Source organism: Lonchura striata, chromosome 1 (genome assembly GCF_046129695.1).
Source record: "Lonchura striata isolate bLonStr1 chromosome 1, bLonStr1.mat, whole genome shotgun sequence".
Lineage (NCBI taxonomy): Eukaryota > Metazoa > Chordata > Aves > Passeriformes > Estrildidae > Lonchura > Lonchura striata.
The window spans coordinates 25648693-25720781 of record NC_134603.1 but is presented as its reverse complement, the minus strand read 5'-3'; the positions used below and the strand labels follow the sequence as shown (position 1 = coordinate 25720781).

Sequence of the window (72089 nt, the reverse complement as noted above, 5' to 3'; positions counted from 1 at the left end):
AGTGGGAGTCTCTTCTGAGACTGAAAAGATTTCCTTTAGCTCAGGAGAAGGAAAGTGTGAACAACTCCAGAGAAAGGAGTGAGTGCAAATCGCACAGGTTACAGTACCCTGCATGTGAGCAGCTCTGTGCTGGTTTCAGCAGGCAGTTGGATGGATGCACACACTGCAGCAGGTGAGACTCCCTCACACTTGGCTCTGCGGGTGGAGCTCCATCAATTCCCAAATTAGGCCAGGTTTCCTCGGGAAAACCTCAGGAACTAGCAACTCTAATTGCATTACCCACAGAGATTTTGGCCATGGTGAGCAGACATAGCCACGAGTGAGACCTTGATAAAACTTATCAACCTTTTGCCAATCTCTAGATACTTCTTAGCAAGTTTACTCCCTCTAAGTGGATCTAATTCAGCAGAATTTTAGCTTTTTATAGCTTTATACAGCCAGCTTGAGGACGAGGGACTGAAGGAAAAGGCCATAGCAATACTTAGAGCTGGAGAGCCTAAGAGAAAGAGCAGTACAAATACAGCTGTCCAATAAAAGAAATGCTTGTGTTTTATCTAGGTTCTCTTGGCATTTATATTTAAAATAATCTGATTAGTTCAGGTTATTCAGCACCTGGAATGTTCCCTTTGCTGCTTGCCAAAATAAATTATTAAGCTTTATTCTTTCTGCTAGAGGGCATTGGAAAAGGAAGCCATGGAGAAAAAGACAAGAGAGTGGGCTTTTCTCTATTGAGAAATGCTCAGAATACTCAGCATGTATTTATAATGTGTTTTTAATTTCTAAGTACACCTGAAGCCTGCAAGAGATCAGGATTTTGGATCCACAAACATGAGAGAATTCAGGAGCTGCTCAGTCAGAAATGATGGGAAGAATGTATGTGCCCAAAGTGCCAAAAGGTGAGGATTGCTGCACCCTGGCCATACCCTCAGTAAGGGAGAAAATCAATATTTCTGTAATTTTGCCCCTGAGTAAGTATGAAGTCCTAAGGGAAACAGGGTGTCTTAATGCTGTTTTCCTGCTCACAGAAGATATTTCTATGCATAGTTCTGTTCATATTCATTGCTATGCCAACAAATGTGCATCAAATTCCTTTCCACTGATGTTTTTTTCAGAACCTCTGCCAAACCATCCAATCCATGGGGTTTTTTTTACAGTGTTGATGGACAGTTTGAGAGACTGTAAACTGTAGTTCCTGCAAGATACACACAAAAGCAAAGTGGAGAGAGGAATAAAAATCTCTTGCCTGCTTTGATGGCAAAATTGTCTGTACAACAAGGAAGTATAAATTATTTTATTCTTTTCTTTTAAGTTTCTACAGCTGCCAAACTCATCCTCTGCTATATTTCAGTATTTCAAAAATGCAATGACTTAACTCCAAGGGGTTTTGCTGATGAATTGAAATCTCATCCCTCTAGTCCTGAAGCTAACTTTTCCAAACCAGCATATGCAGCCATTTTTGTACCTGGGTGTAGAGGTTCTCACTGTTCCAGCCACAGACACTGTCTTTTGTATGCAACGATCTTTCTTCATATTCACTTCCTTACCCAATCAAGAACCACTTTCATCCTTCAAACTAAAGATGGAGCTGTTAATTAGTACTAGTTAGCTTAATCTTTTTCTAGTATCTTCTAGGTAGACAAAGGACTTGTCAGTGGAAACGGGGAAAAGAAAGGAGGAAGGAAGATGAGGAAAGAGAAGGAAGAGTTTATTTGTGGAACCCACTTCATAAGCACCAAGGATGCCTCCGATTCCTTTTTCTGAAGTACAAAATCAAAGCAAAAACTTGCATTTAGATGTATAAGTCTGACTAAAACCAGTAGAGCTGCCAAATCATTTGGCTGGCTTGGGAAAATTTCACTAGGCAGTACTCTCCATTATACTCTTGTCTCCTCATGGGAGTTACTTCTCAGTAAAGTGAGCAGAAGGAAAAGATCACTGAGTTAAAGAGAGAGAAAATCTTCAATAAGAAGGAGAACTCACTTCCCACTAATACTGATAATTTATATACAATGATAATGAATAAACAGCTACCATCTTGATAATTAAAAGGTAATTTTCTGAACCTGTGGCTGTAGTGTAAATGGAGATGTGCTAACACAACTGAAATTTGTGCAAGTATCATCAGTAACTGATCATACCCTTCTTGTCTATAGGTTTGCTTGAATTTGCTTATTTTGGAAACAAAGCAAAGCTTTAACCTCATTTGTTAAAACTGTATAGGCAGCAGAACTAACCAGTGTCCATGACCTACTAGTAAAGTTCCCAGAATCAGCAGATTTCCAGGTGCAGAAGTTTTGACTGGTGGCAATATACACGACAGAAGCAACTCGTGGGTTGTAAGATTAATAATGAACTACTTAGCTCTGATGTGTGTCCCAGTAATGTATTCCAGCAATACATATTTAACATTTTACAGCAGCACATTACTGTGAGGTGGCCTGAAGCTCACCAGTATTAAACATATGACAACACAGTCAGGTTCACTCAGCATTTATAATATTATAGATCTAGATTGACATCAGTATTAAGACATCAGCAAGAGAGAGAGAGAGACCCCAAGAGCACTTGGCTTTTCTTCTGGAAAGACACAGAACAAAAAACATACACTACCTTTCCCACAAAATTTTAAATGTGCAGAAGTGATGGGAGCATGTAGGTACTAATTCGTAATCCTTGGAATTAATTTCTAAATTTTCCTACCATATCCATTGAGACTCTCAAATTACTTCTGTTACAACATCATTTAAGTTAGAATTTGTAGGGAAGTTCTGACTCCTTGAAAGTTGTGCTCATTCTGAATGAGAACAAAATCAACTTTTTATAGTTTCTTAAAAGACAGTTTCTAGAGTAGATGCTGTTTCAGGAAATTTGAAATGCATTACCCTAAGATAATTAATGAGTAAAGAGGTTTGAGTTTTAATCATGAAACAATTTATTCTGAAAAGAATCCAAATTCATCACACTGACATTGTTAAAATGCTTTTCAATCCTTTTCATAATAGAATTTAATGAAAAACAATGCATTTTTCAGATAGTTCAGTTTAATGAAACTTTCCATTTCCCAAAGGAGAAATTAAAATAAATTTCTTACCTTTTAAAATTTCTTACCTTTTTAACTTTATCCTTTGTTTTCTATACTCTGCTTATCTGACACAATTATACAAATACTGGACATTCACTTGCACCACTACCACTACCATAGTTTCTAGGAATGAGTCTCTTACTCCATCTGTCAGTACAAAAGTGTATTACAAGACAGACATTACAACTCGATGTATTTTACAGATGGAAGGTTGTCTAAGGGTTACATATTGATACCAAACTATACCGGTAAATGCTATAAACCTACAGCACACTCCAGCTTTAATCTAGCTTTTCATATTGGAAGTGAGTGCTGGCTAAATGAGGCCCTTCTGCTTTTAAAGAGGTGATCAGAGCAAAATGGGTAGATTAAGAAAAGAAGCTTAGCTAACAAAAATTAGGAGGGAGGAGTAAGGCCTGAAGTTGAAAAATATATAGACAATATCTCAATTAACAAGAAAAAGCTTTCCAAAGAATGGATGTACTTGAAGCATGGTAAAAAAATTAATTGGTTCTCTTGAGGTTAATAGGGAATTAGAGGGAGGATGTATTCGCATTGCAGACTTGTTGTGTAATATCCCTGCCTGCTTTTGCAATTGAAGTGGATGGAGATTTGCTTTAGCTGGAAGCCCATTTTCACAAAATACAAAGAAAAGAACTAAGAAATAATGCTCAGCTTGCACGACAGGCAGGATACAGCAGGCTAAAAGGAAGTTGAAGCAAAAGATTTGTGAGTGGGAAACTGTCAGAGGTAACTACAGACAAATATTTGTCAGGCTGGTTTTGGTTGAATCTAAAAGCAACAAACGTTCTGAAGGACAGAGACAAAAAATGTAAAAAAAATACCAATACAAGAATCAAGGCTTATTTGCCAGAGATTAGCAACTTTTATTACTGAGCACACATATGGAAATCTGACCTTTGGCAAGGAGATGTAATTAGACAGTGTGCACGCTGCAGGCAGCGTGGCTTTCCCCCAAAGGACAGCGTGAGAAGCAGCAGGGGCTGAGGTGCTCTGGGGTTATAACAAGGACACCAGCACATTCTGGGCAGATGTCACCTGTGTAGCCAATATTGCCTATTTGGGAGGAGAAGAGGGTGCACACACTCTGTGCGGCTCAGGAACCTCACCAGGTCAGTGAGACAAGTAAGATCTGGTTACAGCCTCCGCAGCTCCTCAGTCTTCTGCAGATGCACCTTTGCCCTTACTCCAGATAGTCCAGAGCTGGCAGAGAAGTTATTCCCAGGCTGTAGGGGGCTGTGGTAATGTTCCTTTACAAAGGAACTTCTTTAGTGTCTTTGAAGTGTCTTATGCATAACTTGCTTTCTTTTTAAGTGAGATCTCTCTGAAAAATACTTCTGTTTACTGTCTAATTGCCTTGTGTTCCTTATTGCTGGCAACACAAAGCAAGTAAGTCTGGCAAATCTTAGCTGTTAATTAAGGCTATGCTGAGAGTCAAGGACTGTCATAAATACCCACTTTATTGCCATGTGCAAGAAGCTAGGAGAGCAGTGCACACTGTTTGAGTGTGAGCTACTACACAGAAAGGGAGAATTTATATAATTCATCCATCAGCTATCCTTAAATTCAGCATTGATTTTCCTCTAGTACATGCAACCTCCCAGGCAGACTCCTGTTCCCTATTTATGTTTGCTGAGCAGGTAGGCAGGATAGCCAGGAACAGGATGAACCATTCAATGCTTTGCAAAGTGCAAAGCAAGAAGGTTTGTGGGAAGGAAGCTGCCATGGGGATAACATGACTGCAGAGGCAACTGAAGGAAGAGACTCCTCTGGACCAAGACCTTGGGGCTACGAGGATCTCGTCTCTCAGCAATAAGAGAGACCTCAGCTGCTTTCCTGTGAATATTTACAAAAATAATAATAGAAGGGTAAAAATACATCTGCTACATATCTCCATAAACATTCTTCTCTCTACAAAGGTTTCAGACTTTAAATCCTTGCCCAGTCAAGAAACTGGAATTGCCTAAGAATAATCATATTGACAAATCAAAGACAAATGAGGAAATTATTAAATCTGCCATATTTTTAATTTTTATACATTGTATCCACCACAGGATTTCATCTTATATTCATCAAAATTAAAGCTCCCTCCCTCTGAAAATAAGAGCCTTTCTACCTTAAGAAGCAGAAGTGGGAGCTAACAGCTTTGAGTTATTAAAGATGTTGCAGTTAAACAGAGTGCTATTCAGCAGACAGGAGTTCAACAGACCATGCCAGCTTCTGCAAACACTGCCCGTGTCTCTCTCTCTGTAAGCACTTTCCCTGCTTTAATTTGTGGTTTGCAGAAATTGATAGCCCATTAGTCGGTATCTTTGGTCATCATCCTGTTAATAGCTTCCATGGTTTAATCAAATACATGACAAATACTACTAACCCTTGTTAATTCCCAAATTCTTATCCATGAGAAAGGCTTAGTGTGGGCAGTGCTCTTTGTGCAGATGGAGTTTGTGTGCATTTTATTTCTGCTGCTCTCATTTAACCTGTTCATGCCCTTTGAATTTTAGGAATTGAAATACAAACTGGAGAGAAAGAAGATAAGATGGGGACCAGATGTGACTGGTAAACCTCTTTCCATGCACAGCAGCTTTCTAAAGACTAAACAAAATTGCTGAATGTCATGCAGAGGGAAAGAGGAGACTAGCTTTGCACAGCTTTAAATCTCTTGTTTTAATGACTTGTTTGGCAAGTTTCAGAATTTCTGAAGTATTCCATGTCAGAAACTCATTGACAATGACAAAGCAAATAAAACAAAGAAGAATGTTATTGAAGAATGTTATTCAAACCACCTTCATGCTGTTTCATCATATGACAATTTTAATTTTTATCTAAATGTGATAAGTTCAAAATTAGTTAAAATTAATATAGGCATCATATTTATTATCCAAAATATAAATAATAGTTTTATGAACCCTGTTTTCTAAAAAAAAGTAACATATATTTTCTGTCCCTTTTACAGATGTTAAGGTAAAATATTTGTCAATATCATTTTAATGTTTTAAAATTTGTCAAATCATTATTCACAAGTATGTTTGATTTATTTTTTCAGTTCTGAACAAATATTTTAATGTAAAAAGTTGGAAAGATTATTTGAATATTATTATTCTATTCAACTAATTCTGGTTTAGAGCCATCAGAAGGCATGTTTGCTGAAAATATACTGTTCTAGCACTTTAATTCAGAGAGACTGGAGAAAATGACCTAAAGCTTTCGGTTACATAGTATTAGGCTGTAGTGTAAAAAATAAAAACCAAAATGAAGGAAGAGTGTTTGTCTCCTGGCAGATTTGTGTTCAAAGGGGAAACCAGAGTGTGCCTGCAGCCTGGGTCATTTTGCTAAAAGGTGAAAATCTTTAGGATTTTGTATGCTTTTTACAGCAAAATTGCACCAGATGAGAAGAGAAAAACAACAGATCCATGAAAGTTAAGAGTCAGCTAATGAAAATAAAAACCTTTAGAGCCATGTGCTGTTCTAACTCCATAGCAGGGCCCATGGTGTGCAGAGCACTTGCCCTTGTGGCCAGAGGACAACCTGTGGCTGTGCCTAAGCCACCCAGCTGGGCAGGGGAGAGCCCTAGTTCTGGACCCTTTGCATTAGCTATTCCTGTCCTGACTTCTCCAGAGAAGCATTTCCAAAGGCTGTAGCTTGTGCTGCACCTGATCTGTAGATTAATGAAATTCAGCAATCTCAGCTGTTCATCTCCTGCTTTTCAGGAACATGATATGTATACTTATTTACACTTGCATTGCTACTCATGAATATATAAGCAACTCTGAAGGGAACAAAAATAAAAATAAAAAATGAGGCTCATGGGAACTCTGATTTCTGATTAAAAACACTGCATATCTCTTAAAATTTTGGCTCACAGAACTTAATAGGAAATTACATCAAAGGCAGCTTGTGTTTAGCAATGGTGGATCATGCCAGACCAAGCTTTTTTGATGTGCTGAGAGATCTGAATAGGAAATGCAGATCTCATCTATCTGAACTTCAGGAAAACATTTAATATGCTGCCACTTGGGATCATACCTGCTAGATAAATGGTAAAGGAACTCACAAGAGAAATGGGAAAATGCATGAAGTTTGGAACAAGACAGATGACAAGCTGATTCTATTGAAAAGAAAATTACTATGCCAGAAGGAGGTTATGTGTAATAGCACTTACACTGTTACTCCCCGCTCAACCTGATATGTTCCTGATATGCTCAACCTACCAGGTGCTCCAGGGCTGCACAGCAAATGAATGCAGTGCTGCTCTGGACCCTGAGCTGCATTACTCAGCCAGTGCCAGCCAGTGTTACAGGGCAGTTCCCTTCCTTCCTCCAGGGCAAATCCTCCCCTGAGCTGCTCCAGGGAGGGCTTCAGTACCAGCAAGTGCAGGGAAGGGGATGCCTCCCACTTCCCTTCAGCATGGACACTTTCAGAAGGAAAGGGCTGCACAAACGCCCCAAAATCTTCTCAAGTCCAATTGAGAGCACTGCCAGGTCATCTGTGAACTCATTAAGAAAGCAAGTTCTTGTGCTGAGCAGAAACAAACAATAAACACACAAAGAGAGTTTTCATACCTACTTTGTTACTTTTAATTCACATTGGCATGTGGTGACAAAGCAGAAGGCTGCAGTATCATTCAGGAAGTTCTAGGGAACTTCAGGGCACGGAGTCAAAGTAATGTGATCCTTCATCAAATATGTTGTTAAGATCCTGCCCCTTGGACCTGCAATGAGATTTGTGTTGCAGACTGCAAGTGGATCATTTGAAGACATGATGAACCAGGGATTTCTTTTCAAAGAAACAAAGGTATCTAGAAAGTATTATCTGAGCTCCTGGAGCAGCTCCAGCACTGGATAAAGATGATGATGGGATGGGAGAACCTCACTTATGAGAAAAGGCTGAAAGAGTTGGGCCTGTTCAGCCTTGAGAAGAGACAGCTGAGAGGGGATCTCATCAATGTCTATCAGTATCTAAAGGGAGGATGTCAAGAGGATGGAGCCAGGCTCTTCTCACTGGTGCCAAGCATGGGCACAAGTATTAGCAGGCAGAAAATGATGCACAGGAAGTTCCACCTGAGTATGAAGAAGGAATGCTATAATGTGCAGGTGACCTTTCACTGGAACAGACTGCCCAGAGAAGCTGTGGAGTCTCCCTCACTGGAGATACCCAAGAACCATCTGGACACAGTGCTGTGCCATGTGCTCTGGGATGACCCTGCTTGAGCAGGGAGGTTGGACCAGGTGACCAACTGTGGTCCCTTCCAACCTGATCCATTCTGTGATTCTGCACTAATTTTAGCAAAGAGGTCAGGATATATTAATGTCCTGACTTCTAGTGAGAGGTGAGACATTTCCTACTGAGCCCTTTCTGAAAAGTGGCATAAAAACCTTGTCCCTTGCTTTGAAAAAGAAAGGCAAACAAGTACCAGTGCACAGAAGCAGACATGATGAGAGAACTGACAGCTTCTCTTAATGAGAGAAACATTAAAAAGTTTAACTTAATTAGCTCAGCAGAATCAAAGCTGAAAGAAGAAACAATTATTCTCTGTAAAACTATCAAGACCAAATCTCAGGGAAGGCAAAGGACTTTTAGCTGACACAGCAGAACATGGAAATGACCTGGCCATGAATATGTTTAGTCTGGAAAATAGGGGGGAGAATAACTACCAGGAAGCAGGTATTTACTGTATTATTTACTGTTTCTTAGTAAAGGGAAAAAGAAGGGTATGCAATTTTAGGATGGCAGCTACTAAAAATATGGAAGGGCCACCAGGAGCACCACCATCCTGCAGCAGGAAAAGGAGAACATGAGTAGTCAAAAGGCATTTCTAGTTTGCAGCTGGACATACAGAAGCCAAAGGGATACCAAATTGCATGGCAGTTAAGTAAAACCACTTCATCTCTCAATGGGAGATACTGTTCTCAAAGCAGCATGCTAATGATGGGATTAAAAGGCCAGTCCTACATCAGAACAAGCAATTCCTCAGCTCTGAGGTTACAAGTGAAACTGGAATCATATCTATCTGGCCCTTTTTGGACCCATTTGCTCCTGCTCCTAAAAGCAAAGAATGAAAAGACTGGCAAGAAGAGCAGCAAGCCCATAATAAGGAACTTCACCCAACATTCAGATGCACAGATGAAGCTGAATTGCAATGGCAGAGGGTTGGTTATAAATCCTCTGTGTTGGAAAAAAAAATGAAGCATCTTACAGAAAATCTTACATATACTTTTGCTATGAGTTATTGAAACTCTAGGTAGGAAATGAATGCAATTTGAAGATGAAAAGATCTCTGGACATTATCACAATGACATCCTGACATACCTTGCTCTCTGTGCCCACCAACCAGTAGCCTGCAGACCTGAAACAGTGTTTTGGGCATGTGTCTGTCTGTCTGTGAAGCATCCTCTCCTTGGCAGAGCAATTGGACCACTGCTTAGGGAGGTGCCATATGAGCCATCCCCCCTTGGCTGTGGCTGAGGACAAGCTGTTGCACTTCTGATTAATTCTCACAGTAAAAATCATTACAAGCTTTGTGCAGACCACAAGAGGGCACAGATGTAGTAGCTATATAGAATTGCATAAGACAGTCCAGCATTAACAGATTTGAAATAAAAATTAGAATAGAGTATAATATCAATTCAGAGTTGGAGTGGAGCAAAAAACATCCTGCTTTGGTGAAAAAACTCTATATGGTGTTCTCTGAGCAAATAAACAACAATAACACTTAAATCTTTTATTTACAGTAAAAATCTGCTTATATATTTAGAAAGAAATAACTGAAAGCGAAAATTACTATTGAAAAAGGTATTCAGCTTTATTTCAGATCTAACAGAATCTTGTGATTTTAGATTCTTTTCAGTCAAATGATACAATCATTATAGAGTGGCTTTTGATTGGTCTATTTTCTTAATTTTAATTTTCTTAAAATTCTTTAATACCAACAAAGCCTGTCTATCCTATGGACAATTCCATTTGCAACCATTTTCAATTTTTGAATAGCAAAAGAGTTTGAGAACAATCCCTAATCAGATGTCACATACTGATTACCTTTTGAAAATAACCTTTTTATGACACAACCATAAGGCAATGAATGCACTCGTTGATACCACAAAGTTAGTGATATGGATTTATAGGTTTCAGATTCACTGCTCTGAAAGCATGTCACAAGGGACTGGACATTATAGGTATACTGTCTCCAGGATATTTACTTTTATTATCCCTTAACTACTGAGGACATTTTTTGAGGTAAAGAGAAGCAGACATGTATCAAAAACTACGCAGGGAGGAGGAATGTAATAACATCTCTGTTATGGACATTTAAACAAAAATTATGTGATTTATATTATTCATCAGTGAGTTTTTCCATTAGTCTTGCAGCTGTTAAGCATCAAGCATAACAGACAAATATTCCATGGTTAAATTTCTAGAATGTCTGCAATAAAAATATTTACTTTCTATCTATGTGCTACTATGTTTGTCAATATTTTTTACAAATGTCAGGAATTTTGGGAGGTCCCTTATGGCAGAATAATCAAAATATAAACATAAAGTCATCTAAATCCTGATATATAGATATCTATAGCTATAGCTATAGCTATAGCTATAGCTATAGATAGCTATAGATATAGATATGTAACTAGCTAGCTAGCTAGCTAGCTAGCTAGATATGCTCCAGAAATATCTAGATCTTGTCATGTAATCTATATCCAAAGAAGGAAAGTAATAACTGTATTATTTATTCAGTTCTTTAGTAAATCAGAATTCCTGATTAGCATTCAAATGAAAAACTGGCCCTTCCAAATTTGCTACATTAAACTGTTTTCTGACTTGGACAGTGAGCAGACTCACAGAAGCCTGTGTTTTTTAAATGAGATTTGAAACTTTTTTATTTGGTTGACAGTCTTCCTTCTGTAAGTAACTGGGAAATGCCTATGACTGTTCTTGCTATGCCTGGGGTAATATTTGTAAGGCATAAATTAACTCTTTGGGAAAACCTCATTCCCATCTTCAGCTGTGTGGGAAACTTCTTCAGGCTTGATAAACAATTAGTAACTAAAGCTTTGCAGTACAAATAACCTTATAACCCCCTCTTAGGGGAAATTGAGCAGGAGTGTATGGACTGTTCAGGACAGTTGCTTATACCTGAGCCTGACAGGTACTGTGAACTTAACTTCTTTGGGTTTAGATTAAATATATGTCATGGTTTAGAAACAGTACACAGTACTTCCAATTCACTGTCCCCTCTGAAACTCTCCAAAGCCACCTGCTCCCCTTTGCCCTTACTCCCCCTTCCTGATTCACTGGAATGGCACTGAGAGTTGGAGGCATAAAAGGCAAAGATCATGGGCTAAGGTAAGAACAATTTACTGGAAAAAAGAAATAAGATAAAAAATGAGCAGTAACAGCAACAATACTAATGACAGAGGTTATAAGAAAAGAAATTACTCACATGGGGGGAAAAAAAAAGCCAATAACAAAAAGCACTATGTTTTCTCCATTGGAAGGAATCCCATCTCCCTGAATAAGCGTCCCTTTCCTCTGCCCCCAGCAAGGACATGAGGTAGTTCAGAATAACCACAGTACCCTAGCCATGCCCCCTCCCAGCTACTGCAAAAAATTAACCCTGTCCTGGCCAGAACAAGGACATTATGAAATCATTTCAGCTGCAGACTAACAGTAGAAGTTTTCATCTACCTTTTTTTTTTTTTGTGGGAATGTTGCAAATACAAAGAATAAAAGTACAAATTTTTCACTGTGCTTTCACATTGTTTTGCTTCTGACCTTTATGCTTTGATCTTCTCCTTAGTTCTTTTTCTTAGATCTTATAAGTAAATATCTGCCTTATCCATCCAGTCTCACAGCAGGCTTTTTCTCAACATGAGCCACAGCTGCTGCTGGGTGCCTCCTCCCCTCAGCCAGGGGTGCAAACCTGGCCTCAGTAAAGCACCCTGCTGCCTCCACAAATTGCCCATTGTTTTGAGTCATTAACCTCTAACATAGCAGTTTCTCACAACCCTTTACATTATATTTATTCTCCTGGTGGTTTAGGAAAGAGCTCCAATCCATGCAGATTCCATTCAGGCTCACCTACTGGTGTTCATCTCAGCTGTGTGCACTGGCTTGCCATTGAACTGCCCTGTGGCTTCAGTACAGCCTTTGTCTGGTTTTCCTTTCCACCCCCAAGTGGACATGGGACCAGAGGGAAAGGAGGAGGGCAGGAAAGTCATGGGACCACACCCAGGCCTTATCCCGGGAGGGATCCCAATGAGGTAAAGTGAACTCCCAGAGCTGGGAACCTTGAGGTGATTTTAATCTGATGAACTATACCTAGCCACACACTCCTGTATAGGCAGCTGACCCAATGGTTTTCCAGGCACACCAACACTCCTTCTGGGATTTTGTGCATCTACCCTTGCTGTCACTGGCACAGTTATCACGTTATAGAGGAGGACTTATTTTTCATCATCAGAGCGCAATTCCTAGGAACACCAAGCTGTAAGTATACTGGGTCAGATTAGTCCATGTGTGAGACACAAAGTGAAGGAAAAGAAGAAGGGTGGCCTCTTGCTTCCTCTGTTTCTGTTCATATTGCAAGCTGTGGCAAAAAAACATACTAAATCTGAATTTTCTCTGTTTTTACTTTATGACCAAGAAAAGTTATGAGGGAGCAACTACAGGGGCGGCATTTGAGTACCCAAACCAGAGGCTGGTTTGGTGTTGGCCTACAGAGCACCAGACCAGATGGTCAAACCATGACAAAACAACAGGTTTTGAAAGCTTAAGGGGGACCCTGTAGAATACTGACTCAGCCTTTGGACACATACCAGTCAGCTCCTGCAGCGAAGAAAAAAGACTATAAAGCAGATCCAATCCCTTAGCCAAGTGCAAATAGTACTGTAATTCTGGAAAGGTTACATTTTGACATAAGTATTACATAGTGTTTTTCCTGTCAGTTAGAAGTCACACACACAGAGTGTGGAATCATGGAGTGGTTTAGTAACTTGATTAGACACTTGGACAGCTTGCATTTCCTCTGTAAAAAGAAAGTTTTGCTGTTTTTCTATCTCAGCATCAATGGCTGTTGCACATCATAGTCCACTGCACAGTAAGTGGAAGGTGCTGCCAGCTTTAATTTTTTTGTTTTTCCCAAATTAAAGGTCAAAATCATTACACACTGCCTGACCACTTCTTTTCACATGAGCGAAGATGTTGGTAAAGTAGCTGGTTTCTAAATAAAGGTTTAATGATTTGACACACAGCAAGAAAAAAACAGTCTCTTTTAAGTTTTATCCATGGACATGCATGAAACAACTTTTATTTCTTGTAATAGATGGTGAGCAGCACAGGTCTGTGGCTGCAGAGGGAAGCAAGTCACTGAGTGCTGACCTTTGCTAACCTCACCTGGGCAGGTCACAAAGACATCATCCTCCCAGTAAGGCAGTACCTGTACTCCCACATCACAGGGCACCACACGGCTGCATTCTCTCCCTGTGTCTTCTTGCTCAGAGACAGAGGGAGACATTGAATGAATATGGAACTGACTAAAATTCAGAGCTCTGGTACTCCTTGTGGCATTAAAATTGAGATATTGCTTCAAGTAACTTTAAAGTGATACAAAAACTATCATCAGTGAGTTTCACATACACCCTACTCACAAGTTTCTCATATAATAAAAGTTCTATGTGACATTTTTTATTCTTATGTTTTAATTTTTACCCTAAAAATATCAAGATGGCACAATATCTTTTCTTATGATTTTGAAGGAAGATTTCTCTAGACAAACAAAATATTCTTGGTGAATATTAAGGCTAATCAAAAAGGAAAGATACTGGGTCTTCATCAAAGATCTTTTTATACCAGGGTATAAATTAGTCAAAAAAGTTCAATATGTAAATTATTAATGCTGTTGCTATAAAAGTTAACAAAACCAAGCCCCTCTATAATTTAAAGAAACTTGTTCTTTTTTCCACTCACCATTCTTGCTCTTGAGACAACCTTTGGAATTTATTCTTCTTTCCTCTCTGTAAAAAAATATATTCCCATACTTCCATCATAAAAATCAAATTAAATAACAGCCTTTCAGTATTATTAAAAAGCAAAAATAGCCTGAGATGATCTTTCCATCTCTTTTTCAAGCCATCTTGATGAATTGAGATAAAAATGGCTCACCCTGTGAAATGCCTTGTCTTTCCAATTGGACAGTTCTCTCTCCCATCTCTCAGGTTTTCCTCTGAAATGTGGAAAGGGAGGTGAGAGAAGCAGAAACTTTCAAGTCACACCATGACTGAGGCTTTTAATCCATGAAGGTGTTTTAAAAAAAACCCCTTCCCTTTAATATTTGTTAAGAAGCATAGTATCATAGATAGTAACCACTAACTGTAGTATATAATCTATAACACTGTTGTGACATATGATGTATAATTGCAATGCCATCTGCTCGTGGTTTGTGATGGGAACACAGAGTCACAGCCCGTTACACAGGTCCATGCTGTAACTTCTTGGCACGGGTCTGAAATAGCCGGGAGGGAGCTCCCGTCAGAGCTGCTTTCCTTCTCCCTCCCCGGGACCCTCTTCTCTGCTGCCCTCACCCCGCCGCGCCCCTCCTGCCCCATCCCACAGCTCCCCGCTTGCTTCTTTGCAGGACCACCAGCGCTCCGCGCCCCTGCAGCCCCTGATTTTTGGCCAGGCCACTTTGAGGTATATATTATATTCAAGCATCATCTTGTTAACAAGCCCGAGCGCTTCTGCAGAGCGCAGCTGTTGGCGGTGTCCGCACCGCAGCGTGGAAGCGCAGAGCCGCTCCATCAGCCCCCTGCGCTGCCGGACTTCACCTTCGGAATGGGCTCCTGCGGCTTTCCTGAGGAACACCTCCCAAAGTGACTGTGCCGAAGGGGCAGGCAGCCCAACCGGCGGCGCAAACAGACCGCGAGAACCCGGGCAGGCGCTGCGGAGCGGCGGCGGCTGGGGCGGGCGGATGGCGGCGGAGCGGGGAGCGGGGCTGCGCATCTTCCGCGATGTGAGTACGCGACATGGAGCCCATCCCTCGCACAGGGCACCTGCGGGTGTCTGGGGACGGACACCTGCTTGGTTATGTCTTGACTTTTTCTCTTGTCTTCTTTTTCTCCTCATACTTGCCCCCTCCCCCCTTCTTTTCTTTTCTTTTCTTTTCTTTTCTTTTCTTTTCTTTTCTTTTCTTTTCTTTTCTTTTCTTTTCTTTTCTTTTCTTTTCTTTTCTTTTCTTTTCTTTTCTTTTCCTTTCCTTTCCTTTCCTTTCCTTTCCTTTCCTTTCCTTTCCTTTCCTTTCCTTTCCTTTCCTTTCCTTTCCTTTCCTTTCCTTTCCTTTCCTTTCCTTTTCTTTTCTTTTCCTTTCTTTTCTTTTTTCTTTTTTTTTCTTTTCTTTTTTCCTTTTTTTCCTTTTCCTTTTCCTTTTCGCTGTTATCGCCTCCCTCGGTAGAAGGGGATGAAGTCCAGTGAGACTGTGAATCTTACCCCTTTCCCTTTCCCATCCCCTTCCCCTTTCCCTTATCCTTTTTTCTTCCCTTTTCCCCTTCCTCCTTTGCTTCTAATGGCTTCATGTGTGAGCAGGTTAGTGTTTGGGGGTGGCTAGAAGAGGTTCTGTCACCTTTCTAAATAAGTGAAAACAGTCTAAACAGTCACTTTCCTAAATAAATGGCTTCAAATTTTTATTGGTTTTATTGGGACATGGGGAGGGTGGTGCTTTCCACTAGTGTTTCTCACCCTCTAAATGTTTTTTTGTTTTTTTCACTAACCATGCAGGTTCATCCCATCCCTTTAGACCCTGATGAGTTTGAGGTGCCCAAGGTCAATGTGCAGAGAATCCTGAGCCCCTCAACCCTTTGAGGATGAGCCCAGGGAGATGCCCTGATGTGCATCTGGCCATGCAACCCCTGAGAGGTGCTGTGCTAGACTGTCACTAAGGGCTCAGCATCTTGCAAGGTGCAGCTGTAAAGTTTTTTTGTCTAAATTTGTGCAGCACAGAGCATTTCTTAGTTCCAAGGCAAACCCTAGTAAAAAGCAAACTCCCACCCAAACATCTTCAAAGTATCCCCTGACCTTGGTGAGACCTACAAATCTTGAGATCCACTCTACTCCAACTCTGATCCACTTCAGACCAGCTTTTGTATTGGTGTTATTCCACAATACCAGCTGAAAATGGCATAGCCTGTATTAAAGGACTCTTTATCTAGATGTTTTCTCTAACATGCACACTTCAACTTCCCCAACCTTTCCCCAAATTATTTCAAACAAACCTCATCTGCTCATCTGATTTCTCTAGCCTCCATAGGAAATAATTTAAATACGACCATATCAGCCCCAGAGACTTTGGTCACTGGTATTCCTACCTGTATACACTTTCTTTACAACATATTATTGACAGAAAAGTGGCTAAGTTCAGTCACTTCAGTTCTATTAATTTAAGTCCATGAACGTGAAATTATTTCAGCTTTTAGACCTTAATTGTGTTTGCTCATGGGACTTGCCCTTTGCTAATCTAGCAACTCACAGGCTTGTGCCACATTGATAAGGAGATTTGTTTCAATATTGTAAAGTTAAGTTTATTTTCAAGAAGGTTATTGAATATGTGGCCACTCACTGAAAATATTTACACTGTTGTTACCATAAATTACTAGTTTTGGTTAATGATCGGTCTACTTACACTTTCAGTGTCACCTTTCTGTGCTACAGGAAATCAACTGTTGTCTTTCAGTCACAAATACTATATTACTGTCCATGACACAGCCCTGTTAAATTCTCCCATATACTTTTAATAGAACCTTCTCTGCTGTATTCATTCACTTTGTGAGATTAAAATACCTTCAGAGAAAATATCATCAAAAGCTTTAGTAGATTCTTGCTAGACAGCAAGGAAAAAAAAAATCAAAAAAAGTGGATCGAGCTGATAAATAGGAGTATTGTATGAGCATTTTTTACTATGAATTTGTGGACTGTGGGACTTCAAGTAAGCTTTCCATGGCAAGAAAAGACAAATATTCTTGCAGAGGCAGTATAAAATGAAATATCAAAAGAGCAAAGACATTCAACTGAACTGCTGGTACTCAAAAATGCTACAATATATGGCATCTGTGTTCAGTTAAGTCCTTTAGCAAACAGCCATGTGAATGAAGTCACACAGAGGGCTTCTTTCTTTGCCAGCCCAGGTACATATATCATTCTGTTACTGTCCTATTTGTGGAAATATCAGCTATGCAGAGATTCCATGAGAGGATCAGCTTCATAAACTCTATCTGTAGTTCTTATTTCATGGCTGTGCAGCTCTGCTTTTTGTGAAGCCAATCCATACATCTCCCATAAATGAAAAGGTCATGATTTTTTTAAAGGGAGAACAAGGCACAGGGAAGAATTTTTAAAAACTATATGTTTCATTATATTGACAGAAGCCACAGAAGACCCTGAGGGGAAAAAAGCAATTTCATAAAGGTGAGATGCTTCACATTGACCTTTTTTAAAGGAGAAGTTTCAGGTCTGTATGACAAAATGAAATTTTGGCCAGGTTTACTTTATAGAACTTTATATGTGCTCAAAGGAAAGCATGTGGATTTCACACAGAACTAATTTGGAAAAAAATTCCAGCTAAAAGGGAAAATCTGTGTTTTTTTAATTTGTTTTGCTATTTAAAATCAAATTCATTAAAACCTCCCAAAAAGTAAAATCTTGTCTCTAGTCTGCAAGGGAGGGAGTGAAGAAAAATGTGAAATTGGAACTGCCAAATGCAATCTTTTCTAATAAAAAAAAAAAAAATTTGCTTCCCTCATCTTGCAGGAAGCAGTGGTTTCCTCACACACGTGTGAATGCAGCACCTGCATGTTCTTGTCTGCATGAGGTGTCTCTCTAATCTCCTGATATGCCAGGAGGCACATGGGGCACCCCATTAGCCTTGCAGTGATCTACAGACAAGTGAAATGATATCAGTTGTCAGTGAATGTCACCCAGGGGCCTCTTCTGACCATGCAGCTGTGACATGTGCCCAATTAGAATTGCCTCCTGCCAGAATTCCCCCTTCTTAGCACAGGAATGGAATTTCAAATACAGGCTATATTGCAGAAGTCCAATCACAAATAGTGTGACTGTCAAAATAGATGGAAAAAAATATATAATAATTTACTGATAATGCAACCCTGATATTGCAAGAGTAACAAGGGGAAGGTGCCTCACCACTGATGGTTGAACACAGACCAAAGGCAAGGAGCACCACAAAATAACCAGAGAAAAGTGTCCTGCCTTTGCTGGCATCGTGGTGGTCATTTCTCTTCCCATCCCTCTGGGGAAGACGACCGCTGCCTTTGCCTTTTACCATCTCCAGCTCTGGATCTCCTCTCCTGCTCTGGAAACATGGCATACTCTCGTGTTTGAGACTCCCCTTGTCACTTTTCAGTGTCCATCCAGTCAAACCTGGAGCGAGTGACTCCTAGCCCTGTCCCCCAGGAAGAGTAGCTCTCAACTGTCTCTCTCCTCCACAAAATTCAAATTGGTATTTGATTATGGCCCTGTTCCAAACTTAACAGCATCCTGTCCCCAAGCTCTTGGATGCCTCTAAGCCCTAAGGGGGGCAACCCTAATATGACAGGTTTGGAAAAGATGGTTTGTACATAGATGTTTTCATTGATTTGTAAACACAAGTCAACAGTTAAGAAAAAACACTGAGTAAAACTATACCTCAAACATTCTTAAAGCTCCGAAGGGGAAGATATTTGAAAACAACATTGGTAATATCTGCTATAGAAGCAGACATTTCTGTAAAAACCCTAAAAGCCTGAACCATAAGGAACACTGTAAACAGTATGCTTCAGGCAGTCAGGAATGACTGCAAACAAATGAGGGAAAATTTTAAAAACTGACTAAACAAAAGAAGACTAAAGCGCCATAGACTGACAAACCTGAATATCAAACAACCAGCAGACTTGCAACAGAATCTTATTAATGTCAGAATCACTACATTTGTGTCTGGTTTATGTTTTTTTCTCTGACATTTCAAAGAAGCTTTTTTTTAATGTATTTGAACTAGGATCTATAAAATGAAAAATGGTCAGATGAGACTAATCTTTGAATTCTGTCATATTCAGTACCCCTGATGTTCATGATACAGAGGAGGCACACCGGGCTTTTAAATGTAGAATTCTGAAACTGTATAAAATACTGTGATTATATATGCAGCATATTGATTACAATAATCTGGAGATTTCAGCCCAGCTCTAAAACCATGCTAACACTGGCCTAATAAAAATTCATAAATAAAGGATTACTTAAAATAAGGCAAGGGCAGCAGTAGCACCCTGTCCATTTCACTGGTGTCAGTGACCAAAGGGATTGATTCACAGATCGTAGGCTTTTGAGTGACCAATAAAATTTCCAGAAAATAACTAAAATGCCTCTGAAGTGCTCCTGTATGATCATCAGGAGGAAATCTTGCAATGCCTACTGCAGAGTCAGTTTTGCAGAGATCAGAATAGGTGTTTTCCTATTAATTATTTATTGACAGTGCTATTTCAGAATAAACATTGACTTTTCAGCTGAGTCTTCTACCACCTGTGTCAGCTCATGTAGGTGAGCTCTGGCAGGATGAAAGCTGCCTCACTGCAGCAGGTCTCAGACTGGGACTTCTCAGTGGCTCTAGCTTGTTTACCAGAGTGCTAGTTTATAGTGTGCCTGAGGATTTAGGTACTATGCCTCTGAGAGGCAGAGAAAGCACCTTGGGAAAGGGATCTTTGGAATCTTTCCTAAAGTGAACTGTCAGAATTGGCCTGGAGGCTTTCAGGATTGACACTTAGTGGGTTAAACTTTTTTTCCAAGAAAAATGTTAGAGTTATACCAAAGCAAGGAATGCCAAGTCCCTGATTTCAGGATTTTTTTTATCTAGGCTACTATCTCCTAACCTGTGGCTATAACAACCTGTCATTTCATGAGGTCTTCAGCTAGCCCAGAGATTGCCCCAGAAGCTCTGCTCAGTGGCAGCTGCATCAGTGCACAGGCTCTCCCCTCCATATGGACTGGCCAGAGGGGTCACAGCATGACAGGGTGCCCAGCTCTTGTATGGCCTCCCTGGAGAAAAGAAGCAATGTACAGGAATCTCTTGGGAAAGCTCAGTGCACCATGATACCCTGAAGAGCCAGGTCTGAGTGGCCCAAAGTGGCCATGTTTTAGCTCCAGATTTACTGAATGACTTTGCAGAGCACATTTTCTAAACAGAAGCCAGAGGACAGAAATTCTCTGAACTGTAGCATCCCTGATTTAAGGTCTCGAGTTACTCAGTGAATTAATTAATAAGGCAAAACCCTTGCAGTACATCCCATGAACTCTCACCACATTACTGTTTGCTTCCTGACCATCTGGATCCACTGCAGATATCACCCTGCGTCCTGTTCCAGAGCCCAGGCTCAGCTTGGTGTGGGATTCCCCATCGCACCTCCCTGGGTCCTTCAAGTGCTGCATGGCTGGACTCTGCTACGGATCCCCAAAAACAATTCTATAGAAATAACCTAAACCCTTGACCTGGTAGCCTTGGAATCACTTGGTTACTTGTGTGAAGCTTTTCCAGCATAACAGATAGAATAATGCCTCAAAATCCTTATTTCTGATTTTATCAACATGCAATACAGATCAGAGTCAATAAAAGCTTAGTGCATTTGCCCGGACTCTTTAAATCTTTGTCTATGTCTGTGCTTCTTCTGATGAAAGCCCCTTATGACTGGGACCTAGTGGATATTATTAGTATGCTCGCCTTGGCACACTGAAATTTGTTATTTTGGCAGATCTTTCTTGGCCTGATTCCAGCCTATGTGCCTTATGTCAATAAACCACCTGGGTTTCATCTTTTTGCACCTGGTTCAGTCCATCTATGTTTATTGTGATGTGCCCCCCGCCCCCCAATACCTTGTTTTCTCTGTATACAGGGCAATGTCTTATAGAACTCAAGTAATCTGATCCAAACCTTTTACAGCAAGAGTGGACTGCCAGTTCCTTCCACAGGACAAGTCCCACAGCAGGTCCCCAGGAGCAGGTGAGCTGGGAGGAGGACCCATGTTCACGCTGCCTTCCCATAGTGTTGCTTCAGCCATGCAGGCAGCTGTGGCTCACATGAAACACTTGAAGGCTTTAAGTTCTAAAAAGGCAGATGGATTCAAAAATCCATAAAGGGCTGTCACAACACCCACAAGAGAAACTGGGCTCCCATTGAGAATTGTGAGGGCCTGAATGGGTCTGTGTTTTGGCCCTTGGCTTTCCCATGGCAGAAGTGACTTTGAGCACTGTCATTTCTGAGTCCCTGATGTACCTTCCTGGTGAGTAAATACTTTCTGCCACTGTGAGTTTTTCCATTTATTAATATCACTTATCATTTTCTCTTCTTCCTTTGCTAATTGTTGGCCTACAGGGGCAGAGATCTGTTCTTATAGATCTGTTCTTATAAATCTGTGCTTATAAACAACCTCGCTGCCCTGGTAGTGTGCATGCTGCCAGCCTGCAGGCAGGTTTGGCACTATCTGATTGGGCTAAGACAGCTCTGAGGGCTCAATTATCCAAATCACATGCTCCTATGGTGAACCCCAGGATGAGCTTTAGCCAAGAGTGGTTTTCCCATCTGATTGCCAATGTGGCTCTTCCAAGTGCCATAAGCCCTCGGGCTGCTGTTCAGCTGTATGAGCTCCATCTGATGTGGCTCCTGCTATGAAAAGACTGTTTTTTAAACTGCTTAGAAAGGCTCACAATCCAAACAGGGTGCCCAAAATAATGGAAGTGGTTTAGCTGTCCTCTAGCATTTGCTGGCATCTCTGTGAGATGTCCCTCTTCTCTACATCACTGTAACTTCCTTCACGAGCTGTGGCCTCACCATTTGCCATTATTTTGTGCACACAGGCTCCAAATACATCTGTGCCCTTGTCCATTATTCACTCAATACCCTTTGACTGAAATCACCTTTCAACTCAGAGACTGTGTGTGACTTTCCTCTGTCAGATATGCCGCTCTCTACTGAAGGCATCAGCTATGCAAAGAATATCCTGGAGAGTATATTAGCATTTCTGCAGCAGATTGGTTGGGGGGGTTGGGGGATAGCCCTTGGGTTTTACACAGAAAACCATCTATTTAATAGACAGGTGAATTTTACTAAAATAAGTGTGAGAATGCAATTGTAACCTGGAGGAAGGCCTGTAATCTGGAGTAAACCACTGTGTGAATCTGTTTATAAATTTGCAAGTGCAACGTGGGGGATTCATTTTATTGTTTATATTTTCATTTTATTTACTTATCTGCCAGTTGGGAGACAAAGGAGAACAGGTGACTGTGGCTGTTTATGAAGAAGCCCTTCTTTTGAAAGATGTCAGAGAAGACAGACAAAAGCAAGCAAGTCTTGCAAAACAGCTTCTTAAATAACATTGTTAAGGAAAATACAGCTGAAGGTTGATTTCCCTGATGGATGCATAGCTTCAGAGAAGTTTATTTCATTACTCATCCTTCCCCTGTCACTTTGCCAGTGGCAAGGATGAAGACTCTCTAATAGAGGTTTCTGCTCAGATAGTGTTTATCTGGGCACTCCAAGGGTAGTGAGGTGTGCCCAGGGCAGTGGTGCTGAGGACAAATGACACAGCTTTAAAATAAAATAAAAGCTATTCTTGACACCTGTGGGGAGGGGAAAAACCAACTGTCTAGATAAATGCATCTTCAGTTTAACAGCACAGGGAACACTTGTTCAGCGTTGGATCTGAGCTGCATCTGAGCACTGAGGAAGCACAAGGATGGCCACTGGCAGTGAAGCCCTCCTCAGCTGCTCTGGCAAATCAGTTACACTCATACAAAATCAGAGAAATGCCCTGGATAATCAGAGCTTTTTTTTAGGAAAAGCAACTGTATGAAGTCTGTAAGTACCAAACAGGTTCAAAAGCCCTTGTGTTTTGCCAGAAACAATCTCAGTGATTTGTCACTCAGTGTCAATAACATTCAGAATATTATTAAGAATAAACAGCAAGGAACTAAAAAGCAATGTCTGATCTTGGATGACAAAAAATTAAAGAAAATAGTTGAAGTACCCAGTCTGTTGATGGATCAGTGATTTTCTGGATTGAGATAAATCCAATGATCCTGAAGGACTGAAACAGACTTGTTTAGTATTTTGTGTCATACCGTAGGCTGTTCTATGGGTAAACTCATATGTTTATCTCAGGAAAGTTGCCAGAAGTCACTGAGTATTCTCACAAGTATTCTTGTGTATGTGTATAACTTGCATGCAAATCAGCCTTCCCAGCAAAGTATAAATCTGCAGAGGTTGTTTAATTATGCAAGTGATTGTATCTGTAAGAGCATATCTGTGAGAACACTCAGCTCAACACACTCAATATTTGATATTCCTTCTCTGTACCCAGAGCCAAATGACAAATGTATTTAGATTCTCAGCTAGGTAATCATTGCAGCTTTGTGCCATCTTTGTTTCTGGCTCTTTAAGATCTTGACATTTTATTTTGATTGTAATGATGATCCAGCTACAACCTTTCTTTTCATATTAAACACTTTCAAAATGGTTTTGTTGAAGCAGACATTTAATTGTACAATTTTGAAACCTCTTCAAGATATCTGAAGCCATATATTCCAGTCAAATTATTAAATAATAGCAAGTAAAAGAAGAATTAAACTTCTCAGCTCTACTCTTCAAATCTGCCTGCTGTAGTACAGCATGTAGTCACAGGAATTAGATACTGCCTTTATAATAGATTCTTCACCACTATAAAATTAAGTCACAATACACTTTAGATTAGTCTGATGCTTAGAACATCTTAGTCTTATCCTCTATGTTTTTTTTAGTGCCTTATGAGGGATTCAGTATATTACTGAGGGAAAGAAAGAAACATGTGAACTTTCATTTACTGTTAACTAGAAAAGACTTGTGAATTTTAGGCTATAAAAATATTCTTTATGCTTCATGCAAAAGCTCAAACAATTTAGATAAATTATTACTTAAGTAAAATTTAATCTTTCAAATTTCTTCTAAGTGACAGGAAAAGGTGAATCTTTATTTCATTTTTGTTTGCTGATTATCACCCTTGCATTTAAAATGTATAGTTTTACATTTAAGCTGAAGACCTAGAGGCTTTTAATAATTTCCTGTTCTACTGCATGGAGTAAACAAGAAATAACATGAATGAAATTAGGTCAATTTCCATGTCTTCATTGTTTCAGATGACGGAAAACTGTCCTTTGATGAATTCAAAGCTTACTTTGCTGACGGAGTTCTGAGTGGAGAAGAACTGCATGAACTTTTTTGCACCATCAATACACACAATACTGAGTAAGTGCCCCCTTCTTACAATTCCAGTGCCACTTTCTGTACCTGCAAATGGAAAACAGACCTCAGGCTGATTTTAGGAAACAAGCTTATGTAGAAAGCTGCTTGAAGGAAGCCAGGCTGTGACATATGGCTATAAACCGTCTAAGTGAAGTGTTTTGAAAACTTGTTGAAATAGTTGCATATTTCAATAAATGTGATTTGGGTACTGAGAGCACAGCGTGGAAATTGGATGCTTTCTGCATTCTCCCACCATGGAAAGAAAACGAGCTGTGGCCTCCTTCAGGTTTAAACGTGAATTCCTCAAGTCTCAATTCCACTGAATCATACTGAGATGAATACTTGGAGCAGATGTTGAGAAAGGAATAAAATTAATGAAGAAATTTTATATAGTAAAGAATTGAAAAAGCCATTTTGTCTGGTGGCATGGTACCTGTGCTGTTGTGGTCCTTTGGGATATTCCCATTATGGTTGGATTTAACAAGGCCACAGGGAAATAAGCTGACAGGAGCTTCATGAAGTTCAAGAAGAAGTGCAAAGTCCTGCTTCTGGGGAGAAACAAGCCCCAACTTTCATGGGAAATGAAATCAAATTAAATGTAGTAGAATTCACAGGATTTTAGAATTTGTGCCAAAATAATGTTCTGAAGTAAGCAGAAGAAATTGTACTTGATCTGTTGCACTTGTGGGGAATAAAAAATGCTACAGGATTTATAAGGTGATTAAGGGATGGGGTGATGGAGACAGGGAGGGGGAGTCACAACCCTGGAGGTATTTCGGGGATTCGGCAGTGCTGGGTTAACAGCTGGACTCAATGGCTTTAGAGGTCTGTTCTAACCCAAACAATTCTATGATTCTGTGGTTCTATGCACCAATATATGCTGGGGCCCACTCAGCTAGAAAGCAGCTTGGCAGAAAAGGATATTGGGTAAACACCAAGTTGAACAGGAGCTAAGAATGTGCCCCTATGGCCAAGGAGGTCAATGAATGATCCAGTCAAAACCTCATTTCAGAGCCAGACTCATTCACACAGCTTTGGACTTCCTCATATGTACTACATACCTGTGTAAGTGATTTAATTTTACCGTAATTCCATTTGTCTGCAAGCCATAAAGGCAGAAATTCTTGATACTAAGCAAGATTTCTAAGAAAAAATACATGTTCTACATCTATTTCTCCTTGCTTTTTATTTGTAAAGATCTTTTAATTCATGAAATACCATTATTATTTTTATTTTTATTACACCAGTTTCTCTTTAACAGAGAATATATAAATCTGAAAAATATGTAGAAAAGTGAGGATAACATTATTTCCTGGTAGATAGGCACACCTGAAGAATTGGTGCAATTGTTGAATGCTGCTGCTATTAACTTGTCATATTAAATTGTCACAGCAGCCATCTGAGAGAGAGATCATTCTCACTATCCAGAAAAACTCTTACAAAAATGTTGGCACAAAAGTCACAGAATACATGCTGTGAAGAGTTCAGTTTTCATGTATTTCAGGGAACGGAGCAAGTGGAAGATTAAGACAAGCTACTAAATTACCTTTTCGAACCAGAAGAAAGGGTGCTCTGTATTGATGGATTAGCATTTGTTACAGGAGGAGGAGAACCTAGATATGGGTAAGAAAACATACTTGAAATTTGGATTTAAAACAGCAACAAGAAGCTTTTTGAGTGTTTTTTCATGGAGTCTAACTAATAAAAGGCTCATTGCACACTTTGAAAAGTATTATACCAGGCTTGATACAGAACAGAGGCAAATACATTTTAAAAGCTTTCCCCTACACTTTTGTAAGCTTTTGAGAAATCAGTCAGCAAGATGTCACAGGCCAAATATCAGATGGGTGTAGCAAAGAGAGACAACTTGGCCAGTATAATATAATTTCCTTGTTAACATAGCTTTCAAAGAAAAAAAAAAATCACATGGAGCAGATATAGTGAGGCAAAATCTTTAGTCACTGGAATTTCCTGAAAAGGGCAAGTTATGGTAAAATGTCTCAAATTAACAAGCTAGCTAAGAAAACTAGCAAAATGTTCACTGAACCTTGGGAAGTGTTTTAATGTAAGCATTAAGAGAATAATGTACATATCAAACAATCCCCAAACCATTTATTTTAAGATAGAATTTTCCACTTCCAAATTATCTAAGGGAATGAAATGGAAATGATGCAACTCAGAAGTATTTTATGTCTGGTTTTAGTAGGAGAGGATGCGGACAAAGAATTCTGCTCATTTTTGTAGCTAGTGGGAGGAGATTGGCACAGATTATTTTGTCTCTCTTATCCATTTAAAATGGAGACACTGTCAAACTCTGGGCAAATATTTTATCTTCTCTCTGCTTCATTTCACTCTTTACAAGTTGCAGACTGCAGCTCCCTTCCCAGAAATACTTTTTAAGTTTTGTGATTATGCAGTGGTTTACACTACATGTAAATGCCTAGGATAGATGTCTAGGGAAGCATGTCATGATCCCTTAGTTAATTTCTTGGAGTCTCTCAAGACTTCATAACCATCTTGTCACAAGAATAGACTTTGGGTTGTTTCCACCTGCATTAAATCCTCTAGCTTTGCCATCATTCAAAACCTCACTGTCTATGTGCACAAGTCTTTGTACTTTAAAGCCTGAAGATGAAAAAGCAGATGTGGCCTTGGGGTGATAGCCATGGACCACAAACTCAGGCAATTTTAATTCCCTTCTCAGCTATGCTGCAGCAATTTTCCAATAAAAGATTCAAAGCATGAAAGACTTACACTGGCTTAACACTTCTAAGGGAACTAAATTAAGCAGGTATTAAACCCCACTATTACACAGGCCCTGATGTTGGTCTAGTTGAAGTGAGATTTAGATTATTAACTTTTAAAAAGACCGATCCAAGCTAATGCAACATGCTTGTCACAAAGCAGATAGGCTGTGGAAGACTGCTGAAATGAGTAATTACCATTTCCAATGTGATAGCAGGGAAAATAACAGAGGGTTTAACTTCCCTGTAATTCAGGTTGTGTCTGCCTGACTGACTAGGATCTCTGCACCTTGGTATTTGAAGCAGTTAGGTGTTCTCTTTTTACAGAGTAAAAGAAGAGTCAATTAGTGCCAAATCAGCAGGAAAAACACAGATGAGTAAGAATTAGTTACTGCTGCATCAAGTTTCCAAGACATAGGTTGAATAGGAGTTTATTATGACAGGATGAATTTAAATGTATGGGTTTTTTTAGACCCTAAAGTACAGGTTATCCATTCAGGGCAGATCATTGCTTTTACTGAAAATTTGCATTAGCTGAGGTTATTTCCTCAGTACATAATTTGGACATATATTTTGCAGTTTATGGAGGTACTTCCATGCATAGTATTTTTCTTTCTATTTAAAAATCTCTACCTTATTTTTTTCTGACATTTGAAATATTAAGTAAATACCATTAAAGACACAGTGTAAAAATTGATTGCCTAAATTTTTAGCTTATTTTCTCCTGGATACAGCCAGAACAAATGCATAAAACAACCAGATTAGGTGAAGTAACGTATCCATGCAAAAAGGAATTTATTTTTCCATCTTTTAGTATTGCTATGATATTTTACCTTTCTTGAAGGTAATTAGTGATTAGTGATTTACCTCTCTTGGAGGTGATTAGGCCATATAGTGAGCATTCCTGACATGTAATTAGTACAAGGTGACCGCTTTAGGGGAGTAGCAGTTAACCATGTAAGTGCAGTTTCCAGTATTGTCATTACTTCAGAGTAAAGCTGAAAGCAAATTAGGCATTTGACTGCCACTGAGAGTCACTTCTTTTTGTGCTTCCCAGGATCTCCTGAAACCTTTGGGCAATCACATACCATTAAATGGTATAAAGAAACATCTGTGGAGAGTCCATACTCAGGTGCCCTCACACTGCCAGTGGAGGAAAGGCTTTGCATTGATGCAGAAGTGATCAGGTCTAGGCTGTTATAGCCTCATCTCCAGGACTCGTTTCCTAGCATGCATTTTATTCTGCTGCAAAGTAGTGTCTTGTATTTAAAGACATGTAAAAAAACCCCAACTGAGCAAATACAGGCAGGAAATCAAGAGCAGTGACTTAAGCTTTAGCCTGGAGTATGTACAGTGATTCTCCTCCCCTTTCTTATAATTGTTTTGCAGGTAGCCCCAGTATAAACACACTCTAAGCATCTGGGCAACATCTTAGGCTCTTTTTAAGTTATCAGGAGGTCAAGGTAGATCCCCACAGTTTCTTGAGTAGGAGCCAAGCCCCCAGAGTAAGAGTTAGACCAACATGAGTTCATGTCTGTGAGCAGGGAAGGGGCAAGGAGAAGAGCTTATCTCTCTGTCCCAATTTGACATATATTTGACATGACATCCATGTTACACATCTGTAATGTCCATTTAGATCTGGTCAATGCTTGTCCTAACACTTCAAATAATATTAATGCACTCTATTTGAAATCTGAGTTATCCTTTGTGGAGTTTTGTGAGGTTGAAGGGAACCTGGTATGGTTCCTCACCCCTCTCTCCTCCCCCTGTCTGAGCTCCAAGTTCCACAGTGCTCAGTGAGGCTCTGCAGGGCTGATGGGGGCAATGGGAAGGGTGTTGGAGTAAATGGGAGTGCTGCAAAGTCACCAGAAAACTTTCTTTGGGCTGACAAGGAGGGTCATGGAGAACATGGCCTGCAGATTGTAGTAATTTTGGAGCTGAAGTAATTTCGGAACTGAAGATGCACATACTCTGCTGGTTATTACTGAATGCAAAACATCCTTCATGTAAAACAGTGGTGAAGCACAGCTGAGGAAGCTCTGCAGACATACAGCTGTTATGTTTATGTGTTGTATGAATAACTGTACTGAAAGTAGAGAAAGGTATCAGAAGTACAGGTCTTTTTATACATGGAGAGAAAAACATACAGGAAAAGTTTTAAATTAGTGGTTTAAGGGGTGAAGGCTGTTACAACTAATTTCTTTGGTAAATCTTCTCCTACTTAATTTTAATGTCAACTCTGAGAAGCTCATGTTTCAGCAGAGCAAGAATCCTTGACATGGTTAATGGTTTAGAGAATAAGCCTTCACAAAACTCATTGCAAATGTACCCTCCCTTTTACCCTAATCATTTACTGAGTTCCATGGAAATTGTTTTAGTATAATGGCATCCTCTGGGAAAAGGTGTCAGAAGATAATGAGAATATTTCACAAAGTTACAAACTAAGAGATACACAGAAGGTCTCAAGGGGATTTAGTCTGCAGCCCTGCCAGAGAGATAGTGCAATAAATGCTTCACTGATTACTGACTCACAGGAGTCTGTGGGGAATCAGAGTTATTTTTCTCCCTTTATGCACTGGTAAAATGAATTCCTTGGTCAGGACCCTGGTTACAAGGATGCTGAAACTATTGAGAGCCTGGGGCGCAGGCAGCCTCCCAAAGGTAGGGAGGACCCATTAAACCTTTGTGTGTGGTGTAAGTTGAACTGTGCACAAGCCACAGATGAGTTTGGTGAGGATCTGAGCACCTTGGCCACATGCAGCACTGAGCTTATGCTGGGAATTTGGAGAGTGTGTCATGCTGCATGCACAGCAGATAGAGGGATGGTACTATGGAGACATCTACACTTGCATGCCTGTGTGTCAGCAGGATGTCTAAGGCTCCCTTATGCTCAGGGAAGTCACTGGCACCTAAGATACTGTGGTACTGTTCACATGGGCTTCAGTTCAGTTGCCCAGGCATTAGACATTTAAGATGTTCACACTTGAAAATCAGCCCAAGGTGGAAAGTGTAACACAGCAGAAGTAGCTGGGACATAGGTGATAGGAGAAATGCTAGAGCATTTGAAGCAACACTAGATGCCAGTGTTATATCAAATTACTTCTGAGTCTGCTTCTAGATGGTCTGTTAAACCCTCTCACTCCACAGAATTCACTGGGGCTCCTGTGCCTGGCAGGGCAGGTTGGACAGCCAGCGCACATATGAACATCTACAGTTGGGACTCATCCCCAGAGTGAATAAACCTTCCTCCCACCTGCCCAGGTCTAGCAGAGCCCTAGTTCCTCCCTTGGGTCAAAAGAGAAGTGCTGAGATCATCTGCCCTAGCAGCAAACTCCAAAAGGTGACAATTGGATGTAGAGAGTAAGAGGCTGCTTAGCAATCCTTGCAGCCGTGAGAACCCATGAGCCTGGAGCCCAGTACTGTGCACTGAAACTAAAATGAAAGACATGTTTATATGGACCAGAATGCTTCCTTCAAGGTTCTGCTTGTAAACTTAACAATGATAAGTCCTCAGCAGTTTAATTGTACTATCTGTGCCTTGGATGGTTTCTTTTTGTTTTAGTTGGAAGGCCTATTTCAGTCCCATGATATTACTGGTCTTTCACAGTTCAATACAAGAAAAGAATAATTAACTAAAACAAGGAAAATAAAAAATTGATTAAGAAGAATATGACATAACAGACAGGATTTTAATTAGGTGAACTTCAGGTGAGTAATTTTTTAAAAGGAATTTTGAATGCAAATTTGCAAGAGGAAAATAATATATTGGGGTTTGACTATTTTTAAAAAACTGGTTCTTTTAGATTAAATTAGAATTTCAGGCACATGATGCAGCATTGGCACCAGGAAGATGTGTTTGCTAATATTTAAGACATGTAATTGCAGCTGTTGGCTTTAACACAGGTTTCTCATCACCATAGCTACAGAAATCAGTTTGGAAGTGAAGCACATAGACAAAGGCAAGATATGGGTCAGAGTGAGCTGATTATACATTTTAGTGTTTCACAAGTGATCAAACAAGTTCACCAAGAATGATTTACTAACAGATCCTCTGGTCAGACAGACAAGCTGCAAATAGAATTTTTCATGTGAGTGGTCATTTTTAATGGGAAATTCAGCTTTATGCAGAAACAACTAGCAATTCCTCTCAGTGAAAAAATCAAACAGTAATGACTGTTTTCAGTTGCCTTTAACTAAATGAAGCTGACTTAAAGTGTTTCATTTCAGTTCTGCAGTGGATAACATTGGCTTCCCTGCAGTAAGCTGGTTGCTTAATGGTAGGTGTAGTCTGGAGGCCTGGTCCCTTCCATAGTCTGGGTTTCCCATAGAACCACAAGATTTTTAATACTGCTCAAAAATTACCTAGAGAGGTTTTGCAATGACATCAGATAGCTCTGAGGACTCTTATGTGAGTCACATCAGACCCCATAGATTTGTAGGGATCCAGCTGAAGCAGCAGATCTCACACAATTTCAAGGTCTACTGGGAGTCAAACATTCACACAGCCATGGTCCTCCAGCTCTGAGCACTGAGCCCCCCTTGATCCATCATCTGTGTTGAAGACAGAGGTAAAGAATGCATTAAACACCTCTGCCTTGTCCATGTCCCTGTTTGTGAGGTGCCCATCCTCATCCTGTAACAGGCTGATGTTATTTCTATGCTACCTTTTGCCATTAATATATTTAAAATAACTTTTTATTTTCTCACACACTTCTGACCAACTTCAACTCCAGTTGGTCTTTGGCTGTATGAATTTTCTCCCTGCACTGGCAAGCTGCATCTCTGTAGATGGAGGGGGTTGGGGGAGGGTAGGGGGGAGATAGGGGGGTGTTATTTATTTGTTTTGGGGTTTTTTGTTTGTTTTTTTAAATAATTTTGTGACAAAAACAGAAATTGAAACATTATTCCCTCCTATGGGGTGAAAACTCTGAAATTTGCTCTCTGTGGCAAAAGGGCCACTGTGATGCTGCATCTCATTTCCTCATTTAGGTTTGTGTCTTCAGACTCTGCAAAAAAATCATAGTTCTGCAGCCCTTGTAGAGTGTTCTACACTACAAATTTTAGCATACACCACAAGTTTTAATAGCATTATTAAGCCTCTTTTAGCAACACAAAGGCTGTTATAGCTGGGATGATTAAGGTGATTTGTCAACTGTGTAGTCATCACATCCCTGTTAGTCACTGCTGAATGCAAAGGACTAGAGGGTTGTTTTTTAGATGAGTTCTTAGTCAGGAAAAAAAGCCCCTTTATTCTCTCCTTCAGTCCTGCTACAGGCAGAGCAGTAAGTCATGACTCTGAAGTTATCACTTAGCCTGGAGCTAAGCAAACTAGGCAATTATTTAGTGAAACAAAATGTGGGATAGTAAAAGAGCTGACCCCACTGCCCATGTCAGAGCCCAGAGAGCCAAGCTGGCTGCTGCCTTTGGGAGCCCAGAGGGTGCTCAGTCCAGATGGATCTGGGACTGAAGAGCAGCAGTGTCCTCGGGGCAGCAGGAACTTTGTCTCCCCAGGGACAGAAGCTTTGTCCCACTTCTGCCTCCTCTTCTCTCGTTTTCTGTGACCAGAGGCCAACGCTGGAGCTGCTTACAGCACTGCATCCTGCTGGAAGCAGTTTTGCCCCCACAGGTAAGAAACCTTGAACAAACATGAACAAAAGGTGTTGTTTGATGTTGCAAAGGAGCTGCAAGGCAGAAAATCCTTAAAATGGAAGTGCACACATAAGACTCCTTTGCAAAACATCTTCAGTAGTGTTGGAGCAGTTACCTCATTTTGCTGACTTGAAGTGAGATGGTACACAGGCTTCCTGGTTGCAAAGACCTTACAGCTTTTTCGCTGAGGTTGTCCACGGACACCTATTCAGTTACCCTTGCATAGTTTAAGTAATGCTGAATTCCTTTCACTCACAAATTATATGCTTCTACTTAACAATAGGCAATACTAGCTTTCATCCCTAAAACCAAATTTAGCAAAGAGGCATGCAAAGAGGACTGAAAAGATAGTTCAAGCTTTTGAGATAAACCCTTCTCATATCTGAGAATGAAGAGAGATCTGAAGAAGCAAGTATTATCATTCTTCAGCTGTAATCCGTGGCAGTGATTTTCCTAAATTAAGTTAGTTCATAAAATCTTTCATATAGTATTGGATTCCTCAATAAAATAACTATTTTATATTTCAGACTCCATCCTCTGTAAGATGGATACCTTTTCTTGTGGTCCAGGGAAAATACATAGATCTTCTGCTGGCTCCCCTGCCTAGAACTGCTTTTTGTACCATAGAACAGTGTGTGTCAGGTCAGTGGATGGATCCATGGACCCACAGCAGTGGATGAGTGAAATAGCTTTAACCTTCTCTCCTCCCTGGCTGCCCCCAGTCCATGGCTAACTGTAGTGGGCAGAACAAAAGCACAGCTGCTTTGCAATTCTGCATTTTGGACCACTTCCAGAGGTACCACAAGTAAGCGCTTTTGCCATGGTTCATTCAAGTGAATTTGCTTATTTTACTGAGCAATAGATATGATCAACTTTTCAGTGATCAGGACTGCTCAGTGTAATAGTCCTTTAACAATAGCTTGCGTTTTTTAGGTAGAGAACATTTTAGACACAGACAGGTAGATGGACTGCATCTAGTAGTCAGAAAGCAAATTGAGAATTACCATTCTGACATGATGTGAATGCATTTGCCTCACCCTATGATTTGGTTGTTTATCATGAGTGGGGGGCTGGTACCTGGATGTGAGTCATCCAGCAAATATTGTTAATAACATGTTCAGCATTACCAGATTAAGGGTTAAGCAGAAGCATATGTACCCAGTGAAATGAGGAACATATGCTGCTGTAAACCTGAGTACTGAGTTACAGAAACAGCCCTCTGGTGTGCACCTCACTCCTGTACTATTAAATACTTGCCAAATTTCTTTAATTATTTCTGTAGCATCTTGCAGGGAACTTAAAATTCTTTGTATGAAGCAAAAGAATTCTGAGGTTTATTCACAGCTTGTTTTTGAAGCATCATGTCATTATTTCAGAGAGAATAAAATAATCACTGACACAAAATTACAGCTTCCCTGCCTAGAACAGCATCCCCTTCAAACAGGATGCTAAGAACAATGAAGTCTCCAAGGATATTTATAACAGAAGGAAATACTGAGTATGCTAGACAGAAATCTATGTTCTTTATGTCATTCCTGTGCTTTTCCACAAGCTTGCTGCACAAAATGCTTTGGGTAATATTTTCTGGTAATTCGTGTTTCCAGTTCTAACTGAAAATGAATTCAGTACCTGAACACTTTTCCATTTTCATTGGTAATCCATTTTCAGCTGTGCCACTCCTGTCAGTAGGACAAACAGCATGTTGAAAACAGGGATGCTGAAAGCCCCTGGCCCCTATGTCACTAACATGGTGCTGAAGATGTTGCAAAAGAACATGGACCAGAAGGGATTTAAATATAAAATTTGAAAAGAGATAATGAATTTGACTGGTTAAAAATGTGAAAGGCTATTTTAAACTGTGCATTAAGAAATGCAGAAGTGTCTTTTACATTAAGTCATTAAGGCAGATGGTGTGAAGGAGCAGAAAATGCAGGGACAATGAAAAAAAAGTAGGCATTATAACAGCAAACTCTCCTGTCCTTTAACCTTATCATATCCTGTCAAGGCTCTATGTCTCAGGAAATTTTCCAGCTTTCAGGGTTTCAGTTTGCATTTAAAAGGTGAATATCTGGACTGTTCCAAAATCAATGGGTGAACTGCAGAAGAGTTGGCCAAGCACATTTGATCATAGATACCATAGCGATCTGTGGTAAACAGCCTTAAGGAGTTGCACTTTTCCCCATCACAGTTGGTTTACCTAAGAGTTGAGTTTCACAGCTTCAGCACCAGCTCTTACAGACCATGAAATCCTTTATACCTGCCACCGAGGTCATTGGAGAAATCAGGTGCAAGTCTCATTTGCAGCCATCTCGCTCGGTCTGTTTGAATGCAGATAAGACTCACCTTCAATTAATAAATGTTGTGTGTGAAAATCTAATTTACATTATCAATTAGAAGTGTTCAGAAGTTTTTATAGCCCTGAGTATGCAAGTTTGTGATAATCCAGGATCCTGCAATTTCTATCAGTTTCTCTCCCTTGTGAAATAAAAGCCAGATGTATGGAAGTTAGCAGTGGAGAAAGTGATTTTAAGATAGTACTGTGTCATCCTTTTATTAAAAGGTCAAGTAAAAAATTCCATTAAAAAGATAAGTGAGAAAATACTAAGTGCAGTCAGCCATTCAATATTCACCCTTCAGCAAGATTCAAAGAGGACATTCATGCTTTTAAGTTTCTTTAATAATCTGTTTCTTTTCCTCCTTGGAAGAAAAGCAATATGCTAACTTTCAGTAATGAGTTATAGGTCAAATGTTTTTTTCTTTTAACTATTAAAGCCTTGCTCATGAGAGAAAATATCACTTCAAAGTTGATCAAGATGAAATCTACTTCAAGCAAGGAGGTTTGAATTGAATAGAACACTTCCCTGCATTTAGGTATTTATGTAATGATAGCATGGGAATATGGCAGTACATCTATATTTTTCATATTATTAATTTTGCCAAGGCTAGTAGTGGTGAAGTGGTCTTGCATGACCAGAAAGTCATAGGAATTATGTGTGCTCATGGGCTAAATCTGGTTTTATCCTCCTTCTGTAAGGCTCTCCCATAGAACACTACTGCACAGCAAGGATTGCAAACAGGAGAAGGTTTTTGGGTTTTTTTCTTCTTTAGCATGGAAGGCCAAGATCTCTGAGCCTTGCTGTCCAGCATGACAGCCACAGAAGAGTGCTACAGGCATAAAGGTGGAGGAAAAAACTCCAAACAAAAAATTTCTGGTGTTTAGATGGATTTCTGCAAGAACTGGGGCCAAATGTGTAAGGCCTGAGGAGCAGCCACCGGGCTGAACCTGAGGGTGGGTTTGCAGTGAGTGGGAAGGTGCCAGTGGGAATGTGCTCAGGAACAGAGGCTGCACCTGCAGCCAGCTTCAGAAAGGCTGCAGCCTTCTGCCCTAAGGCAGCAGAGCAAGGCCAGCAAGAGCCAGGCACTTGCATCTTCTGCTGCAGCTCAAGCAGGGAGCTTCATATCCCTGTCAGGCTAATGTTTGAGTTACACTGTTTACCAATAAAAAAAAACAAACATTACTAACCTCACTAACCTTCTGCACTCTTATTTTTCCAGCAATCTTGACAAAGAAGAGCTCTATGGTAAGTTCTTTTTTGGGAAAGAATATAATATATGCCTGCAGCAGTCCTGTGCAAATAAGCATGCCATGTGATTATTTTTTTTTGTTTAATCTTTGTAGCTAAACAGAAAATAATTTTCACTCAGAGAACTCCTGGGAAAATGCAGATGGCTTATAATCTTTTCAGACTGTGCAGATTGTGCAGAATTTCTTATGTGCAGAATTTACTTTGAAAATATTTTTCCTAGTCAGTATTTCACATTCTCTGAGAGTCAATATCTGTTCTGACATAAAGATAGATAGATAGATAGATAGATAGATAGATAGATAGATAGACAGATAGATAGATAGATAGATAGATAGATGACTTGTATTTTATTTCCCCTTACTGTGAGATATCTTTTCTAGTTAGTTTCTCACTTTAATGCTTGTCATATACCCCACTAAAAGAAAATTCATTACTTTCCTCCTACTTAAGCCAGGGAGAACAGCAAGTTTGACAAGTTCTATGATACTTTGTCACAATAAAACTCCTGCAAGGCCTAGATTTTGGCCCAGTTACCCATTTCTGTACCCATTCTGGGCTGTGAGTCATTTCCCCAACACGCTGTTTGCTCTCCAGCTTATCTAACAGCACCTGATTTAGGAGTGTTTCTTGCAGCAGAAAACAATTTACAAATATTTTTGCGGATTCTCCCACAAAATGTCAGAAAAAAAAAATCATACTTGTCAACACCAGACAATTTCTGGGGGAAACATGACAAGTTTTCCAGTGGTCAACAATGCTGAAGACCTTTAAAAGATGAACATATTGTCAAGCTGAATACCAGCTCCTTTACTCACCCACAGGGCGACATGGCCAAGAGCCCACTAAAAACCACCTCACCCTGTGGCTTATAAATATATGACAAGAGGCTTATCTGAAGTGAACTGGGCTGTGACAACTTCTGCTGGTTGAGCATCTGGCCAAAATTGTATAAACTTGGCTGAGGAAGAGAGGGGGTTTTGTTCCGCATGGGATTTACTGCAGCTGATGTTTCACAGGTTTGCTGGACTGGGGGGATGTCAGTCCAGCACTGACTCTGTTTATTGTCTGTTTTGATTAAATACAGGCTGCTTCAAATGCCTTTTAAATCCTTCAAACGTTGCTACTAGGGTGTTTCTCATCCATGAATCTGGTACTGAATTTACTCAATCCATATTTAAGCTTGTGTTTATAGAGCTCTTTCTGAGTTATATCAGTTCTTCTCAGAAATGAAGCTAAAAAACATCCAGGGTACTAACTCATAATAAGTTTTAATTCTAAATCATTTCATTCAAACTCTTAGAAATACCAGATCACATCACAATTTTCCTGGTAACTTATGTTCTCATGATTCTCCTAAGAAGCTCCTGCTGACCTCTTAAAAACCTTGAAGGGCTGCTATTTATTATTTCTGAAAGCTCCTATCTAACCTTGTTCTTCCTGTCTGCCACTTAGATGTTGATTTTTGTGCTCTTCCAGGTGATTTGATGTCTAAATGCCTTGTCTAACACAGTCTTTAAGCTTTAACATAATTTAATTAATTTATTTTTCACACTGTTTCCTTCTTGTGCTTCCCTCAATTGTATTTCATCACATCAATCAAGTGGGAACTCGGGTCATGATTTCCCAGGTTTTCTCCCTCCTCTTGCTGTAATGCCTCTGATTTTACATCAGCTCTTTCTGTTAAGAAGTCCTTTGCTTTGAGAAGCCACACAGGGACATCCTGTAACTTGTTCTTTCCATGATTTTCATTAAAATGAATTTTGCATGCATCATATTTGTTGAAAATGTCACAGCACCTGGGACTAGAAGCTTATCTGGCCAACTCATGGTCTCTTCATTTCTCAGAGAAACAGCTGCTCTCAACCAGCCCCACTTGATATTATCTCCTCTAAGGGCTCTACCAGAATTACTAATTTTCGTATCAATATAATCAAATTCACCACACATATATGAAAACTTCATTTGCCGCTAGTAATTGTAGACTATTAGACTGAAATTTCAGTTTAAAAAGAAGATGTAGATATTTTGCATATAAGTTTGTTTAACCTGTCAAGTTGATATTTACAACTTTTGTGAATTTGACAGCTCATTTATTGAAAGAAAATGTTTTGAAATACTGATTTTGGTATTTTAGGTATGCCAGGAATGATTTTCCAGAGAAAAAATAAAAAATTAAAAAGAAAATTATCCTTTTCATTGTAACTCCTTTTCATTTTGCATCTAGATATTGAATAATGCTGTAACTTAATTCAAACTTGATAAAGTTGAGATTGAATGAAACACTGATTTTTCAGATAATTTGTAAGTGATGTGGGGTTTTTTTCTTCTTTTTGATTATTTTTCAAAGCACTTAGGAGAGTATGAAAATGTTCTATCTGTCTTGGAAGACTTAAACATAACCATACTGAAGGCAATGGACAAAACAAAGAAAGTAAGTAAAAATTGTGAAATTTTCTTTACACTATATTTTGTTTGTTTGGAGTATTTCCAGTAGTTTTTGCATCAGAATTTACTAATTCATGTTTAAATTTTTCCAAATATACATTTTTGTAGCAAAGTCCAGTAGGAAAATGCTTGTTAAAATGGTTGTATATGAAAACTTTTAAGTCCTGTCTGCAAACTATTGTAGTTTGGATATAGCCAAAATCTTTGTGAATGGCCTGAAGAATGTTCATTGTTATGTGAAGAGGATTCTATGTCCCCTGTGAAATGTGGGTAAGTATCAACACCAACATTTGGAAATAGACCAAATTTGAAAAAATAACCTGATGGGTTAAGCAAAACCTCCTGGCCAAGAACAAGATTTCATTTCCATTTGAGGCATTTTAAACAAAAGCAGTGGTCACAGAGCCTGTCAAGAGGAGGTGTGAGGGCTGTTGCCACCACACAGCAAGAGGACCTTTACCCTGGAGGGAGGAGATGATTCTCAGGGGAAGAAGGTTGGTTTCTCCACCTGCACATCTGACCAGGGATGTGGCAGTGCTGCAGGACATGCAGGCAGCCAATCCATCTGGCACTCTGTTATGGCTGTACCTGCTCCTGTGCTCAGACCACATCCCACCTGTGTGGCTGACCAGAAGTGCATCAGTACATTGGTGATTTGCTCCTCTTCCCTGGCTGAACAGTTAAATATCCTGTGCAAGGTGGAACAGCTTCAAAAGGTGACAGAAGCAAACCCAGATCCCCCAAACCCAGCCACAGATCCACACCAGGCTCATCATCAAAACCAGAAATTTCAGCCAAGATTATTCAGTGAGATCCCCTGGGGTCAAAAAAACTTGGGTTTTTTTTTTAGTCAATCAGTGGAGAGATCAGTGTGGAGAAAGCTGTGCTTCTTTAGTGAAGCTGTTATCTTTGGTATTTGTGTGTTTGCAGGAATAAAGTACTCATACATTTTACATAACTTGCCAAAATAAAAATCCAAAAGTGTAGCGTATTTACTTAGAGCTTGAGCCAGGAAGCTGAATGTCTCTTCATTCATGCTGTGCATCTTCCACTCATAATGAACAAGTACTGACTCACTGTCTTATTGAGCTGGATATTAAAAAGCAACAGATTGGATCATTTTAGCTATGCATAATTTTTTTTAAAATAGCCATGTGTATAAAATACTACTGCTGAAGGGCAGGATGTCATCTCATAACAACTGGAAGTAAATTAAAGACAGCATTTAAGAACTACTTCAGAAGTTAATTACAAGGAGAAGTCCCAGCAGAGTAATGAGATTATAAAATATATGTACTGGCCTGACTAGAAATATGGATAAAACAATCTGGAATATTAATAAGTGTTTCATATGTCTACTTGAAGAACCCATCTAAAATATAACCAAACCACAGTTTCTTTGAATTTTATGTTTTTAACTGAGGATTCAAACCTAATGGGTTTTCTGTCTTTCAGGAATACTTCAGCTGACTATTTATTAGAGGCAACAGAAATAGAGCAAGGCTAAAACTGGAAAATTGCTTTTAATTTCATTTAGTAGAAACTCTGTATGAACACAAGCAAACAAAAAAGGTGTCCTCAAAAATTCTAAAATAGAGCTTTCTGCCAAGGATATATTCAGCCACTAGAGCTTTGTATGGAAATTAAATTTTCAGTTCAAAGTTTGGATTGTTTTCAACAGGAATTCAGTTCTCAGGAAACAGATAGGTTATGTGACCTCATAGATCATTGGAGTGCAAATATTAAAATTTCTATCTTAAATGGTTCAAATTTTGCTTCAGTTCATGGTCTAAAATCTGGATTCTGTCCATCTAAAATCAGAGCTGGATGTGCAGCAAAAGTTAGTTAGCACATTGAGATAGCATAATAAATGAAGTTTATCACCAATTACACACAGGCAGCTCATAGCTCAAGCTGATTCCCTGCTCATGCAAGCTGGTGCTCAGCAATGGTGTGGTTTGAAATGGCCATTGACATGCATCCCAGGCCAGACTTGGGTTTACTCTCCTAGTGCAGCATAAAACTTTGTCACCATTCTGCCACTGCAGCCACTGAGTCCCTTGACCAGTGACTGAGTAGTATCAGCATTTATTATTATCTTCTAAATGATGTGCTAGTTGGAAAATTCATATACAGAAGAGAAATCTGGAACTGAAGACCTACACTGTGGGACCCACCAGCACACAGTGTATCTGCAGTGGCTGAGTCAGTTCCAATGACCCAGACCAGCATGATTTCTCTGTACTTTATTGCCTTCCATAGTTTGAAAGAGTTGTCAGCACAGCTTTTTTGAACTGAGTTTTCTCCAGCCTTCCTCTGCTGTCTGAAAGTGAAACCATCATCATCTGTGGCAGAAAACATTCCAGTGTTCAAGAAGCTTTTACTTTCTTTCACTTTCCTGGGGCCAGATCCCTCCTGCCAAACCAACTACACTGCACCTGGGAAGACGGGAAGCCCTTGGCAGTGCAGGAGCCATGCATGCTCCATTGCTTGATGGGAAGGTGCTAAGCTAAAAACACAGAGTTAGATTTTTCCAGGAACATCTTTCAGCAGGGAAAAGATTGAGTTGCATTTGGAAGGAATATACTTCAATACAAACCCCACCTAACCAGAATATGAGCTACAGTCTTTCTGTTTCAGTACTGTGTCCTTGTGTTACATCTTCCAGCAGGAAGGAAAGTGATGACTTCTGAGTGCACACTACTCCTGTAAATACTGAAGTACAGCTCTTCTTTTGGAGACAAAAGCACAACAGGCTTGCATGGAAAGAAATGACAGTAACACAGGAAAAGAAGGATGGGACAGTGCAAATTTTCTCTTTTACAGACTCTGTAAAAGTCTGATTCTTTGCTTTGGAGGGACTTCCCTCCCTTGCAACTCTTTTCTGAAAGATACCTAACAATCTGTCATAGCAAGGGACCAGACTAGGTGAACTAGCAAAATGCATTGGAGCAGTAGTGACCAAAACTGATTTATTTAAGACTGGTTTTCATGCAGTATTTACATACACAAAACATAAACATTAATTTTAGGATTAAAACAAGACAATTATTCAGTGGAGCTACAAAGTTCTCAAATAGCCTTCCAAATCTTTTTTGGGGGAAAAACCCTAACTGCTTTTTACATGTTGCTTGTAAAAACATGGAAAGGGGGGTGTGTGGTGTACAACAGAAGATACTGGATTCAATGACCAACACAGCATGTCTAATTATCTGTTTCTGTGAAACCATTAATTTTTCTGCTTTGCTCAAAAAACCCCAAAGCAAAGCAAAGTCAGTGCAGCCTTATCATTACTTGAAAATTTCTTGAATAGTCTAAAAATAGGAGCCAGTAAAGTAAAAGAGAAGATTACAGGAGCCCAGAGAGTAACACAGGGCTTGAAATTTAGTTACTGATAGTGCATTCATGGTAATTATGTAAATCACTGCGATCTTGAGGGTTGATACCCATTATAAACCAGAATGCCTAGATTTTTTTTACTTGCATATTTGACTAATAGTAACTAGCATTTATGTAAATTTTATCTCAAAAGAAATTATCTGGGAAGAAAGTTAGATAAGCATTTGTTGACAATGGTGTTCCACCACTAACATTATATTTGAGCAAAACTGAACTTTTAAATTGCTTTTTTGTTTTCACAAAAACTGTTCAAGTGGCTGGCACCCATTTTTCCATGAGGTTAGAATTTATTAACATTTTTCATAGAATGTAGTCTTGTTCTCTTTGAAATCACACTTCTTACTAGTGCACCTTTCACAGAGTTAATGCAATGAATAGTTGCTGCACAAGAAAAACAGGTATTGCTCATTTTATCCTGAGTTGTATTTCATGCACTGACTTGGAAAACAGTTCATTTGTTCCTTTAGATTTATTGGGGGTTTTTTTTATGTCAATCAAAAATCATAGCATCATTAAGATTTAGAATCATTCAAGTTAGAAAAAATCCTTAAATTCATCAAGTCCAAAATCAACCTCCTGACACTGCCAAATCCACCACTCAACATGTCCCCAGGTGCCACATCTACACATCTTTTAAATACCTCCAAGGATGAAGACTCCACCACTTCCCTGAGAAGCCTGTTCCAGTCAGTAGCTGAACTGACTGTCTCTCAACTGAAGAGAGAAATGCTGGTGATAATGCTACAAGGCAAAGAGGACTCTATGAATAAAAGCTTTTTTGTTTGGGAACATTATTAAATTATGGTTCGGAAATTTTCTTTTGTTTATTTTTAATATTGTGACTACTAGTGCAAGTCAAATCAAACTAAGATAAATTAAAAAAAGCTGTAAGCAATTAATTCTGAGGAGTCATACAAGGATATTCCAGACATTCATGCCTTTCCTTTCTAGCTCCTTAATGAAAACTCTTGGGAACTTCTTTGATCTTTTTTTGTGAAAGTTTTGTACCTAGTGGGTCAGAAAGACACAAGTCTCAAATTTTTGCCAGAAGCAGAGAAGATATGTTTAGTCAAAAATAAGGATAAAACAAAACAAAAACCCCCTTAATTTAATATTCATACCTCTAAATAGAAATTACTTCACAGCAGAAAAATAAACATTTAACTAGACATTCTCCTCTTGATACCTATCAAAACCACCAGAGGCTTTGATGTTTTCTATGCATTGTTGCACCTTTTCCCTGGAGCAATTGTGTTACACATTTCCCTGCTACCTGCTAATATCAAACACAGCCAAAACAGTTTCTTGTCTCTAAGCTATGTGATACAGCTAATAGCACCTAAATAGGAGTTACTTTTTATCCATGCATGGATTTTGTATGCCCTATTATTGCAACAACAGTGCATTGCTCTTTCAGTAGTCCCAGGGAGTGATAGATGTTCTGAGAGATGCTGTTACAAATGTGTGGCAATCTTCTTTCTAATCAGCCATGGATGCCTGTTTTATTTCATTGCTGCTCTGTCAGCACTGCAGATGGTTAGTAGAAATTGTCACTGTTCCAATTCTCTAGGTAGAATTTAAACACATCATTTATGCAAAATATAATACTTGGATAAACTTGCAAAACTTGTGCCATATTCAAAGTTGAATCTAATAATTGGTCAAATCTTGCCTCTGATCACTTTTACAGTGAGGATGCTGTAAAGATTAGATTTGTGAGATGTCACTACATTAAGCATCTCTCAATATGGCTTCTAGTGAAATTATAATTTTATTCTGATTCTTCTTTTGATTTCTTCCTACAGTCTGAACAATTAGATTTTATGGATTTCATTTTAGTGAAGTTATCCTTACTAATTTTATATCCTCAATTTAAAGTTGTAACCCAGGGCATTGTCCCTCTAATTTGGGATTTAAACATATAGGCCAGGAGACATTCCATGATAAAGGGAAATTTAAATAGATTATTCCTTGCTGAGTCCTACTCAGTGATAACTGCTTTTCAGTTGACTTGAGGGTATTTTTTGTAAAGATGAGCATAAAAATTTTTTGTGAAATTATGTTTAATATGATATAGATAGGAAACAGAAAATTGCTAAGTTATATATTAGTAAGAAGAGTCCACTGCTCCATCTCAAGGAGCTGCTCTTCTGATAAATGGAGCAGCAGGGTCAGGGGGAGAGGGCTGAGGCTGGCACCAGAGACTGAGAGGAACAAGAGTTGCTGAACCTTGGTAACCCTGAGATGAGGACTACACTAGGAGATTCCTAAACCCTGCCTCCTCTGCCTTTGTAAAAGGACAACCTCTTCTGCACTTTTCAAGATAGCCTTTAGACACTTTTAAAGACCACAGTCACTTTTTCCACAGTGAAATCACTTATTATGTGCATTTTCAGTTTCATTAAACAAATCTTTGCTGCTCACAAAGGTCACAGTTGCCTCTTGATGAGGAAAATGTGGAAAATTACCCTCATTCATTCACATTCAGTAAAACTAACAAGCTGATCAATATGTTAACACAGACTTATTTCATCTTTACTGCCCAAACTGTGGTGCAGTGTGATGTGTATGGTAATGAACAGTAATTTACAGCTAAGGAAATTCAAGAAATGACCCATTTTTCTAGTTTATGTACAGACACCATCCATGGGTGCCATTACTGATTGGTGGCTTGATGCTCTGGCAGTACATATGCTGGGCATGCCAGTTTAGCAGATTCTACCATAATAAAAATTTAATAAATTGATAGAACAATGTTGTACCAGTGTGCCTCGAATAAAACACAAAATAAGGTACTTTTTCAAAGGAAATAGAGTGGTGAAATTATACCAAAGCATTGCTAATTCCTCAATGCTGAGAGCTGGGCTTGAGGTTTAAATTGAATTGTAATGGACAATCTTTTTCCCTCCATTACTTAAATTACAATTATTCAGTTCATTTATATATGCTGAATACCTTCTTTTGTGATCTTTGAAGAACTTTAGAAAGACAGGTAGTAGCTATTTTTCACTGGGTGGGCCCAATATTGCTGTGAGCTCAGAATTTCTTGACTCACAAATTCTTCAAAGAAAACAGTAAATAATTTGTAATTATTTGTTCAACTACGTACATTGAGAGAGTTAATAATTCCGCATAGAATATTTGTAAGCACTAATATTTGGGTAAAATATACTTAAGGAAAAGGCCTTTGATCATTCTAGACTGCCAAATATGCTGTTAACATCCTGGCTACCTTTCCCATCTTCAAAAATAGCTCTGTAAATCTGATAAGGTAAGTCTAAGACATATCTAAAGATCACAAGGACCTTTTACATAGTGAAGCTTTTAAATTTAGAGGTTATGGGACATGAATATAAAGAAAAAAAGACTAAATCCCAGTGCAATGCACAAACTTGGAGTAGTTCTAATGAAAAAAAAAAATCTTACTAGCTTTAAGATGCAGGAAAGCTTTTCTAGGTTGTTTTTTTTTTTTTTCTTAAGGAGTTAGAAAGAAGAAGCCTCAGACAGCAGCAAGTATTACACAGCTAATGTTTATATGATCCCCATATCTGTGAGAGCCCACCTGAAGAATTTTCAAAATGACACAATACTGATGTACATTTAGGCTGCAATTCAGCATGCCTGTATCAGACTTGCCATGAGTATCATCAGGAAGCATTATGGAGATATTTGCAACATTTACTTTCTGGATGCCCAGAATTTTAAAACACAATTCAAAAACTTACAAGAAATGGTCAGTTCTGGGATTATTTCTTCACTTATTTCCAAGAGCAATGGCAAAAGCTGAAAAAGAAATGAAACTATACCTTGGATTTCCACTGAAAGGTTTAAATTATCTGTCCATGCTGCACAGATTCATACATGTTGTTCTAACATGCCAGGAAATCTTTACTTATTGAAAATTAAATGATCTGTCAGGTTCACTGAAATTTTAAATCCATTACAATGGAGACAGATTTGAAAAATAAAATAACAGCTTTCATATTGCACAAAAAGATTAAGTAATATAAAGGTTCCCATAAACATTATTATAGACTGGTGTGAGTCCCTCAGGTAGACAGACAATCTCTCATGAGCATCTATTTTAAAATTGTATCAATGAAAAATTATTTGTTGGAAAATGACTCGCAGCTGATTAGTCTGTGACAACATAAAACAGAGTAAGTAAATGTAGAAGACCACAAAGCTTCATGGCTACATAAGTAACTTCTGAAGATTCATGGGTGGCTTAACGCCTGAGATTTCTGTAGTAGAAGTCTTCCAACAAAAACTAATTTAATAACAGATATTGTGAAAAGATTGCTTTCATCTGACAGCAAAATGCTTTTAAAGCTATTATCTGACAGTCCTTCATTTTACATTCCAATTTCTAAACATCTTCTATTTGTGTTCTGATTGCAAACACATACGTGGAAAAATTCTAAGAGAAGTCTAAAAATCAGAAAGGCATTTCAGCTGTAATTCACATTGGAAAGAACATGGAATACCTTAAGAATACCCATATGCATTGCCAAAAATATTCAAATGGGTTATCAGATAGTGTAGGAGGCAACACCATCGAAGTGACAGGTCTTCTTTAAAGCTTGGAGGTGGAGACCATCATCTCTTCTTGGATGTGGTGACTAAAGAAATATCTCACTGAAGGCACCTCATATTTTATGAAACTGTTTTAGATTGAATTGTGCCCAAAGGTTTTCAAGATCAGCTGAGTGAGGAGCCAACAAATTCATTCAGGGCTTAAGAGATGTAAATCTATTTTCTATCTCTGTTCCTGATGTGACCTCAACAGAGTAAGCAGAGGCTCTGGGGGTTTGTTCTATCCTCTCTGAAAGAGACTGTTTAAATTGTTGTAAAGGTGGCCCTCCTCACAAAGCATTACCTGCATATTACTGTAGAACTCCCATATCACAGAATCACATAAATGGGCATGATTGGAAGGGAACACAGTGGGATTTTGCAGATTTGAGCTTGCCAGAAACACCAAATTTAACCCCAGTCATGGAAATATGATTTATTGGGCCAGGGAGACAACAAGTATAAAAATTGATTTCTGAAATTATCTGCACAAAAAAAAGCATAAATATCTTTTATACATACCACAAAGTGGAAATGTTATTATTCAAAGAGCCACTACAAATTGCTAAGTATAGGTGCAAAGTTTTATAATAACCAAACTCTAGTTTAAATTACATTTGGATGCATTTAATTAAATTGTGACATATACAGATATAGGGTTTCAAAAGTAATTAAACACATTAAAGGAACAAAAATCAGTCAAAGAATGTTAGATTTAGAAGACAACCCCTCTTGTACAGTCCTTCAGCCAACTGTTCAGCCAACTGGGATTTTTCAGGAGAGTATCTTAAGCATGTGTCCTGCTCAAAGACTATTCCCATAATATCTGAGACAGGTCAGTGGGTTCGGGAAACATCTTTTTACAAGAGTGGATCTGAATTAAAACTTTAAATTCAGTTCTGCAGGTCAATCTTATTTTGGTCTTTCCACACTTCAAAAGTAATGTGGTGCTGCCATCAACTGGAGTTAAGGATGTAAGGAAGATGGTCTTTTTGAGTAGAAACTGTGTTGTGTCACTGTGTACTTGAGCCTCTCAATTTGAGTGGGAGTTGTGTCTACACCTGGAAATTCAGAGGTCTTTTTGTCCATCAACAAAGGTAGCTTGCATGGTTTACATTTATAAACATGGAAACATCCAACCTGCTTCCTTCCTGAATGAAGTCTGAACCTTCCCTCGTGTATTTCTAACTTAGTAAGCAAAGCCTGACCTTTTGGATGTTTTTCATGTAATTCTTAGGGCTATCAGGAAGCTTCCAATTTGGAGCAGTTTGTGACTCGCTTTCTTTTGAAGGAGACCCTGAACCAGCTGCAGTCCCTCCAGAGCTCCCTGGAGTGTGCCACGGAAACCAGGAGAGCAGACCCAGCAGGAGAGGTGAGCAAACCCTCTTTGGCTGCAGGGAAGGGGGTGAGGAGTGAGAGCCTCCACAACTGCTTTACGTTTCACCCAGAAATCTGATATAGGCAATAACAGGAGAAATAAGGAGACACTTTTTAGGAACCCATTAATAGGAGTTTTCCTAAAATTGAATGCATCTTATCCTGTGTTGGGTTGCCTGTAGGACAATAATTTTGGTACATGCTAGGTTCTGCTTACTTCTTTTTAAATCCCTGGACAGTTTACTATGTAGAAACCAAACCACTGCAATCTCTGAAATTACTAAGATAACTGACAGCTTTATAGTTCTTTTTTTCATACAAAATGATCTTCAGGTTAAAAGAAGAAATAGCTAGGCTTTGCTTGTCACAGCTGCTCCCTAGAATATATGGCCATATTCTTGGTTAACATCTAGCTCTATAAACTCTTAATTGCTTGGGTAGCCTTTATCCATCCAAGGGTTTTAACACAATTTAGTACAATGATCTCTGTGATGAGGGTTTGAAATGTTACTTGATTATATGGAATTTTTTCCTTATTATGCTATTGTTAAATACCATAGGGAAAGCAAAATACAAACTTGTGTTTTATGGACAAAGAAGATCTTAAGACCTTTCTGTTGGAAATGTAATTTTCTTTTTCTTTTAGAAATATCATTTTCTTGTTTGGTTTGCTGTTGAGTTTGAGATCCCTGAAGTACAGGAGTAATACCTGGTTTTGTGCCAGCATCTTGAGCAGGAATCAGTCAGGTTTTGAAAGCCTGAGGGTGCACCAAGCATGCACAGTGTCTGTGCACCTCTATTCATGCCAATTCCTCTGCAGTGATGCTACAACTCCTGTGAATGAAGAATGAATGATTACTTAGGTCAGGTCAGAACCACATCATGCACACATACTGACCTTGAGATTTGTTTCCCTCAAAGATTTTGGTTTATGCCAGTTTAACCCTCTTCTTTTTTTTTTTTTTTTTTTCTTTTAACTTCTTTAATGACCTAATCAAAACTAATGAGTAATAGTGGAAATCCAGAAAATAATTCAGTGCTCTCAGTAGGTATTTATTTTTATTTAATTCAAAAGGGAACGTAGAAGTGCACTTTTTGAAAACAGAGAGAGAAGAACTCTCCCACATATTTTTCCTTAAGAAGTCTCCTGTGTTTCTGTGCAGAAAAGATCCAACAAAACCAGAAGTGCTCTCAGTTCAATGGCCAGGAAAACGCTTAGCTCAAAGGCTTCAGAGGAACTGCAGCCTGTCATCAAATAACCCTTATTCTAGCACAGGTATGGCATTTCAAATTTTAAACATATAGACATATATACAGAAAAGTATACACAAATATTCCTCTCAAAAATTTAGTTTAGACATGTAACTAACTCAGATACTTTACTGACAGAAGACAATTTCAATTTAATATAGTAGATACTAACTGAAAACTGAGGAAAATTAATGCATATCCATAGATCTGAAATTATAAAAGATAAAAACTTACTTGTGGGCCAAACTGTGTGTTTTTTATTGATTCAACATTTTCTAGGTAATCTGTCTTGCCTGCAAACATGAATGAAAAGGTGAAGGCTATTACTTACATACAACCAAGTTTTCTGCCATGACTTACATCTCAGCTGAGGGGAATAAATAATAAACAGAAAGGGAAAATACAAAACCTGAAAGAAAATAATATTTAATTTAAGGTAATGAAAAAAAAAATTAAAAAAAAAAAAAACCACAACAGCTCTGCAGTAGCATTTCTGCTTCGAAAATGATAGAGAACTTTGGTAAATGGGATTTTTTGGAAGCAGTGACATTAAGCATGAGGCTGCAGTGAAGACATCTCCATGCTTAGTTACATGTTCCAGAATCAAGGCATGAAGATGACTGAAACAATAAAATATCTAGTGGGTCTAGCTCACTTCTGGACCATGTGCTGACCACTTCCTTTTAAACCCTCTGCTGAGGACCTTTCTGTACTCATATTCATGACTCTCTCCCTGCCACTCACCAAATGATGCTGTTCTTTGAGAGCAGTGATGCAGGATGACGTTTGGTCTCTTGTGAATTGGTGTTCCTAACCAGGAAGGTCACAGAGCTGCATTCCTAATTCAGAAGAAACCCAAACAAATGCAAGCTCTACCAAATCCACTTACTGTATTGGTGTAATCTTAAAGAGCTAATAGCCTACTAATAGCTGTCAGCTGTCTACCTTCCTACACAAGGTTTGTGTTTGTCTTGGCACTTGGTCTTCCTGTTACTGCCAGCTGCCCACATGCACAGCAGCACTGTGGTGTGTATATGCACCCAAGGCTCAGGATAACATTTCTCCAGCCTATGTACCTGTTCAGGCAAAGCCAAACCCTGCCTCCTCTACCAACCACAGCTGTGGTATGTTCTCAGAATTAGGGTTTATTTGTTTGATCAAAATATATGCAAGTGCCACAAGAACTCTCAGCTGGGAAATGAGAAGGTGAGTGAATGTGCATAGCAAGGGCATTTGTTGAAAAATGTTCAACTTCTGATAAGTAACCTTCCTGTCTCCTTAATGCAATCACTTATGTACACATTTACATGGTGAGTGATTTCAGAAACTTCTTTAATAATGCAAATATTTGTTTCTTTGAGTATTGTCCTTTTCATTTGGCAGACAATTTTCAGGAGACTTTAGCAAAGCCAAAAATTCCAGAAACATTAGAGGGACTCACAGAATATCCTGAGTTGGAAGGGACTCATAAAGATCATTAAAGTCCAACTCCTAGCCCTGTATAGTGCCATCCCCAAGAATCACACCATGTGCCTGAGAGCATTGTCCAAAAGCTTCTTGAACTGTTGGTGCTGTGACCACTTTCCTGGGGGGCCTGTTCCAGTGTCCAACCACCCTCTGGATGAAGAACTTTTTCCTGAAATCCAACCTAATTCTCCCCTGACATAGCTTGATGCCATTCCCTTGGGTCCTGTCCCTTGTCACTCACACCAGAGAGAAGAGATGGGTACCCATGTCTCCTCTTCCCCTCACAGGCATTTGCAGACTGCAGTGAGGTCTCCCTTCAGTCTCCTCCAAACTGAACGAGCTAAATGACCTCAGCTGCTCCTCGTAGGGCTTCCCCTCAAGACCCTTCAGCACCTTCATAGCCCTGATGTTTGTGCCTGTCTAGAACAGAATTGTCTAGCTCCACCCTTGCTGTATGACACCAGATTGGGTTGCATGGGGCACTGAGCAATCTGATCTAGTGGAAGGTTCCCTGCCCGTGGCAGGAGAGTTGAAATTCAACGACCTTAATAGACCCTTCCAACACAAACCATTCTATGATTCTATGATCAGGTCACTACACAGGCAGGAATATACCTGCAGTGGGGATGCAAAACTTTCTTCCATTACCAGCATGATTTCAAAAGCATTTGCATTAATCTAGAATGTAGTTTTCATTGTGTATTGGATTTTTATTGTATCTTAAACAGAAAAAAATCATTCATAGAGTCAAATCATGCTTTCCTGTAGTTTCACCTAAATGAATATTGAACTAGTTGCAGCAGGCTTTGAAAAGCCAACAAATTTGCAGGGTAATTTTTTTTTTTAAATACAGGAATACACAATCTACCAGCAACTTAGCAACATTTTGTAAAGTTTATCTTTTATGTTTTTCAAAGGTTGGATTGAGGAAGACAGCCAATGGGTAATCCAGATAAACAGACTCCAGAAGCTAATTGATAGACTGGAAAAGAAGGTGTGCGGGCTTTTTCACCTGTTTCTTCTTTCACTGTCAGTAAAGCAATCCTTAAACCACAAATGTTTTCAATGCCCCAGTTGCAATTTTACCTAAGAGAGCTAACACTTATTAAATGCCTACATTTTTCTTCCACCTTCCTCTTTCCTATTCATGACATTGTTTTTCCATGCTTCCCTTTCCCCCTCCCATCACCACAGATTGAACTTTTCATAAAGATGTGAAAAATTGTATTGTTCTATGTCTGGAGTATGCTAATGTATTCAGTAGTGCTTGTTTGGGGGAGCATGCTACAACCTCCCCCTTTTATGATCTGATCTTTTCCTCTTCCTCTGTAAACTTTCTCATAAAAGCTTGACAGAAAGTTTTGTTTCCTCTTTTCCCATCAGAGAATACTAATTTATAAAGATTAAACCACTTTTCTTGTCAGTACAGTTCAAACAAAGTCTGATGAAAATGTTTTTGGGAGCTGGCTGCAGCAGCCCCCAGAGCCCAGAAATCACCTGTGTAGTTCCCACAGAGCCCTCCAGGAGTCTGACAAATCATCCATCTGATCAACAATGCCAGGGCTTCCCAGTGCTTCTAAAATCCTGAGCCACATCTGTCAGTACAGAAAACATCTATTATTCTTCATTATTATTCAGACTTGATTTCTATTCTGATGTTCAAAAGTTGTCTGTGTGTGATGATTTCTTTTTCTTTTTTGTTTGTTTGTTTGAGAAGAAAAAACAACATAGGGAGAGCAAGGCTATAAACTCCTGAGTTGTTCTCAGGATTATTTTTCCCCTTTTTAAGGACAGACAGACAATTTCACATATGTACTAAGGGAGTGGCTGAATTCAGTGGATTTTGAGACCCAGGGTGTTTCTTCCTCCTTGTCCCCTAGAGGTGAGGTTTTGGGTTGAAGTGCTCTCAGACCCAGGAGTAGCTCCAGTCCCACTGCAGCTGATGCTGTTCCTCCCCACAGGTCAGTGCTCACTAGCAGTGAGGCTTTGACTGTACTGCAAAGATGTTGGCTTGGGTCTCTTCACCAGCCCACACACAGGCAGCACTCACAGGGACATGAAACAGCCTGATCTTATTCTTTCTTTCTAGCTGATTGGGATATTCCCCCATGATGATTATTATCTAGTATTTGTGGCTGGATCCATACCCCTTTCCCAGGCACTGGCTCAGACCTTGGGTCAAGGCAGAAAAATGTCTCCTGTTACTCAACCACTAGTCCAGCTTGAGTTCAGTAGCAAGTTACACACACAGAAAAGAGTTAAGTAAGGGATTTAACAAAAAAAACCAAACCAAAACAAAAAAACAACCAAAAAACAATAAATGGTGGTGACTTGGCACAGGTCTCAGCAAGAGAAGTGCACTGACCTTTCTCTGCTGTTCCTCCCTCCCAAATGAAAAAAATGTTCCCAATTACCTTTCCTCTTCGGTCCCAGTTTGGTGTTTCTGTTATCTCATAATTAATACTGATTAGATGAATATGGCCACCCCCAACACTCCTGGCCTTGCTCCAAAAGGAGCCCAGTGTTCCCTTTGGTTATCCCTGCAGTCTGACAGTCTCTCACATCACTTCTCCTTAACCAGCTGTGAAGTTTGGCCATTCCCTGTGGCACTGTCCATGACTTCTGTCAGCTTCTCACCCTGCTCCTTGCTGTGCTCCGCACTCCTCGTGGTCTGCTCAGTGCAGGAAGCTCTGGCCAGGGAATACCCTCTGTCCAAGCGCTTCCTCCTGGAGGCCATTTCTGCATGGGAAAGGCAATTACACAGCAGTTGCCACATTAATGACATTTTAGTAGCAACTTGATCTTTTTCTGAATAGATATAAATTGGATTTTGAAATGTCAAAGTCCACCATGAAAGGTAAGTCTGGCTTTACTCCCCACTCAGCTTTGAAAACAGCAGCTCACTGCCCTGCCACAGTTGCCACCTGACATGGACTGATGCCAAAAGAAAACATTGAAAAGAATGTTACTTTAAGAAGAAACAAACCTGGCATTCACTAATAATGCAGTGCAAATGTTACAGAAAGCAGCCAAACATTTTGTGGTAAATAAACTTACCATAAGGACATTATAAAATGATCAAATTTCCTACAGACAAATGACAGAGAACCTGAGTCTGAAAAGGGGCTCTGTGCCAAAGGGAGACAGTGGAAGGGCATAGACCGCCCATAATTACCTCCTTGTCAATATAAAACTTGATTAATAAAACATAGCAATTACATAAGTCTAATTTTTCCAGTAGATAACATATCTATATTCACCTTTGTTTAACTTTGCATCTGCTTGAATTTGTATCTCACAGACATATCTGACTTTGAGAGGCATTAAATACCAGCTGTCTTTACAAAAACCCCTCTTTTTGTCTTTACCCCAAAACAGGATAAAAAGGATTGCACAATCATGCTAAAAGGCAGTTTCAGAAGCCACCACTTCTCAGCTGAGGTGGCGTATGATTGCAAAGGCATTTTAAAGCCTCTGAGCTGCATCCATTTTTATTTCCAGGCTTTGTTTACATATACTGGCAAAGAAAACAATTATTTTCTTGCTATGTTTAGAGAAACTTCGCAGCACTTCCTGGAGTCCTTCCTTTCCTCTCATTTTCCATGTTTCCTGAGGGAAAAAATGGCAGTGAAAGTGAACTTTCACTTCAGGAATACACATTTTTCCCTCAGTTTTTTTATCCAAAGTGTCTGCACTGACAATAAAGCTGGATGTCTTTCCCTTCCCACACACATTTCATGACTTTAACTACCCAGCAGCTTCTGAATACTTCATTCCTGCGTTGCTCTGCCACCTGCTGCTGGTGGAGGTCCTCTGCTCATTTGAATTCTACCTGCACATCTCTTGTTGGCTTTTCAGCAAGTACAGCATCTGTGCTGGCAGAACAGCTGCTACCTGGGGTTAACTAATCCTCACCCACGCTGGGAGTGGAAGAAGATTTTTATCTTTGTTGCACAAGATCTGTGTTCAGTGAGACGTGAAGCACCACAAACAGAGCATGTCTTGCTCCAGCTGCTTATTGCAAATCAATCTGCTTTTTTGTCTCAGGCATATGGGTATTTTTCAGAATATCATAATGGCACTGGGTTAGGAGGTACTGCATGTGCCTGGCAAGTAAAGAATGATTTTGTGTGTGCTACTGGTTGGTGTTTGTGTGAATCACTGATTCCTGAAGTGCACGTCCAGTTTGGGACCAGGTCCACTCACAGACACATCTCTTTGCTGCCACCCAGCCCAGTCTCACAGCAAGGGCAGCAGTTCAAAAACCTGACTTGGACCACCATGCACATCTCTTTCAATGGTAGAAAACAGCCTCTTGCAACCACAGACTTCCTGCAAGGAAGTTTCTTCTGTGTAAAGTTTTATGATTGCATAATAGTAGCTTATAGTCCATTTCAAATTGCCATTCTTGCTCATCTCCACAGTCCATGAGACAATTTGAGAGGATGTCTGCCTTTTCTCAATTAAATCCAACATACATTTGGGAACAGGCAGATTTGTTAAAATGAAAAATCACCTGCCAAGCACTATAAATAAAACTTTACAAGACAGCCTGGGCTGGAATTAACCACTGAGGCATCCAGGATCTTGTAAAACTTGTGTTTGACCTAGAACTAATAAAGAAGATATTTAACTTCTTGAGGTAGAACAGAATCTAATTATTGAATATTTTGTTAAAAAATGTAAGAGAGTGATATAGCTGTAGTATTGACTCTTTTTACAATTTCTATTTTCTTTTCAATTGCCTCAAAGGACCTAAAGCTTGAGCCACTTGAAGAGGAAGTTTTGGAAGAAAATGCAAGATCTGTAAGTACTGTTCAAGATAATGATTATGACATTTTCTTTTAAACATCAGGCATTGAGACTACACCTGGTCTATTTTGTTAAAAAATAATTTAAAAAATCTTTATCCTCACTTTTTCCAGTGATAAGAATCCATTTATTTAGCAGAATATACTGCACAAAAGGCAACAGAACAAAATTTAGAATATGTGGGTAAAACCTTTATATTAACTTTTTGTGTTGTTTTTAAAGGATAGAGTGAGCCAAAAACCTAACACACAAAGGGATAATAATGTGTCATTAATAAGATTTATAAAATTTGGTAGCAATGTTTATGGGGTGGTAGCTTCTCTGCTCCAAATGCTGCAAGCATGCTTTACCCATTGTTGTACAACCTCCCTCCCTCCCAAAACTGCTATAGGAAATCCTGTGAAGAAAAATGGAAGAGTACCTCGTGCTCATTACAACCTACAAAACTAAAATTGTGACCAGAAATAAATTTACTGTTTAACAAGTTTATTTCCAAATATTGATATACTAGCATTTCTAAATTCATGAACCTAACATTCATTCATTTGAACCTAACAAAATGCAAATCAAATATACATGAATAAATTATTTAATCACAGGAGCTGCATTCGATTTTTTTAAATGAAATTATGCAATATTGCTACACAGACTGCTTATAATCCATGATATAACAGTATTCTTAATCAAGGCTGAAAAAAGTAAAAAAAAACTGTACAAGAAATTAAGTCATACTCATTAAGAAGCACATAGTGTTGCTTTAAATATTCCATTAGTAAGGTTGACAAACTTCAATAGATTAATCCATAAATAAACTACTTGAAAGACCTAAATGATAATTATAATAATTCAGGATAAATAGGTCTTCTGCACTGCTGACTGTTTCCATAGTCCTGTTTATAAAGACTGTTCATTTTCCTGCAGAATTATGGATGGAGAACCCCTTCTCAATTCATCACTTAATGTGGGCTATCTTAGGCATCTCAGTCAGGTGAGGGTCAGGGCTCCAAAAGATAAAAACTAGGAAAGCACCTTAATAAAAGCAACAATGCATCCAGTGCAGGTTGTGGGGATATGCTCTTATCCCAAACCTCATAGCTGCTGGCATACAGATTCATCCAAGGAAACACACTGACTTTATTACTGAACATCTCAAAGACCAACCTTTGCTTTGCCCTCTCCTGAAAAGACTCTCTCCTCCAGAGTTAGAACAATGGTCTGAAGTGGACGCTCATGCCTAGACACAAAAGCTCTGCTTGAGCATTTCTACTTCTCCACTCTAGAAGAATAAAACAGGGACTGCAAACTTCAAGGGAACTTCTGTGGGTTTTATTTTATGATTGTGGTTTTATTGTTATTATTATGATGGTGTGTTTTATTGTTTCATTATAGACTTTTCTGAGTCTATCATGGAATTAGGAGGGAAGCCGTGGCAGTAATATTGTAATGGTTTTGTATCAGCACATTATGATCGTTCAGCAGCAGATGTCTGTGATAGAAGAAAAAGTGGAGGAATTCCATCTTGCTCTAAAGCAGTACCTGGAATCTGCTTCTGCTCAAGGTGGCTGCTTGCAGTAAGTACAGGGTTATTGTCCTTGAGCTGAAGGAAGAAATGTGGTCTTTTTTCTTTAATAACTCAGATTATTTATGAAGGGAGAACCTGTGACACTTTTCGTAGTGGGTTACGTGTGTGTGTTAAGACAGAGCTTTTTAAAGACACCTAGGACTAGAAAGAGATACGAGAATGTGCAGATTTTAGGTACTTTCATAAAATAACTGTACATCCCAAAGATGCTAAACAATCTTTTTAGGCTTGTTAGCTCTTCAGGTCTTCATTACTTCTGGAAGCTCCCAGGCTGACTATCTTTACTGGAAAAGTCACTTGTCATCCTTCATTTATGCTTACCTGGAAAAGGAGCAACTTATCAACTTATTTTCCAGTTCTCTGCTTGGAAGCTTTCAGAATCTTCCCTTTAGGCTATCACTGTAAAATTTTAGTTCATAATAAAGAATTGGAAAAATTAAACATCAAAATTTTCAATGAAACTATGTTTCTGATTTGCTCCTTTTAGAATTAATAAAACATTAGAGCTGGGTTAAGAATAAGTTTTAGTGGCTTACCACTGTACTTGATTTCTGAATTTAACATAGTGGAGTATGTACTATCATACATACTATAGACCATTATGAAAAATATATTTTTGTAATGTGTACACAATACAGAATCTTCCCATCTAGTCAAGTGCTTCAAAGAGTGCCTGTCATATCCCTAATTTACGACTCTTGTTGCTATGAAATTATCACATTTAGGATTTTACCAGTAGTGTTCACATAGACCAGAAAAATTAAGCTGGAAGGAGTGTAATCTTTCTGCAGTGGTTCATTTGTAAAGGCAGACTGATGAGGAAAATAAAATTCTCTTGTTGGCCAAGAGATGGAAAAAAAACCCCAATGAGATGTCCTCCCAGCCTACTCCCAGAAATGAACATCCAGAAAAACACTGCAGTGATTGCAGACTTGTCAGGGAGGAGAGGTGACATAACTTCAGAATGCAAGTTAACAAATGGTGGCAGAAAGTTCTTTTCTTTCCCATTTTTACAGGCATTTGTTAAGTCTGCAATGCCACCTAACAGATGGGTTTTGTGGTAGCTATAATTAATAGTGACTTGTTTTATCCAACAGCTTTTGATATTTTTGCCATTTTACCATGCACTTTCACATACAGCACCAGAAAACCAATAAATCATAAAACATTGCTGACTACATTACGAAGCATAAACTGAGACCAGTTTTCAAACACAGCATTAGTGAGGTCAGCAGTCTCACACTTGGGCACACGGAAAAATCTGTATATATATTTTCTGTGCTACTTATCTAAACACCAATTTGAGTACCCAAGTAAATAAGTACCCTACACACTATAAAGCTTTTATGCTCAGGATAATAAACAGGATGATCCTGTGTAGAGGATCAACAGATATTCTGTGGGTCATTTTTCACTGCTGAGAAATTGTTACTTGAATAACTTAAGAACAAATAACTAGTTTGCAAAATATTATTTTAAAAGCATATCTGCAGCAGGTATCAGCCCATATGGCTTTTCACTCCATAATATGTATATTTAATTTACTCCATTAGCTTTCAAAGCACTTAAATTCTATGACACTTGGATGCATCTCTCATACAAAAGGATAACTTCTACTTATTAGATTATCTTCCCTGAACAGCTGTTTGATTAATTTTCTGTTTAGTATTTGTTTAGATAAATTACACTATTGGATCAATATGAAAAACTAGTTTCATAAAAATATTAATTAATAAAAATCAATATACAAGGAGTTTTATTTTTAAAAGCTCAGATAATTTGAAGTATATGATCACTATGATCACTCATTTGTTAAGTTTATTAATTGGGTTGGTATCGGATTTGATTTTCTTGTTTTGTTCTGTGTTTTTTTTTTTTTCAAAAATCACTGCATTTGTTCCTACTGATAAGCAGTTAGGAATGAAATGTATACGTCCAGTAATTTTGTTTTGTTTCATTAAATTAGTTCTATTGTGAAATTTTAGTATTTCCATACAGAAGTTTCCAAGTAATTTCCACTTCATTGTTTATGAGTTCTGGGAAAACAACAATGCCTGGAATAGGTAAGTGTCAGGACTTTGGTGGTGTTCTTTTTTTTTTTTTTTTTTTTGGCAACGAAGGTTAGAAATCAATTATGTAGAAAGACAGTACAAATTACTTTAAATACTGCTAACTGATTTTTGCTAAATATATCACAATTAATACTTCAGAACAATGCTTTAGTTGCTAAAGACTTGAATATACTGAAACATAAATGAAAATGCCAGAAAGACAACAGTGATTATTCAAAACAGAAGAAGTTCGAAAGTGAGTACATAAAGATATAGTATTAGGTGGATATTAGTTCATCAAAGACAGAAAACCAGGAATCCAAAAATATCACCAGCTTCATAAGGAAGAAACAAATGACACAATTATTGAAACAGAAGATGTGCCAGCCTGCAGCACACTTCAGGAGTTATGGGGAGCTCTCCCAAAACTTCCCAATCCACACCATAGGAACCCATCCAACAGACTCCCAGAGAGTCTCTTTTGGGCCCAAAATAGAAATTATTAAACATCCTACCAGCTGAATTCTAGCCTCCAGCAGGCAGAAGACTAAGGAACTGAGTAGAGACAAAAGGATTGTCCTTATCTACATTTAGTTAAAACACTCAAATACATCAAACCTGTGAGCCGAAATCTGTAGCAAGAACCTGTTCTTAGGGAGATGGAGAACAGGTTTGTTGCTTTCCTTTCAAACAAAACCCCAGTTTTACTGGGTTTCCTATCACAAAGACTCAGGAACACGTCAACACTGTACTAGCTCACAACCAAGAGATGATCATCAGACTGACAGTGAGCTGCACAAAGAAAACCTGTGTTTAGTATAACATGCAGACACTTCATAGCTTATCTGGTCTTCTCTCCCACTATCACTGTAAGTATTGAAGCACAGAATCTTTGTAGAGCAATAATTGTGAAATTTCTTATGTTCATTTAAAAATTTGGCCCATTTAAAAACCTATTACATTTTTCTTTTTTACAATTATTTAGCCACCTTCAAATGAGTTACAGCAAGGCATTCCAAACACGTAAAGTGGATTTCTTGGAAACTCCAGAGCTTATCGCAACAATGCTAGTCCCTGGTAAATACCAACTTTTCACTTCTTTTTTTTTGTTATATGTGAAATGTTCTATTAGTGTGTTCCATATGCAAGACCACTGCATAACATCACCCTTATTTAGATCTTCTTTGAGAATATTCTTCTCTTCTAAAGTATAGAGGAGAAAAGGACTCCAAATGTTTTTATTTGAACCATAATAATATAAAATGCATCAGCAAAGAGAAGACCCACAGTGCTTTATTTTACATAGTGTGAAGTAGCACTGACACACTATTCAAGAAAATACCTAGAATAAACAATACTATTTGTGAATGGTAAAATAGATCCCATTTAAGATTTTAATGGAAAAAAAACGCTTTCTGATTAAGATTTCAATTTATTCCTACTTACATTGACTGAAGGGAGCCTTATTTAACATTAATTGATATTTACCAACCAACTTGTTGTACACACTTCCTGCTATGTTAAAAAAAAAAGCAAGGTAGTAAATATTCCAAATTATTATTCTTAATACAAAACAATGAGCATGTAACATTTTTCTCCTAGAAATAAAAGACACAGTGCAGGTGCAGGATGAAGCAAAGAAAGCATCAGTCCCATATTTACAGAGAGAGGACAATTTTTTTTTTTTTAATTTTAGGGAACACAAATATATTAGAATGAAGTCCTAATTTCCTATGTGTCTGAGTACAGACTAAATTTAAAATAATAAAACTCCATTTAGTAGAAAAATAAATGTAGTCATGTACCAGGGGTTTGTCCTTAAAAGAAACCAGCCAAGACATCTTCAGATCTCATGAGCCTGATGTGGACACAAAATTATATGCCCGGGACTCCTGCAGAATCAGGACATTAAAGTTAATGAACCAAGCATCCCTTGTATCTTACTGGGATATTGCTGGATTTAAGAAAAACTTGATTGTAGGAAACAATGAAGCTTTTTCCCAAAATTCTTTGTGTCCAAGAGACTGCACATGATCCAGCAGTGTTCCAGGGTAGTTTATTCATGGGTAAAGTACAATTAACATAAAATAAAATGGAAACATAATTTTTAAGTGCCTAAATATGGAAGTGTCTGAAATTCGGTTCCAAGTACTCATTAAAGCATTTATTCTGCCTGCTAAGAAGGATTTCCGTCGGCAGCACTCTGTCCTGGCAGACAGTTACCATAGAAACAGTATTTCTTTGCACTCCTTGCTGGGGTTGGGGAGTGGGGTGGGGCAATGGGAATTAATGCATTCAATGTACAATTTTATACATTACCTGTAATTTAGAAATCTGTGCAATGATTTCAACTCTGTTTCATGGAAAGAGCTTCCCACAACTGATCTATACAAACCATATTTGTGTTTGAAAGTGATCTTGAAGTAAAAAACGGTGGCTGCAATCCCACCAGTAGACTTTAAAAAAGAATTTTAGACACCATAAAGTGATATCACTGTAAAATCAGGAAGAAAAAAACCCTAAACCTGTCTGCAATTAGAATAAAGAGAACACAGATACGCTCTATTCTAAAAAAAAATACACCATTGCTCAGAAACTTCCAAACTTCTTTTACACATCTGGGTGGATAATTGCAAATTGTAATCTGAATCAGATTAATTCAAAATTTACAACCCTTAAGTCTTTACCAATTAACTAAAATTAGTAAGGATACACTTATGTAGCCAAGAATGATTAAGGAAGACAAGCTACTATAACCACTCATACACCTGTTAACTCACCCGGTTGCTTCAGCCAATCCACCAGGGTGGCATGAATCACTTAGTTCACATTCAATGAATGTCTCATTTTTATACAAGAGGACTTGAGGACTCTAGAGAACCTTTGGGTGAAGAAAACAAGATAAGGGGAAAACACTGAACAGTTATAACACTATAACCAATGAAATAAGTAGTTAAACTGGCATTTTTGGGGGCTGAAATATTAATCCACTAATGTTTCAAAGACTGCTAGACTCATAGCCTGAATTCAGGTAGGACTCTGAGTATTTTCTCATCATGTTTCTTCATGCATAATAATTTTCATTAAAATAGCATTAATGCAAGCATTTATGGATACATACATAAGAAATTTGTAAGAAATAAGAAATAAGTAAGAAATAAGTTCTGCTAATGAATTTCTATGTAGTGTGAAACCTACATAGCCTAGAACACCCCTCTACTAAAGACACTTGGCATCTCAGATACAGTCATAATTCCTTTCTTTCCTTCCCATCTCGTTCCATAAATCTTGTCATTCCTCTCTGCATAAGGTTCCATTTCAAAAGACCAAAGGCCTTTGATTGTGGGGAAGAAACACAAATTGGTTTCTCTCCAGCACTACCTATAATCTGGTGATTACTGAACTTTTTATGGGAATGACATTTTACAAGTTCATCAGTTCTCTTACTTTTGAGGACAGAAAGTAATTAATTCCTACAGTTTTGTAAAAAAACTTACCCAATTTGAATAAAGTCATCAGGAAAGCAAGTCATTACAGCTAACACAACTACCCAGAGAACACAGTGCTTGTCTTAAAAACTGACACATACAGCAGCATAGGACTGAGGATTTATTTGGTTTGCTCTTAGGGCACTTAATTCTATGCAGCTGTACCTATGACACATTAATGATTCTTTGTATGTTATCAAAAAGAGATATAATTCTTATGATAAAGCCACCTTCCCACCACTTACACTCAGCTCTCCCAGTATTCTGAGTATTTTTTCTCACCAGGATTAGCTGCACATATAAACAAACATTTAATTATAGGTTAATAGGTTATAGGTATTTTATTTAGAATTTTTACCAGAGGTCAAAAAATAAATGCAATTTATGCTAAAAAATAAATAAACTCTGCTTTCTTGCGGCATTGTGGTGGGTCCTCAATAACAACTAGAAGCTGTGGTTCCAAGTAATGTTAATGTTATATTGTCTTTCATTACAGTAACACTTATATTGCAGTCTACAGGTGAAATTATGATGTAATAACGTTTGTTATTATTGGTGGGATCTTTTCCACTTTATCCATTCTAAAATCTGGAAGACTGTGCATTTATTACCTTTTTTCTTGTGACTAATTCAGTGAAATGATGCATTCTAAAAACTGAAATGAGACAACAATGATAAATATTTATTTCTGTAAATAAGACAATTATGATAAACTGTTTATTTCTGTGACAATCCAGACTGTCTCAGAAAAGTATGTCTCGAATGTATGAGTAAACATTTGTGAAGTTTTATTAATGCATTAATAAACAACCATTACTTAATAATGCTGTGGTCTCCTTTTACAAAAGAAAGAAGTATGAACCTGAACACACCTGAAAATTCATATATGTCTGCAAAGAAGCTGTAAGTCATTAATGAAAAGAATAAACATAGGAAAAACCCTTTGCCCTAATACAGAACTTCCACCAGGATATTTTCTGTTCACAAGACAAGGCAGCACTTAACAGACTCAGCCCTTACCCTCCCAAGGGGAAACATATCTGCCTATCTCTTGTCACTACAGATCTCCAGACTGCACAACCTCAATGTCCTGACCACTCAGAAAATATTTTCTTTAGCTCTCAGTCAAGTCACTGCAAAATCATTAGAGAAACTGCAGTTAAAGCATAAATAGCCATAGACCTTGAACTTGTTTGGAGGTTGGTTCTAGCAGGGGGCAGGGCTGCTGTATACCCTTGACAGATGAACAGCACCATCTCCATGGGGGGAGATCACCCTCTTCAACCAGGCTGCAGCTTTGGTAGGGATGCACATGGAGCATTGAGGAGGAAGTGGATGCCCACCAGACCAGCTGGGTCAGCTCATTCGACCTGGTCATCAGTGGGGTGGCAGAGATTGCAGCCAGACTGCCCTCACACCCAGACCCCCCCCAGGTCTGGGGGTCCTGGTTGATTAAATATGAGCCAGCAGTGCCCTGGAAGTCAGGAGGGCCAGCCCTGTCCTGGGATGCATCAGGCACAGCATCACCAGCCAGGCAAAGGAGGGGATTGTCCCACTCTGCTCTGCACTGGGGCAGCCTCACCTCAAGTCCTGGGGGCAGTTTTGGGCACAACAATCTAAAAGAGATATAAAGTTTCCAAAGAAGGTCCATGAGGATCATGCAGGGCGTGCAGGGGAAGCCATACAAGAAGTGGCTGATGTCACTTGGTTGGTTCAGCCTGGAGGAGACTGAGGGGAAACCTCATTGCAGTTTGCAACTTCCTCATGAGGAGGAGAATCGGGCACTGATCTCTTCTCTCTGATGACCAGTGACAGGACCCAAGGAAAATAAAGTTGTATGAGGGGAAACTGAGGTTAGGCATTAAGAAAAGGTTCTTTACCCAGAGGGTGGAGGAACACTGGACCAGGGCAGTGGTCATAGCACCAAGCCTGACAGAGTTCAAGCAGCTTTTGGACAATGCTCTCAGGCACATGGTATGAGTCTAAGTGTATCCTGTGCAGGGCCAGGAACTGGACCTCAGTGATCCCCGTGGGTCCCTTCTAGCTGAAGATATTCTGTGATTCTGTAAGACCTGGAAGTAGCAATACTTGATTCCCTGGCAAGTCATGGTGTTTTCACCTGCATCTGAGGAGGATATGGGCCTTCAGCCCCAAGAATGGGCAAGCAACCACTGTAATCTCACACCTCCACAGCAGGGTCACAAGCTCAGCATGCTACATGACCACTCTCTCCATCCATTTAGCAGTCTAAGGTTACAAACAGTACCCAAAAAGAAACTTTAAAATCATGTTCAATAAAATACTGTCTTGTTTCATTTCTTTTCAACAAAAAATGTTACCATATGTAATTGAAAAGGGAATTTCAACTATAAACAAGCAGTCTTCATTGCAGTAAGGTCCTGTATTCCAGAAATCACAAGGTCTGAGCTCAAGATTAAGAAAGGCATCACATTTAGGTTCCTGCATGTGACCAAGGCAATTCGGCTCTCATTTTATCAGTAAAGTTCTGAGGTGAGTTCTTTGCCTAAACAAAGGGATCTAGTGCATGTGAGTTACTGTAGAGGACACCAAGTGGTCTCTATCTCCCAGCGGAGGATGACACGTGTTACCTCTAGTTTGTCATTTACACCAGGCCCACGCAGCATGCGGACTGGAATTCCAGGTGAGTCTCTGATGACACAGATGCCTGCCTTTAACCAATTGAATCAAGCCCTTTGCCAATGAAATTCATGAGGCCTTGGTTCATGTGGATGTCAGAGAGGGATACATGCACATCTCAATTTATGTGCCCACATTACAAATTTCACCTTTATCTCTCTCACAGTAACTCAGTGAATGCTTCTAACACTAAAGTCCAAGGCTTTCCTGTACTGACATGATCCAGCTACCAATCTGTCCATTTGTAAAAGGGCACTGTAATTACCCTCACAAATGACATGTGTATAAGTTTAAAGGTTTCTTGTCTTAATCAAAGTAAATCTACTCATACTCCTGAACATCTGGCTGCTGTTTTTACTATGCCAAGATGTTAGGCTAGTGTATAGCATGGGGTTCTTTTGTCACTACTGACCTACCAACAAAGGAAATAATGACACGTGACACAGATTCAGGGAAAAATCCTTAAAAATTACATACTACAGTAAGATTGGTGACATTTTTCCTTTTCACTAGGAAAAATGTATTAAAATCATTCTTACAGTAACTTGCTTTAGAACTTCATGTCAATTAGGTGCTGGAAGGGTGAGAAAAGTTGTAGCAGGTCATATGTCCTTATAAGAGTTACTCACCTTTTTATATATACCAGTAAACAAACACTTTGATGAATCATACACAAGAAGAAGTTTGAGAAGTTACACTTAGGAGTTTTGAGAGCTACACACAGAAATTGTCTTTGACACATACTGGAAAAAAAGATCCATATGACTCACTCTAAGGAATTCCCAGTGATTAAAAACTAACCAACAAAAATATTTATTTGCATCATTCGGAAAAAGAAATCTAGTGCTGATCCAATGCAACTTGACAGGCCTTTGCATTACTGCAATTGCCATTTAACATATCCTCATATAGCTTTCGTTATCATTTGTGACAGAGGGTAAAAAATTGTCTGCAGTATGCAAATTATATTATTATAGGTCTAAATACACATTTAGAAGTTAATTCTACTCATACAAAATATTTATTATTGATGCCTGTAAACTGATAGATGCTTTCAGGAAACTCTTGAACTACTGCTTTCCACTTCAGTATTGGATACCATACTAATTTAAGGGAAAAAGAGAGAATTGAGTTTGCATTGGTACACCCATTTACCCACATAAGACATAGGATTAAAATCTGTCTTGTTCCTCAGTTTTTCTTATTACTTTCACTTTTCAGTCAAGAACACTGGACAATTATTTTCAAAGAACTTTAAAGAATGTAGTGTATAGGCAGATCTCCTGATGCAGAACGAGAGAAATTTTCTCTGGTTAGTGAAATTATTACTAATAAGACACTTCATACCTTGAAAGAAGGTATGTATATCCACAAGATATTACAGAATATCTTGTGTCAAGATGAAGATTTCAAATTAAGAAGAAGGAAGTCAAGTTTTGTCAAAAAAAAAAAATAAAACCTCTCTACTACTAGAGGAGTAGATACCCTATTTGACACAGCCAGTACTTGTTCTTTTTTACTTCTGAGGAAGGGAGTTGGGAGCAATCAAAAAGTCCAAGTCAAGTATTTATTTAGAATTTATGGTCAGGCAAAATATCTGGCTACATAACAAAAACAACTCAATGACAAAATTCTGCCACACCAATATGTAAAATTTTTTATTTTCCCCTTTAATCATAGTGCCATTTCAGGCATTACAAATTAAAGATTTGTTTCTTAAAGAATTCAAGCAATTACAGGAAGAAAACAGCATTTTCATAGGTTTCACAGGGTTGTACTTCCATCTGCAGGCACCCAAGTACCTTCAAAAGTCTTGAAGACCTACATCAAATGTAGCTGCCTCACTGACAGACTTCGGATCTTCCAAACAACATGTCACTTCTTGCAGATGTCAATGAAAGGTTTGTTCTTTACCTGCAAAACAAATCAACCCTCAAATTACTTCTGTTATAAAAGTTCACTTAAAGTTTTTATTTCAGTCTGCTTGTAACTCTTTTCTACTCCATGTTCATGCCACAATTTGGATTCTTTTTTATTATAGCAAACAGTTCTGTTTTCATTAATCATAAAGACTTCATCTAAATTTTTCCTACTGTGTGTCAACACAGTAGTAACATCTGTTCAAATGCTGAGCTATGTATCCCCATATCTCAATAAAACCCCAGCGTCCTTCGGGACAAATGCAGTCCACAGTCCACCAATTGTAACAACTGCATCTCCCTTCTACAAGTCATTATAGGAAGTTTTCTTCATCTGACAATACAACTTTTACTCATAAGAGGGCACATATTTCAGCAGTGGCTTAAAAAATTCAGGACTAGGAAAATCTTAGATAGACATGAACTGTCTGAATACTCAGTTTAGCAGCAAAATGTTGAAAACCACCTGCTCCAAAATACAAGCTCACTGACACTGTAGGATTGTCGGTTTGTCATTAGAAATTTATTCACAGGCCACCTTCTGCCATTTTTAAGTATCATTCATTTTATTTACACATGCATCTTGTCAATCCCTCTGGTTTCTGTGCAGAAAAACAGGGCTGAAATTTTGGTTGAACTAGGTGATCTCACTGATTTCTGTACAGGGACCTTCCTTTATCCTAGGAATGTAAACATCTGAAAGTGTACAGATTATCAAAATTTGCCACTCTTAGAAACACAGGTGGTGGGAGAGGGAGGAAAGTTAGTAAATTAGAGCTGAGACTTTTGAATCTGAAAGCAGGTTTTCAAACAAACAAAGCTTTCATCTTGAGGATAAATAGAAATATATAAAAAGTAAGATCAGGGAAAGCTGATTTTGGTCATATATTAGTTAATTTTTATTTTTATTTTTTCAAAGGACAGAAATTTTTAAAGTTTAAAAATGCCTCCAAATGTGGCCAACACAGTAATCATGTGGACATACTTTTCCATAATAGGAATACTATTTCTAGCAGAACGACAGCCCAATGGTCTCAAAAGTAACCTAGTATGTCGCCTAATTAGATAAGATGTTTACACAGAAAATTTCCCCACACTTGGGGTCTGGAATGTGGTCCAGTAGATATTTTCTCCTAGCATATGAAGTATTTGAGGATTATTTAATCATAAACATTGAAGGGCAGCACACATGGATATCCTTCACATTCATCATTCATTTCTATTAATTTCTCCCCAAAACCAAACACCAAAGATATTGATAATAAAAACTGCACTGAGCTCATTGATGGTTTTGTAGTGGAAACTTTTGCATTAACAACTCAAACATTGGATTAAGATTTTTACCAAGATGGAAATTTATCAAGATTGTTCTCTTTTATTTTGAAAACATGGAAACATATCTCTTTTTCCTGAAAACAAATTTAAAACCCTTTCCCTTTATATGGTACTGCCCAGGATAAGATGTCAAATACCAGCCGAGAAGTTACATACAAAAGTTGTGCTGAATTGCAGACTGTCCTTTGAAGGTTTTACCAATTCAGCAGGCCAGTTTGAAGGAAAATGTTTCCTGTCAAATGGCTTATCAAAAATTTCATAGGTGATTTTACGACTTCACTCACTACAAAAAAATGCACTTACTGGCTTTTCAAGTACAACTGGGTGATCAGGAAGAAACTCTGGTTTCTTCTGAGAGAGAGAAACATTTGAAAGCTTCAGAAGGAAATCTCTGCTGTATTGGATCCTTTCTGTGAATATACAAAATCACTAAGTTAAACATTCTTGTTTAAGGGACTAAGATTGGAAATTCAGAAAAATTATTTGGTAACTTATAGAATGGTAGAAATGCTACACGTGGAATATAAGAATCAGTTTTAAAAACAGAACTAATTTAGGTCTTATCTGACATCAGGAAATTCTGAAGTAAATTACAGAGCATTACACTAACTGTAGCAAACTGACATAGTAAATCAACACAAAAGAAGAAAAAAGTGAATCCAACCTTACACCAGACTCCCTGTATCTTGCTCTTGTGGGAACTCAAAATGTCTCTCAGACATTTTTAGAGGTTCCAGGCCTTGGTCAGAGGCATTCTAGACCCTGGCAGACAACTGAAAACCAGCTGTGATTTTGAGTTTGAGCCATGGAATGAATTACCAACTTTGGAGGTGGAACAAGCAGTCACAAAAGGTTAGATAGTATAGTAAAAGTAGTTACAAAGTAGAGGGAAATTTTTTTAGTATTGTACAGGGGGGTTTTTACTCTTGTACAGGGGGGTTTTTACTTTGTACATGGGGGTCAGAAGTTCTAAGATGGAGGAAAGTGGGCTGATCCTGTTCTTCCTCCTTCTTTTTCCTTACCTCCATGTTCTTGGTGATGTTGGCACTCACAGATTGGTTTAGAGTAGAAAAACACTTGGCAACGTAGGTAGTAGGTATTGGGGAATAATGGTAAACATGTTATACGTAATATATCTTACAAAAGATAGCAGCAGCCCTGGGCAGAGGGAGAGACGAAGAAGACAGCAGATAGAGAGGATGTCAGGGTGTGTGTGTGCCTCTGCCCAGGCCGCTGATCAAACAGCCGCAGTCCAAGAACATAATCTGTTAGATAACTAGCAATAAACTGCCTTGAGACCGAACAGCTAAAGCCTGCGGAGTTTTTCTTTGAAAGCACGGGTTGGAGGAGGAATTTCACCACCACATGAGATCCCAGAGCAAGGCTGGGGATCTTACAGTTCTCATTAGCAGAAACACGACAAACTGGTCTTGAAACTCACAAGAAAATCTGTTTATAACTCACTCCTAAGTAAGTGGCACCTATTTCTAAGGGACAGATAACAAAAAAGGGACAGATAACAAAAACAGAATATCTCTTTTCTTGAAGCTAATAAGTTAAATGTCTTTCAACACCTAAAAGTAATGACAAGATCTGCTGCACGTAAAATGGCAAACAGATTAATAGCACTGAAATATTTTTGAGGGGTTGTGTTGGATCAACAAGAGTCAGAGCCTCTGCTCAGAACATTAAGGTTTCTCATTCAAATTTATAGCACTATGTCTACCATGGCATAGCTTTGGATACAGCATGTCTAGCAATGTCTGTATTCAAGCTGATATTCTCAAACAAGAGCAGAAACAAGATGAAAGGAATTAGGCAAAGAAGGAACAAACTTCATCTCTGGTCCTAGATGAAGAAGATGAAGAATCCTTTAGGAATGATGGGCTTCCTGAAAGATTGTTACACTTTTATTTTATGTGTCGTGGTTTGACACAGAAAAATAATTTTTCTGGAAGGAAGAGGTCAATTTGGATATTGGCCAATTGAAGGTGGACACGCCTCTGAGAACACAGAGGGGTTAAAAGCAGAATTCCCAGGAGAACTCTCTCTCTTTGGTTCCACTCAGCTGCAGTGCAGCCTCTCCCCTGCCCGGCCGCGGCTGGGTGGGGAGGGGAAGGCCCATGGCCTGAATGAGGTGGACCCAAGGGTGCAGGGACTGGAACCCCCTGCAGATGGAAGGGTGGAGAAACCTGGGATGTCTCTGTTCCCCGCCAGAGTCTCTTGGCAGCGGCGGCTTGTCAGCAGTTCATCTTGAGGAAGGAGAAGAACAAGGCGGGGGCCGCAAGGTGCTCAGCCGCCTGTGGGAGCCGGAGAATCCGGGCAGAGAGCCAGCCAGGGAGTCGGGACTTTTAACCCTTCCTTGATAATTGAAAGTTTTGTGAAATTTTTCCCCTCCTTGGTTTGAAAGAGAGGAAGAGAGACAGCTTGGACCCTGGGATGTTAGAAGGAAAAATTCTAGATGGGAGGGGGACAAGGAGTGGCTTTTGGATGGACTTTTTCCTTGGTAGCCACTGACTGAAATCAATCTTCTCCTTCAAGACAGACTGTATTCTGGGAGGATGCCAGTGACCCAAGAGACCTGCTTCAGCTGGGAAAAGACAGAAGTGGAGCGAACAGAGAAAAGGAGGGGGTTTGTGGTGGTGCCCCCTGTCCTCAAAGAAGGAGAAGAGAAGATCTCTGTTCTTGGACCCTCGGCCCCAGGGGGAAAATGGGGGGGAGGTGGGGGGACTGTGGTCCCAAAGATGAAAAACTGAACTGTTGTTTTTTTCCCCCCTCTTGGCAGGGCATCCTTGAAAGGAAAAATCCTAAAAGCAGTCTGTCCATCCATGCATTGGTGGTGAGAGCACTGTGCATGGAAAGGAGAAGGGTCACCACAGCAAACTTTTTCTCCGGGCAGTGCCATGTGTGACATGGAAGCACAGGATGTGCCAGCTGTGTTTCCTGAGGGTCTGTGGCACAGGAGAGACTCCTGTTCCCTCGATGGACTGGGTATCGATTGTCTGGAGGGTGGAAACCTGATTGGGGTCCAGATTGTGTCTCGTTGTGGTTTCTTGGAGTTGGGTGGTGGGAGGATGAATGCTTTGCAAGGTTTTCATTTTGATCTTTGTGTGGTTTGTTTTTTTTTCCCCTTCCTTTTTTTCTTTCATAGTAGTAGCTTAATAAAGTTTTTTTTTTTCTGTTACTAAGCTTGGGCCTGCTTTCCTCTGCTCTCGAGTGCATTTCACAGCATTCAATTGAGAGATTGCATTCTCATGGGGGCACAGGCATTGTGCCAGTGTCAAAACATGACATACTGTCACCTGATGGACAACAGTTTTTGCTTCTCAGCTTATAGGATGTTGAAAAG

At 39.0% G+C, this 72089-nt stretch overlaps 2 protein-coding genes across 2 annotated transcripts in view; one reads left to right on the top strand and one right to left on the bottom strand.

The window, feature by feature from the left end:
* Positions 1-15065: 15065 nt before the first annotated feature.
* On the top strand, positions 15066-63276 carry NECAB1 (N-terminal EF-hand calcium binding protein 1). Its single transcript, XM_021543273.2, is given in 14 exon segments — positions 15066-15111; positions 22670-22690; positions 24296-24404; positions 36350-36375; positions 38688-38812; positions 48038-48150; positions 48152-48172; positions 49341-49453; positions 51813-51889; positions 55648-55701; positions 57166-57278; positions 59275-59352; positions 60326-60414; positions 63245-63276. Coding segments are annotated over 14 exon segments (1017 nt in total).
* A 3770-nt stretch (positions 63277-67046) lies between these two features.
* C1H8orf88 (chromosome 1 C8orf88 homolog) overlaps positions 67047-72089 on the bottom strand; it is a 10068-nt gene continuing 5025 nt past the window's right edge. Inside the window, exons 4-5 of the mRNA XM_077786024.1 lie at positions 69044-69150; positions 67047-67400 (exon numbers count right to left, since the gene is read on the bottom strand). Coding sequence (XP_077642150.1) covers positions 67362-67400; positions 69044-69150 — 146 coding nt within the window. The 3' untranslated portion in view covers positions 67047-67361. The remainder of the gene's footprint in view (positions 67401-69043; positions 69151-72089) is intronic.